Source organism: Falco peregrinus, chromosome 2 (assembly GCF_023634155.1).
Source record: "Falco peregrinus isolate bFalPer1 chromosome 2, bFalPer1.pri, whole genome shotgun sequence".
Taxonomy (NCBI): domain Eukaryota; kingdom Metazoa; phylum Chordata; class Aves; order Falconiformes; family Falconidae; genus Falco; species Falco peregrinus.
The window spans coordinates 54,329,561-54,396,903 of NC_073722.1; the positions used below are offsets into that span (position 1 = coordinate 54,329,561).

A 67,343-nucleotide genomic window follows, 5' to 3' on the forward strand; every position below is an offset into this window, starting at 1 on the left:
TTGCTGCGGTGAGCTAGTTAAACAGCCCCTTGCCTTAGCTGGGAACAGGGCATGGTTGTGATGGTCTTTGCAGCTTTCTGGGCTTGTTACCACTCCAACTTCTGCCGCATCACACAATTTTCCAAATTCCTTGCTGCTCTTCATATTACATTTGTACCTTCATTTCCAAGCAGTGAAGGCTGAGCTGGAGGGCTGGGTGAAGACGGAGAGGGGGGACCCAGCCTCTGGCAGGGGGCTGTCTCCCACCCCTGGGGCAGTGGAGCTGCAGAGGCGCTTGCTCCTGGCAGCGGCAAGGAAAGCATTAACGCTTCTCTCCTCCCCTTCCCGCTCCTTTTTCCACTAAAACCATCTGGCTGAGTGTCTCCATGGTCTGGCTGAAATCACACCATTCCACTGGCCAGTTCTGGGCTGCTCCCCGCTGCTGCTTCAGCACCTTCTCTCCATCCACACTGCGCCTTTACCCAGGCACCAACCTTTGCTATGACAGCAGTGGGGTAGGAAGGAGCAGAATTTCCAAGTCCTTTGTCCCAGTGCCATGTCCCAGCAGCCAGGCTGGGCAGTCTCCATCTCTCTCAGAGAGGGAGATGCTGAGAGCCACAACACCATGGGAAGAGACCATAAGGTCCTAGTATCTTCTGCTTGAGGCACTCCAATAAAAAGCCTAGACTGAAGACTCATGGACTCTGTTCTTTGTTTCATTAATTCAATGAAAAATGTCCTGCAAACCTAAATCAGATCTGGCCCACAGTCCAGGCAAGCTTGTGCACTCCCTGTCTCAGCTAGTGATTGCAATATCACTGCCTCTGGCCATGCTTTTGAAAACTGGACTACGTCATGAACTGCATCTTGTACAGCCCAGCATACACCATGGCCACTTGCCATAGGCTTGGCAACCTGCAGAGAAGAAGGTGATGATGCCAGTGGGTGGTAACACATTCATCCACCTATGTCTAACCTGCTGTCTGGCGTGAGTGGGCACCTTCAGGACCAGTGGCCACAGTCCGACATGTGCCACATCCTTCCTGCTACAGGGGGTCCCTCCATCACTGCTTCCTGCTGTGGCCCTTTGCACTGCCTTTGGTGTATCCTGGATCCTCTGGTGACTCTTCCAGGTTGTTAATTTGGCAGAAGAAAGATGTAACCTCTTGCTGGGTGAGTTTGTGCCAGGTTAATGAGCTGAATCTGCCCACAGATGTGTCCAGTGAGTGGGAGGACCAGCACTGGGAGCACGCAGCTTAGCAGGGTAGGGTGCTGGGGGCGTAGACACCCCATTTTGGCGGTAGGGAACTGCTAGATAAGTTCAGTTTGTCTTTTGGATTTCACCCTGTGATAGCTGGCTTCCCAACAGCTGTATATTTGAAAACCAGATATTCATGGGCCCCGATGACCTGATCCCCAGTCTTCTGTTAGTAACAATACTCAGTTGCACAAAGGTAGCAGTAGGTCTCCACTGTGGCAGCACGCCTTGGAGAATTAGGATGAGTGTTAAAACCTTCAGCTGTGACTACTAAAGTCCCTAACTTAAACTTCTGGTCTTTCTGATACACCTCTGAATGCATGGAAGAAAGGCTTTTCTGCTAATGGAAATAAACGTTCTAGCTTTTTAAGATAAATTGCTCATTCTGGTCAGTGCTGTTATGCTACCTCAGCACGTTTAAGTAGTCAAGCTAATGGTGACAACAGTGATTTGTTTGTTCTGAATCAGACATTTCATTTCAGAAAGTTACCAGCTATATTTTGCTACCATTAGTGTCAGAGAACTCATGTAGGTCAGGAAATGTGTATAGCCAACAGCCTACTCACTTGGAAAGGCATCCGTAGACAATAAAGTTTTATGAACAGAAATTTAATGGCATTGATCTTTCCCGTCTTTCCAAAGAGGCTGAGCTTAAGTGATTATTTTTGATGCTGAGTCCTTGTAGTTAGGTATCTGCTGGTAACGCAGGCTGCATTCTGCTCCACTGCTGTACAACAGTGCCATCTGTAATCAATTGAGCTTCAGCCCCCCTGCATTTGTTTTGTCTTAGCTTTGGGGAATGGTGTCAATTAACGATTAAAAAAATCCTCTTTCCATTAAATTAAAGAGCATTTAAAAAAATAAATGCCACCCTCTGATAGCAGTTTAGCAGCCGGAAGGACAGTCTACCAGCCAGCCAGGGAAGGAACAGCAGAAATGAATATACATGCGTATCCATATGTAGTGTTTGGTTTTCTTGAGCAATTGCCATTTTATCCTGGAGTAACCCTCAAATCATTTGCAGAAGGGTGTCAGATAATGCTTTCTTCAAACCCAAGCCAGCTGTATGTGCAGTAAGGGAGAACCATATGGTGCCTTGTGTGTGAGGATGATATTTGCTGGGTTATGAAGATAGCTCTAAAGACTCTGGCTGACTGTTTCGTGGTGTGAACCCCAAGCTGCACAAGGCAGCTGCTCTTTCTGCCTGAGAGATGCACGGATCAAGGGCCACGTTGGGTAAGTTGAAAGACAGGAAAATTTCTGAGTTACATACAAAAACTGACCTTCTTCAGGTAAGGGACTTTCAATGTCTCCATTCATACAAACCACTATCACCAGATAAAACAAATGTGTATTTTGTAATGCTTTTGTCTTCCTGGTTATGCATTGCATGAATTCAGTACAATTCCTATCTTTACTGGAGGTGTACAGCCTTTTCTTAACAATTCTTTTTTACTATAGTGACTAATTGTTAGAACTTAATTTTGTGTTTTGTGACTGGGTAACTGGGCTGAGACTCATCCAAATGCCACATTTCTGTCTGAACAGGACTGCCAACATTTCAGCACAAATTGTCATGTGTGTACACTTAAAAATCCACCTTTTCAGTATTTGAATTTCTTTTTTCACTTATGCTGAAGGCCAATAGTGCTTGAAACACTTTCATAAACCCCACTTTTGAGAGGTTTATGATGTTCTCTGCACATCTGAAGAACTTTATTCTGAAGAACTGTCTCCTTGTAAAATATGATTAGAATAGACACAGCCGCTGACATCCAAGGGTTTGATAGCCTTTTATAAATAGCATTTGTCCAGGGGAGTTTTATATGCAGATTAAGAGCTACCCTGAGTCTGAGGGAGTTCACATCTTGCTGCTCAAGAGGCTGCCCAGGCTGCCAGGCTACGCACTCCTCTGCTCAAAGGACATCCACTACCTGGACATCCTGAAGTTGTGTCATACTGCAGAGGAGAAGTTGTGAATCTGAGGATCACTGGCAAAATGGGAACTTTATTTGCTCTTTAGCCCGGTGATAAGGGCCCTCATCTGGAAAGGGTAGATTTTCTTTCCCACCTGTGCTTTTAGGGCTGCTTTGGTACCCATTCCTAGCACTCGCAATGCTAGTGTTAAAATGAACATAGCACTCACCCCTGTAGTGGTTCAGGAGTTTGGGGCTGGAAATGCAGCATGCTCTGAACACTCATGGGCATGAGTCTTTCACAAGAGGCAGGCAGAGGGAAGATTGCTTGATGTTATTAGCAGGAAGGCAAATCTGAACATGTACGTGGGCACAGCAGAGTAAGCATACTCTGGAGAACCTTGCCTGGAAGCTGTGATTAAACTCCTAACTCTGTATCAGTTTGGTAATCTCTGTCTTTTTCCCCCCTCTTTACATTCCTGGGCAAAGTGAGGATGGAATAGTCAAAAGTAAGAGGTTACAGGGAATTAGACAAGAAAAATATGGGGTTTGAGTTTAGTTATGTTAAAGGAGTTGGCAAGATAGAAAGAAACAAACTGGAGAGAGCAACAGTAGAAGTTAGATCACTGTGAGAAATAGCAATTTAACTGCTTTGCACTGGGGTGATGGGATCACATAAGATTATTGTTTTCCCAAAAAGATTCATCAAAATACTGTAATATAGTCATAATTTGTCAGCAGTTGTGAAGTCCAGGCACCTCAGGCAACTTTTTAAACTCTGCATAATCTTCAACGTCTATGGGAAATACAATGAAATATACCCTGTTCTTAACTTACTCCTTTTGCACCACATATTTCATGCAGGCTTGGCTGTTGGCCTTTGTTTGCTAAGTAAGGGTTTCAACAAGTGGAGAAGACGGATGGCCAAGCCAATCAAATACAGAATATGCAAAAGGTCAAAGCACTCAGCTAGCACATTGCAGAGTGCTTCCAGATAAACCAGGCATAATGAATTGGATAACTTTCTCTTTGAACAAACAAAATAAGGAAACTAGAAAGTAGTTAAAGCTGATAATATTTTCTTTATGACTAAAGTGCTACATGCATAGCCCTGTGGAGTATGAAACAGGATAAAATCCTTTCCTTCCCTATCCTTTTGAAATAGAAGAGAACAAAAATAAGTAGTTTGCACATGTAATGCTGAATATATTTGTGTCAAAATCTATAGTAAATTAAGACTAATCTGTGCAAGCAGAGAAATGTTAACTTTTTTGTATGGCTACAGTTTTTTTCTTCATAAAAGTTTTGAATGAGGGGCATGTAGAAACATGACCTCTCTAATGTACCCTTTAGTCCTGGGCAGTGGACGTAGCAAAGAATGAAGGACCGCAGGAGTGCTTCTGTACTCCTGCTGCCACGTTCTTTCTTTGTGGTCTCCAATGCCAACAGGTCTACATTGTAATAACTGAATTAAAACCTAGGATTTAATCTTTTGGTGGGTAGTGCTGGGGGATACCCGCCCAGAGCGTGACAGTAGCAGCAGAGCTGTGGAACTTCACTAGTGTCAGCAGAGGACCAACGAGGACACCATGTGCTGCAAGGCGTAAGGGCAGAGGTGCCTAGCCACTGGCACCCTGGGGCCAGCAGAGCTTGCCTTCTCATCTGTACAAACTCAGTGCACCTAGGAAAGAAAAACTGTTTAGAATGCTCAGAGGAAGTATTTGGTTTCCCAATCCTCCCAGATCAGTATGTGTGCTAATTTTAAATGGGTCTCTGTTTCTTTCAGACTTATCTTTAGCTGCTGCTTGACTGCACTTGGCAGAAGAGAAACAAATACAAGTCATTGTTATTTCACTATCTCGAATACCAAGCATGTTTTCATTCCATCTAGCTAATACAAGCAGAAGATAAACTGGCTGCTTATTTCCTCTTTCTTTTCCAAAATAAAGGAGAGCAAAATGCCGAGACCTCATGGAGAGGAAGCTGTGGTGCCTCTGGAGGGTACATATGTACAGCCATCTACGAGACGAAGACAATAATAATGCTCTGAAAGGGATTTGAACTGGCAGATGTGGATTTTATTTCCATTTCCATCATAGACCATTTGTATGGATTTGGAAGAAATAAAGACCCGGATATTTAGTGAAATGTCTCTATAACCTGTGAAGGGTCTTCACCTCAGCCCATGTGAGGTCCTAACTCCCACTCAAGCTAATATGGAGGTAGACCTTTTTTTGTTAACTTTGAGAAAGGACCTATGCCCAGTAATACTAACCTGACGCTTTCTGAGAAACACAAATGTCCAGCTTTTGGAGAAGAGATACTTTGGTCTCCATTTGGTACAGTAGTCACTTTCTACTTTGTGAAAACAGACTAACCCAGAGAAAAATACATTAGATTTAGAAAAAGCATTGCTTTTTGCAGTTATTGTCAGCTTACAACAGCCCCCACTCATTTCAGGAGCTCTGTAAATCTCACTAGTTTCCCAGTGATGGCCTGAGGCATCAAAACATCTTTGCAAGTCTGGGCTCTGGTGTTTAAGACTTCTGCTGGAAAAGTGTGCTGTTGAAGGAAAAGGGAAGGGAAAAAAACAGCAAGAAAAAAGGCCCCCTCGTCATGTGGAGGAATAGGCAGGTGAAATGAAACTCCAACTAAAATTGTAATTGCAGATGTAGAGTGGAGACAATGGAGCTGCAACGTTCTGCCCCATTAAGACTCCAAGTCCTAACACTGGGGTGATCTGACTCACTGGAGGGTGAGAAATGCAATGTGCTGTATTGCTTGCCACAAATAGCATTCAATTTCAAAACAGTAAGTATAACAGAGTTGTTCCAAGCTGTTCCAAGCAGATAAGATTTAAACCCTGCATGCTAGTTTTACATTGGTGACTAATGATTGAATGGAGGTGCAGAGCAGAGGTATCTTTAGTTAGGTAATCTCATGGGGTAAATGAGGTTTGGACTGTATTTTCTAGCAAATGTACGTTTAGAATAAATTATACTTATTTGAAAATCACAGGCTCTGTTGGAACTGCACTTTGCATCTCATATAGATAAAAAATGCATGTGGAGTTAATCTACTGGTACCCAGATGCCTCCCTGAGGTGTGCAGCCCCAGCACTTGCAGAGTCACCTGGACATGAGCTGTTTATCATCGATGTGTCCCCACCCTGCAGCCATTCACTTACTGGGCATCTCCAGATGGGTGTACCAACTGGGGGTCATGAAAGCAGCACCCTTTAAAAGCAGCCTGCATATCCCTCCCTCTTCTATTTCCCTAATAGTGATACATGAATTTACTAAATTTTTCACACTGATCTCAGCTATTTCTGTGTTATCACCCTGGGAATACCTTATGAGCTACTGACCAAGCTGTAGGTACCAAGACCTAGCTATTAAAACCAAACCAAAACAAACTAAAGCAAACCAAACCAAAACAAACCCAACCCCCACACATAAAAAGAACCCAAACAACCAAACTAAACAAAACTTCCATGTGTTTTGACATCATATTTCCATGTAATAACTGATTTTTTTTCTCCTTTAGGGCCACTGGACAATGACATATTTCTGTTTACCTGGATGAAGCCAGTCTTCATTCACACCGCTGTATCTCAGGAGAATTAGGCTTCTGGATGAGCTTTGTGGTAGGATCAAGCTTTGTGACCTCCTAGGGTACACTGTGCCATATAAACCTACCCATTCTCTCAGTATTGAAGCAAGATGAATCCTGAGCAGTTACATTCACATCTTGGCAATTGAATTCAGTATTATTTGGATGCAAATGCATTCAGCCAAACACAGGAAAATCCCAAGTCCCAGCATCAAAGGATCCCTCTCTTTTTAATGTCAAAAAGTGATAATTCCTTCCTGCCAGCAAATCAACTTCTTAGTGGTTCACTGCAGATGAAGGATTCCATTTGATTCCTGCTTCAGTTACTTGTGTTGGAAACATTCTTGAAATTTATTAGAACATGCTGAATCTTAAAATGCTTTGGTCAGAAAGAGGACTTAAAAGATGTCACCAGGAAAAAGTGTCAGCTTGCTTGCCACATGAAAGGCAAAGATGACAATTGGTCAAGGGTGTGACAATTATACTCCTTAGAGCATGTTTATTCTTATGCATCTATTACACGGATTTGTGGGTTTTGTCTCTAACATGCAACAATCAGTTATGCAACAAAAGTCCGCATGTACAGGACCATATGAAAACTTGCACACACAGGTGAGGCAAGATGCATTTTCTTCCCCTTAGCAATCTCTCCAAGATGAACGATTCCTTTTTCCTAACCTCTGTTAGTTGCTGTGTTGTACCTGTGAGGACGTGACTGCCAAACAGTAGCCCCCAGTTCAGCCGTTGCAGCTAACAGCTCAATCCTACCACAGCTATATCTAGACAAAGCCAAAAGCAAGAAAATCAAGGTTCTGGTGAAGTGCTAAAATGTGAAATAGTTGCCTAGAATTGTAATTTTAGATGGATTAAAAATCAGCCTATCGCAGGCACCAGTAAGCAGCTTTTTATATAAAAATCATATTTTTATAATCTTTCTTCTAAAAAAATTCAACCTGTGTTTTCTGTTGAACACTTAAACCTCCAAGACTTGCGAAGTGCTTTGCAGTTTCTCCTCCATGTTTACTCTTGCCTCCTACCTCTGATCTGGAAAGCCCAGTAAGAAATGAAATGAGTTCAACTCCTTCCTTTTAAGACTCTTGTTATGCTGGAACTCATGTCCCTTTCCCTCTGATAAAGCTTTAACTGCATCTTCCTTCTTAAGCCTCTCTCCCCATAACATAGTCCAGGGAGGTGGTGAAATCACCATCCCTGGACGTGAGGGAGGTGGTGAAATCACCATCCCTGGACGTGTTTAAAAATGTATAGATGCAGTACTTAGGGTCATGGTTTAGCGATGGTCTTGGCATTCCTGTGTTGACAGTTGGACTTGATGTTCTTAAAGGTCAAGATCTTTTATAGCCACTTCACAAGTGGCGTTTTGACATTGACTTGTTTTGTCACAGAAGATTAATTTCCTCTTTTAGGGGCATCAAACGCCTTTGAAAATTTCAGTATAATGATTCCATCTTCAGTTACATTAGTTTTGCAAGAAAATACAAAACCAAAGTCACTTATTAACAGCTACAATAAAACTTATGTCACCTTAGTTAGCATCAGCAGGTCAGTTGAATGCATTTCCAGAAGTGCTGAGTGATTTGGGGCATAGTGTGAAGTAAGCTTTTCAGTATCCTTATTTTTCAGCAATAGTTTGTTATGGTTGTCACGTGGAAGCTCAGACTCTGAAATTTCCCAAATTACAATTATGTTTTATAATTTGCCTTTTTGTTTGCTTGTTTTTAGCTGCTCTTCAGAGGAAACTAATATTTGCAAAAGGGGACCTATTCTATCAATTCACAAATGCACAGCACGTGTGTCAACCATAACTGGTTGAAATAAATTCTTTGCAAAAAGGAGGAATTCAACACAAGCATGGGCAACTCTCCTGTATGAACAACACTTTGCATGCTCCACTACCTAAATGAGCAAAGCAGAACAGAGCCGTGCCCTGCAAGTGGATGCCTTTGAAAACCATGCCTCTGTTACTTAAAGTTTGACAGTGCCTCGGAAGATAGGATCATTGCTGTGAGTGTCTAGTTTTTTAACTCTTCAAAATCAAGAAGTTTGGGGTCGTGCTCAGTCATGAACCTCAGCTTGGGTGTCCCAACTACCCCATGAGAGGGGCATCCCTCATTGCACTTGTGGAGGAAGCCCAGGAAAAAGCCTTGGGACCTGTCTCCAAAGCCCCAGACCAAGGACTACTGCCTCAAAATACTGGGAGTCTTTTGGGCAATTTGGGGACCAAGCTCCTTTGGCAGCTCTGAGCATTTTATGTATTTGAGGCTGATGCTTCTTCCTCCACTTTGAAACAGATGCTGCTCCTCCCAAATCCCACACTGAGGGGACTACATGCCAGAACAATCATGATTTTTTCCTCTTCTCTGTCTTTACCAAGAAGGAGGCAACTTAGCCTCTCATGCTTTCCAAGGATGATATAACATTACCTCAGGGAGGCTATGCCCCAGGTCCTGTTAGGACTCTGTCGTACTAGTTCAGTCTGGAGCACACGCCTGCTCCTTGCTCCATGGTATACATTAAGCTGCTTCCAGCAGGAGTTTTACAGCAAGCTCACAGTTGCTTTAAATTAGAAAAGCTGGCAAGTGGCCAAGGAAAGGAGTGGGAGCTTATTTAGCTGAGACAGACAGTTACAAAACTCAATACAAGAGCATCAAGCTCCAAATAAGTTTTCACAAAGTGCATTACTTGTCATCGTGGTGTTTAAATTTGTTTTAAAGGATTTTGAATCACCAACACTCACCTGTTGGCTTCAATTTACAACTCATACACTACCCAGACGGAGCATGTTGCTTTTCCTGAAAAATCCGATGTCATCTACTGGAGCGTGACGGTAAGTTGTAACTGATTCTACTTTCCTATTCTGACTTCTCTGAAATGCATTTGAAGAAGGGAACTCAACAGAAAGACCTTTCAGAAAAATGCAGATTTTTACTGGAATACATGTAATTCTATCAGAAATTGACTGTAGTAGGGCTTCAGTGAAATCTGGTTTTGTATCTTGTCTTGTAAGAGAAGAGCAATAAACTTGGACATTTATGCACATAACATTCCTATCAGAAAATTACCAGACAATTTGTTTTAAAAATCAAGGACACAGCTTTCTAGCAAAAGAATAGTTTTAAATGTCTACCCTTCTCAGGATTTAGGATTACTAAATTGCCCAAAATATTTTTAAATATTTCTCTCTATTTAGCTTTAATCTTACATTCCATCAACCCGAAACAGAGACTGTTGTTTTTTTCCCTTGTGAATAATTCCAACATCATTCCAAATCTTCACTTTAACCTTTGTTGCTATGGTTTCATAGAAATTTGTTTTGCAAAAAAAAATATCTGTAAATACCAAATAAATCATTTTGCTTCAGGGTTGTGTTCTTGCAAAGTTAAGCTCCTGCATTTAACTTATTAAACTCTCACAAATATATATATATTTGCTGGTTTGTTGGGGTGTTTATTCTGTTTGGTTGGGCTTTTTCAAGGTCATTTAACTTTTTATGCTTCCACTACTACCAGCAGCATGCTTTGTGCCTATGTGCAGACTGGGAAGAGAATGTGTGTTGTTAAATATAAAGAAAATGCTGAACGTAAGTGATTAAACACAACCTTGGTCTGGGTAGGTGAGACTGTAAATGGATTAGCAGTTTCTTGCTTCCTTTTTTCCCCTGGGTCTCTGGTTACCATTATCCAAGTGAGGCTGAGGCAAGCTTGCCTGCATGCCAGCTGCCCAAAACCTGATACTCACAATGGTGGCTAATTTCTCTAACCCACTCACTTTCAAGGAATGATGAAGCCTTTCAGGTTGAAGTTTTAGGAAAATATGGGTGTGAGCACAGCATTACCCACAGCCCTTGGAGCTGTGCAAGCTATGGAAATTCACTAACAGCAACCTGCTTCAGATATCACACAACTATTACGTTATATAGCATGCTGCATTAAAGAGGCAGAAAATCCCTTCTTCCCCCAGTGCCTGCTCTCTGCTTTCCCTGGCTTGGAACAACTTCAGCTGTGCTACTGGAGCAGATTTTTTCTGGTGGGAGTGCAGGGCCGTTGGTCCCTCTGATGCTGTGTCCCCATGGGCCATGCTCTGCCTATGAAATGCATTTGAAAGTATAGAAACCCAGAGCAGAGAGGGCATGGGAAAGGGTGCAGAAAAGCAAAACTGAAAGTGGAGGAGCTGATATGCCTGCCCACCGTCACAAGAAATCCTGAAAGTCTGGTTCTCTTTGAAGCTGCCCCTGGGCTAAGTTTTGTGCTGCGTGGGAAGCCCACCATCACCATCCTCGCTGAGGTCTGGAAAGGCAGAGCTAGGGACATCTCCATCAGGTGCCACCTGGGTGAGAACTATGTGGCATGGGAACTGGGAAGCATATGACCCTCTCTTAGTGGTTGCCTGTTCTTTGTCCTCCCTCTGTAATACTCCACCGACCTGACAGGTAGGTGAGAGTGAAGGTGGTGAAGGCTGATCCCACTCCATACTGCTTAATGACACAGGAGACAAGATGGTTTCTGAAACTATCTAAGCCACAGGGACTGCTTCTGGCTCAGCAGCAATAACAGGGAATGATGCAAACGAAGAACGCAGTGTTCATATTGTTTCATCCCCTCCATCATCTCCACATTTCACTGTTGCACTTATCTATGGTTCAATCACAGTGGCAAAGTGACAAGGTAGATTGAAATCCACATATAAGCAGTGTCCTGAGGACTGGATTAGAGTGCCTGCAGTAGAAGATCCTATGATAGAGCTGACATATATCCTTAATTCTCCATGACATGTCCGTTCACAGGTCTGTCCCATGCACTGGTAAGCCTAATCTCCAGAGTCCTTAAACAGGCGCTCCAGCAATTTTACACATACTGTCATGACAAGATCAAATAATACCCATGTTATCAAAGAGACATATTGCAGATGATAAGGTGACAATTTAGTTTGACCAGAAAAACTTAATCTCACAGAGGAGTGAAAATTCTAAGGCTGCAACCTTTTATACAAATAAGAGGCATTAAAAAAGATGCAGTTTCCGGTTACTAGAGGTTGCTTGTTGCAGATACAAGCGAGATAATTATTGGCTAGGTTTGTTTTAGTTACAGGCATCAGTCTGCAACTGTCAGCAAAAGGTGTTCGTTTCTGCCTAACAGCCTCTCTAAAGTAAGAGGTGCAGATCAGTAGGGTAGTTTCTTTGCTGGAGAGAAGAAGAAATCCAGATTACTCTGATTTCCCAATACTGAAAAAAATTGTTTGGGTTCTTCATAAATTAGTATTCAGATTTTATTTTGGAAAAGCAGTGTGAATCTGCTCTTGGTTGTCTAGCCTCAAGCTTCACCTGGTGTCGGATACAGATGGGAAAGCTTGAAGCAGTGAGGACAGGACTGCAGAGGACCTGACTCAAGTCTTCAAAGATACTTTACAGTTTCATTAAACCTTGGGGGGATAGGACCATATGATGTCTACACATTTCTGTGAGGTGTATGTGTTGGAAGGGCAGGATTGTTTAGTACATCACCAATTCTCATCACAGAGGATAATGGGGACCATTTTTAAAGGGGAAGAATAGGCTGTACATAATGGGAAAAAGATTCTGGCAGCAAGAGCTATAGGGTTATAAAACAAGCCAGAGGGAAAGAGGGGAAAAATCTCACTGGCTGGGTTGTTTCACTTAGTCTGGGCAAACCTAGAAGAAATCTGTGGGGAGCAATCTTTCCTAGGCTGAGAGATGTGAGAATCCATATGTTGTGCTGGCTTAAATGTATTGGCTTGTCTTCCGTCTATCTACTGGATTTGTCTTCCTCATCTGTGTATCACATCTCTCAGACCCGAATGGGGTGCAGCCTACGGAAGTGGAGGCCAAATCTCAAACAAGATTTAATGGAGATAGTTGACTGTGTTTGGACACCACCAGGCCACCCATCCTATTTCAGCTTACACTCTGCCCTCCCCCTTTGGAGAGACCCCAAACCCAAAATCAGACACTCTAACAAACAGGAACATCTGGCAAGAATCTGAAGTTAAAGCTGGGGAAGGAAAGGAACGGTTCAGTAAGGGGATGTTTTTTTTCGGATGTATTGTAATTCATGCACTCTATTTTATTCCTCTCAGTCTTTGCTACATTCTTTCAATAAAGATATTTTTCTTTCAGTAAAATGTGACTGGAGAGGGATATTAGTAACGGAGGTGGGACCCAAAATGTTGTTTAAAAAATGTGCAATAAAAACAGGGAGTGACAATGCTATAAAAACAAGGAGGGCTTGAAGGGCAGAGCTGAAGAGGTGTGTGTCCAGCCTGCTCACCCCACCTCTTTCTGATGGGCCTCAGGGCTAGGTCCAGGGCAGCATGGGAGTCCCATCACTGCAGCACAGGGGTATCTGATCTGTGAGATATATATGTGTATTTTTTGTACCCTTTAGGAAATAAAAAAGAAGGCTGAAATTTTTTCTGGATATGTCCAGGAAAACTCTCCCTTTTCTTGGAGGGAGATGCTCCCTGTGCTGGAACATGCGTCTGCTATTCTCGCTAGCAGTAACGACTCAGGACCAAAAGTCTTTTCCCTTTTCAGCAGCCTATAAAAACTTGATGTTACGCCAGCCTTGCTAGACCCACACTGATGTTCCTGCACAGCGCCAGTCTGCTGTGTTTCAATGCACCTGGGGATTGAGCCCACCTCCTCAACACATCCCAGACTGCTGTTTCCAGTCTTTTTTCACTGTCACTAAACGGAAGTGGTTCTTTTGGGACTTAGCAGAGAAACACCTAGGTTACTCTTTGCATCCATTACTTATTCTAGATACCATGTCAATTTTTTTTTTACAGAGCAATTGGCTCCTTTGAGTCTTTATGAGCTCCAGCTCTGTGCAGATGTGCTCTGGAAGTTATCTTCCAGAGCCTGTCCTTTTTCGGTCCCCAAATCCAAGAACAAACCTTTGATCACAGCCCTGCATTAGCAGCCCTCCCAGTCCTGCACATCTTTACTTGTGTCCAAATTCTCTTCCGTTCCTCTGCCCTTTTCCTCCTGTAAATTACCAGTCTGGTATCCTCCCTCTCATAGCCCTTCCATTTTCCTGGCGTATCTGTGTGTTTACCCAAGGGCTCCCCCTTTACCACCTCCTCACAGGGGGTTTCTGGGGGGCGCCTGCAGGCAGCTGTTCCTTCCTGAAGTGAGGGCAGTCGATCCCGTAACCCCTGCTCAAATGATGGGCTAAGGCACTCTGCAGCTTCCCGAGAACTGATTTCCCAGTGTCTGGAGGAAGACCAAGGCCGCTTTGGCCTCTCTCAAGTTACTCAGTTTCTGTTTTCTGATTTTCTATTACTCAGTGCAGACATTCCTGCTAGAAAGTGGCAATACATGTCTGTAGATGACCTCTGAGTGGGGTGGAGCAGTGAAAAATTATTCCAGGGAGAGGTTTGGAGGTGGGAACAGGATGGTCTGTGCTCCAGGAAAGCAGTTTGCATAAAGGCCTTGTCACAGCTCCCACTCCTCTCCTGGAAGAAGAGAATTTTCACTTCTCTCCCCGGCTTGGGTAAAGGGAAAAGAAAAAAAAAGGAAAAGTTCCCTTTCCTGATTCAACTTCATCATCATCCACTTCATCATGTAGCCAAGTGTTCCTTACAGAAATGCAAAGATCAAGTAACATGGACAAACAGGCAGAAGGCAACAGCTCAGGCAAGATGGGCAGGTTCAGTGGTCCTGGCTAGCTGTGAAACAAGTTGTTCTGCTACCTCTCCCCTCCCTGCCTCCTGCACCCCCAGAGAGAGCAGCCTGACCTACGGCTCTCAGAGGGGCTCTGAGTGGGTATTTCTTTTTGTTTCTCTAGAAGGGGGGCTGCATTTCACTGTATTTTAAGCTTTACAGCTGGATTACATTGCTTTATATTGGAATGGGGCTTTGGAAACTGCATTGCAGATTGCCTTCTGCTTTTTAAGAAGAATCGAGTTTCCTCTGCAGGGCTGCCTAGGTTAGCTCCCTGCACGCTGACAGTCCATGCACCTCGGTCCAGATTTTGTAGTCTGCTTTGAGCGGAACTGTAGTTCGAAATTCCTGTGCATGGAATTTCTCAGACATAAATGCATGTACTTTGCACTGTGTCACACCTGAACGGTGCCTGCTGCACTACTTGTGTAGTGCAGGTGTCCAACTGGTAGGACCTGCATTGAACAGCCAGTCTGAGAGCATGCACTGAACCTGCCTGGGGTTTCTTGCTCTGATAGATCTGATACATTATTGGAAAATCTTGGTTAAATGCACATAATCCTCAAACCCGCCTGAAGAAAATATCCAGACAGAAAAGGAGGGCATCTTGGGAACAACAGCTGTTAGAAAACACCCAGCATCTTGATTTCTCCCTTTCTGCAGGCCTGCTCTGTCCTTGAGGATCAGGGCTGCTGTCTGACAGTTTTGATTGTCAAAGGCTGAACAAAACAATATCTGACTGGTGTGTGTGAAACATCTGTTTCTGCAGCCCATTAGGGCATGTATTAATACCCTTCAGTGAAATCCAGGCCACACTGAGGTCAAAACAATCCTTGTTGTTCCCTTCGTGGGGTTGCACCAACCAGGATCATTGCAGGGGCAGCTTCTTGGATGATGCCCAGAGTATATTCGGATTGCTGCATCGGCAGGATTTAGCTCCAGCTTCCTACTCCTGCAGATAATGGTTTGTAGCCAGGAGGGTGGTTTTCAGACCTCCTGCATGAGGTGAAAGCTCATATGCAGTGCTTTGGTGTTCTGTGTCTCTTGGTCGTTTCCAGCCCACCTCAGCAATCATGAAGTTGTGTCACCTCTGCAGGGATATACCAGGGATGTAAAACATCTTTGTCCCCCCCTTTTCTTCATCAGAAAAGCTGGCCGGGCTGCTTACTGCCACCACTGCTCATGCTTGCACGACCTCTGCAGTGACTCTGGCACAAGGTTTGGATTCCTTGACATTAAGACTTGATGATCCCATAGCAGAAACAGTTTCATTTGCACGGAAGAACTGCCAAGACACCCTTAAAAGGAAGGGTCTGCTGAAAGCATGCTGCTGAATATGCTTGCCACTGCTCCAGCCTTCCCAGACACCATCCTGAGCAAGCCCAGGAGGAGCTGTGGCACCTCCCCTGCCACGCTGAGCCCCTGTGCAGAGGGGAGATGTCCTGATCCTGTTGGACCCTGTGGCCAGAAGTTGACAGGACGGTGCCCTGGCACCACCACCACCCACCACCCCCCACCCAGCACCAACCAGAGCAGTCCAGCCAGCCGCTTTGCTGTGCGTGCCTCCTTTTCGGCATGTCAGAGGAAGCAGATGTTTCTAATTTGTCACTAAAACCAAACAATTTAATCCCCCAAATATGCAGCAGTGGGGGGTGAGGAGGGGCCCTTCCACTTAAAGCTGATTTATAAATTGGATAATTAAGGTTAATTTGCCCATGAATGAAGCAGATATGTGTCAGAGATCATTACCAGCACTTCCTCCCTCTAATTTTTGCAAGCCCTAAACATCTAAAGCCTTAAGGCTCCTCTCCCAACCTGAGGCAACACGACATGTTCCTGTTCTGCCAGCCAAAAGCGGCTGACGCCACTTTCTGTCATCAACAACCCTTGTATTTATTTATTTAGGCCTTCAGAACATCAGTTACGTGTCGGAGGCGCTGCAGCCCTCCGTCGCACAGGTGCAAAGGCAGGCGGCGGTGACAGCTCCAGCATGCCACCCTTGCTTCCGAAGGCAGCCTCAGCTCGGCGGGCGGCAAGCAAGGGTGGGAGTGGGCACCTAGAGTAGGCCACACTGGGGGCCTACAGGGGCTGCCTTCGCTCGACAAAATGGCTAAAGGTGTTGATGAGAAGGGGCCTGAGCCCAAACCCATTTCAGACAAGACTGAGGGAACTATTGGTTTTGCCTGTGTTGTGTCAGTGCCCGAGGCCACACCATGGAGCTTCAGTATTTCAGCACATGCTCATATATTGAGCCATCCAGCCTACAAATACATGTATCCTGTCCCTGCTGACAACTGCTCCAGACCACCAGTTCCTACTGCTTACAGCTGGTGTTACTGTTTATTAAAAAAGGCTCTTCTCTGGGCAGCTTGGCATCTAGCCACAGCACGTCTGCCATGCACAGGCAGCACTGAAGTAACAGCGATGCAGTAGCCTTAAAAAGATCTTAATATCTCCTGGAGACACAGCAGTCATACCAGCCCGGCTCTGCAGAAGGTCGGAATTTGGGGACTTTGGGTGTCTGTAACAGGTGATGGGAAAGGGCAACCCCTACCAGCAGCAGGGTGATGGAAATGCCTGGGCATCCACAAAACAGAAAGCACCTGGTGTGGGAATGGGAGGGAGTCCTGGTGCAGGGCTTCAGCAGCCCACAGACCGCCACCCTAGGATGCCGGGCTGGGAACATCAGGGCTCAGTGGGGCTGGACCCAGGTGCTGTGGGTCACTGGGCAGCCAGGAATAGGGTGTTGAGGGAGGCAGGATCCTGGCAGGGCTACCTGGACCCCAGGGGTGTAGGGGCTCGTTACCTAAGCGGTAGAACAGGAAGAATACTGAGCTCGATCTGCAAGTTGCTGTGCTAAACCTAGCCCTGTTACATAGGAAATGGACAGCTGTATTGATTTCTTTTGACTACACCTTTAAAAATAGGATTTAATTCGATGCCCTCTTCTGGTAGATGCTGCAGTGCTCCCCATTCCTCATACACTGGTGCCTCTGCTGCGGGAAGGGACCCAATGACTCAGGCTGTCCCAGGCGTGTGAATGCACATTGCAGCCATGGCATAGCATGCTGCTTTTGGAAGTTTGGGATTTCAGGTTTAACTGCAGCAGCTGAGTGGGTCATAAGAAAATGCAAAATAGCATCATATGCAGCTTTATGCTGGAGTCACTGGAAATTGTCTTACACTGGAACGGTGAGAATGCTGTGGGATGCTCCCAGGGTTGGAGCAATCAGGAAATCCTTCTCCTCCATTGTTTCTATTAAATGGTAGGATTAGATAATGTAGCAGGATTGCAAGGAACTTCTCATCAAGCCCAAATGTCAAGTAGGCTAAATGAAAGAGTGAAAAGGAGAATAGAAGAACAGAAGAAAAACAGAAGGAAAGCAGCACTAAAAACAGGAATCAGAGCTCTCAGTTCTTTGCTTGAGCTGCTACACTCCTGTCCCTCCTATACACAATATCCATATAGTGATCTGGGAAAACACTGGATTTAAGAAGAAAATTTAAGACAACCGGAACACTACTGATCTTGAACAGAGCTGAAGCAATTCTATTTCTGGACTAAACAAAAAAAAAATCCAAACCAAACCAACCAATCAAAAAAAAATTAACTCAAACCAGACTAATAGGTTTAGGTTACATGCAATGAGAGCAACAGCACCAGTTTATTCTGCAAAGCTGCAATCTGCTTTTCAGTTTTGAAGCCTTCTCCCAAATGAAGAAACCAGATGCCATTAAACTAGCTTGTACCAGTGATGCAGCTCTTCTTGCAAACTGGGCTGCATTTCAAGAGGTGATATGCACTATAAGTGGCTTCTTCTCTACCTAGTTTGAGAGGTGCCTTCCCTCATTCTGTACCCATGAGGCATGGCCAGAGATACCCTTGTGTCAGAAAGCCTCACACTGGCAGCAAAGAGACTGGTTGCAGCTCACTGCAAGAAAAGAACATTTTTCTTTGATGTTTTCAATAGCTTGGTCTGAAATAGCCTCAAGCTCACTCCAGACCTGATGAAAAGACTGATGAATTTGAAGTAGGAAAGCTGTCTCAAATTTCCAGATATATCTTGAACATGATATTTTGGAGCACCAATATTTGTTTCTGACTGTTATTTCCAGGGCTGTAGAGAAGAAAGGGCGACAGATTTAACTTACAGAGGATTTGATCTGTTGCAAAAAGGACCATTTTCTTAAACTGTCAAAAGATTAAGCATAATGTTTTACCACCATGTTGAACATACACGAGCAACAGATTTTTGATGGGAAAGTGACACAAGCTGATAAAAATATTTTTATTCAATGATAGAAAGCAGGTTTTCTAATTCCCAGGGAGTTTATTTTGCCTTCTCACCTTTTATGAAGTAGCAATATTTGAAATGAGTTTTCTTTTGGCTGAAGATACACTCCGCAATGCAAGAAAGAATGTCCTGCCTTCAGCATCTTCTTCCATGCTGTCTGACCTCTAAGAGGCAAGGCAGTTTATTAAAAAATCCTTTCTGACTCTCAAATGGAAGATCACACAGTTCCTCGAGTGCAGGCTCAGGACATTTGTATCTGACCATGAGATTCGCTTTTGATGGGTTTTAATGGTATGTGTTGTTGATGTTCCTAAATTATACGGCTCAGTGAAGAAATTCAAAAACAAATGCTCAGCCCCCAAAGGGTCTGATAAAAGGCCTAAGGATAAGCTTTGATGTGGATGTAAAGCTATGGTAGCTGTCAGGTCCTGGAGTCATCTTCCAGTGGCATCCACATGACCAGAAAGGGAGTATATATGCTTCTGCACATTTCTGAGCCAGAACTTCAGCTGGCGTAAATTAATTATGCTGCCTTTGCAATCAATGCAGCAGTACTCATTTATATCAGCTCAATATCTGGCCATTCAGATTTCAAGACTGAGAAGTTATACAGACAAGATATTGCACACTACAGGTTTAAAAAGGAGATTTGCTTTTTACATATTAATGACATATTAAAATAAAAATAAATACACTTCAAAAAGTCAGAATTCTTCTTTTTTAATGTGCAGTTTGAAACATCACCAGGAATTTGCAGGTCCTGAGTTCTTGTCCATTATTCACCAGTCCATATACTATCTGAGACAATGTGAACAAGTGCCATTAGCATCTCACCTTAAGTGAGATATTGCTGTGGTCCCAATTTGGCTGGCTTGGCAAGTCTGAGCAGGTATGCAGCACAGTGTCCAGAGCAAGGGTTGGTAGTATGGGATATCCACATACAGGTTGCAAAGAAACTTAACTAGATCACTCCAGGAAACAGTAAGTCTAGCATAGATCTGTGACCCATGCTATATTCTTTTTGGTTTTCTCAGAAGTAATATATTGTTTCTTAGCTATGTTCCATTTACATATATGTATATATTGGTGGGACCATGCATAAAACAGTATTACTCACCGAAAGCTAAATGTGAGATTGAAGTGTGAGGGCCATACATAGGAGCCATTTGTTTAAACATCTTCATTTTCATTCTTGTCTTTCAAGACAAGACAATCTTTTTTTCAATTCTTCCCAAGCCCTCCTTATGTATGAACTGAATTTCAAAACAAAAATTTATTCCAGATGTCTTAAGTATATTTTTCCAGGCTTGCAATTTAAACAAGTTACAGCAATACTCACCTTCATATAGTTTTTGATCATTACAATACGAATTCTCACTGACAGCGATGGAGATCACAGGGAATTTTCCTAGTTTCCAAAACCAGCTTTTACTAATTTAGATCCCCTTTCAGCTTGTCAGAAGGGCTGCATTTTAAGTACATTAATTCACTTGATGATCCCTATTACAGCTGCCCACCACATGTGAACAGCAGTAGCGTTACCACTTTTTCCCTTTTCCTCCAGTTCCAGCTTCAGCTTCAGCACTGGAACCCAATACATAGCTGGTGTCTCACAAGTGCTGTGTTACTTTGCCCCTTGCATCAAAAAATCATCTGTAATAGCAGGGTGGCTATTAATAACTAATAGCTAACTAATAGCAGGAATGCACAGAGAGCTGACAGCAGGTAGGATGCCAGCCCTGAGAGATCACCACTCAGTTTCTTACTCTGCACAGACTATGTGATCTCTGGCAAATAATGTTGTTCTGGTGCCCTTGGTCCACATCTGTAAAGTGAGATATTATTTTTTGGCTTCCATGCCCGATAAGTATAATCAAATGACTGGGCAACCAGATATTGCAATAAGCAAAAGTTTGTAATTACCTGAGATACGGGTTGCAAAATCCCTCTGGATCATAATCATTGAGTCAGCTTCTTGCTCCTGGGGATAGTGGAGGTCAGGTGTGCTGTATGGAATGCAAAACTGAATAACAGAGTCATCATGGCACTTACTGCAGAGACAGCTGCCAGCTGATTAGACCTGCTTTGAGCAGATGTTGGATGAGATGAACACCAAAGGTCCCTTCCCACCCAAATTACTCCTGTGATTATGTTCTAACACTGCACCTCCACAAATACATCCTCTCAAAGCACTGGAGACCATGGTGCACACCCCCAAAGTAGCACTGCAGGAGACAGCCTGCCTCCATTAGGGACAGACCAACTAAGTCATGATGGACCGAACTGATTTAGGGCAGCTCAATGCCTCCACCAAAAGTATTTGAGTAGCTGTGGCCCCAGGCTGATGCTAGAAACAGTGTAAGTGCCTTTAGATAGCACTGTGCCTCCGTGGAGCCAATCAATGGCACAGTTTATCTCCAGATGAACCATCTAAAGATAATGAAAGTTTACCATATTGGGAAATACACTCTCTAGCTGACATTTACCTGCCATGTCATATTACATTGTCACGGAATCAGTGTTTCAGTCCTTGTTGCCCAGCCTTTGCAGGAAATATTGAAACAGCCTTGTGGTTCCTATTGACTCTGCGTACGTTGCATCTCTCATGAAGTAACTAAGTGTGGGCTTTGTAAAAGCCTTGTGAACTGACATCAGAAGTAACAGCTACCAGGATGTATATCCCTGTGATGCCCAAATTTTTTAAAGCTGTTTGTAAAATTAGACAATTTCAAAACAAAGTCCAGTCAAGGCGGTTTAATGGACTGTGTCACATCAGACATAGGGACCTAGTTTCTCAGTGTCTCGGAGATAACTGTAGTGTCATGCCAGCAGAGCAGCACTCCCAGCCTGCAGGTGGCACAGCCCAACCAATCTTCTGGGTGATAGAAAGATAAATGAGAAACATAAGACTTTAATTTGCATATAAAGGTCTACATTTCTACCAGGAAGAAAGAGAGGGGAAAAAAAAAGAATAAAGGTTTTTCAAGTTTTTTATGTGGTAGATCATGACAAAGACTTCATCCAACAAATGTCGTACATTTCTATTTGTGTTATAGCTTCTGGGGTCCTGGCCAAGCTTTCACTTTCACATTCACAGCTGCATTTCTAACTGTGACCCTTAGTTTGGGAACTGTTTTAACTCCTATATGAATGTCTGTGAATGCATATACAATATTTGGTAAAACAGATGACATTTTCAGAGACGAGTGCTGCCTCCAGTTGTGAGACACAACTGCATGTGGCCACAGTGAAACACAGTGTCCTAAGTCTTGTAGGGTTTACACAGCTGTGTTACGGCTGAAATGGGCTGAGGGAGAAATGACGTTGTCCATGCATGGGGGGCTGCAAGTGTCCTGACCTGTGGCTTGTTGCTTCCTCAGGCAAAAAACAGATCCCTGGGGCAGAAACTGAGTCACGCCTGGACATAATTAGCTGGTGCTCAAATTATTGGCATGTTTCAGATGTCCATACTGATAACGACAAGGTTTGGTTCTCAGAGGTTATGTATATATTCCACTTGTCTCAAAACATTTCACAAAGAAGCAGGTAATAGCTCCCAGCTATTTGAAGTTTAGACTCTGGAAGTTACAGACAGAAAGCTGGATGGGATCCCGATACACCCTGCTCACGGGGCTGCTGTCTGAAAGCTGGGTATCTTCAAGTAGTTCTGTGGTGCCAAGCCTTGCTCCTACAAACCAGGTCACAAGGCCTCCACGTCAAAAAACAAGATTAAAAGTAAAAACTCCCAGCTATTTTCTAAAAATAGAAAAATTGTACTGGGACAAACGGAGAAAACTTGCTTGCTGATGGCTTAGCAGAGAGGGAAGAGGTCTGGCACGGCAGGTGACAACAGGCTCAGCCCTGCATGGCTGAGCAGGAGCCAGAGCAGGGGAGTTCAACACCTACCTACATAACTAAGCCCTAGGTGTGAGACTTGAGCTCGCTGCAGAGAAAAGGAGTTTTGGTGTCTAAAGAGCAATACTTGCACCCACAGTAGTTTTAAAGCAACAGCTTTCAAACATGACTTTTCATTTTTTTTAAAAAAGTCAATGCCAATACTTTGAAATTCAAGATTTACGTATATGGTTTGATAGTGCTTCATATTTTGAAAATGTTAGTGGAGGAAGAGAAGCGGAAAACAGCAGGAAGAGCTGAACAGAGTAAAAATTAATTTATTGTAGACTTAGAGTTTCAGTATTTGACAAAGGAAGTGAGTATACATGGAAACTAAATTGAAACTGAGACTTCTCTCGTTCAACACAATATATCAGTGCTACTAGTCAGCTGCAACTGGGAGAGACAAATTAACTACCAATAAACAACTTTGAAGTTTTACATGTGCTTTAGTGTCTTAATAAAGTTGCAGAAAAAGAAGCAACAGCAAAAGCTGAAACCAAATCTGAGATTCAAGAAAAACCTTGATTAACAGACACGTAAAATGTGTAGGGGACTTTTCAAGTCCATTGTCACACAAGGGGAATAACACACTAGACAAAAAAGATCATTTGATCATTCTTCAGTAATATTATTTCTTTAGCTACAACTGCTTATTAGAAGTTTTGAGGGCTTTTATTTTAATCTTTATGTTTCATAAGGCCAGGAATATTGCATTTACAATATTTTAAAGTTTAATTTTATGTGGTTAGTTTTTTTCTCTTTTCCCCTCTTTTGCAACTGAATACAATGGAATAAATCAGGACTTTGATTTTCTTTCTTTGTTGTCTGTTTGCTAATCCTTTTATTATGCCTAAAATAGAGGGGGGGTGTCTTACCCTCTCCATAGAAAATCTGTTCTCATTGTCTGAGAATTGAATGACTATGTTTAAAGTCATATCTTTATGCTTGTAAATATAATTGTAAAATGGAGCAGAGAACTTTTTTTTTTCTGAAAACTTAATCTACCTATTTTAAGCTACATCATTATCTTGCTTTTCATATTTGTCTCACTATTTGTTCTACAGAGAACTTCTTCCAAAAGCCTTACTTGTTTTTATGAAGTTTAGTAAGTTTAAGTAGACCAAAGAAAGAGGGAGAGGAAAAAAGGAAGTAAACAGATCTTTTGACAAGAAAACAAGATATCTGAAAAACACTCATTTTGCTTGCAGGCAATTCATTGCATTTATGATGTCTGAAATGCTAAACTTCAGTCTGGGTTGCATTTCCTGGCTGAGGTACAGAGATTCTCAGAAAACTGAGGTTTGAAATAGAAAGTCAGCAGTAACTTCATCTGGAACACAAGGAACCTCAGCAGAAGGGACAGAGCTGAGAACGCTGCCACTTGGGAGCTATGAACTGAAATAGAGACGCCTGTCATCTTTGTTTTATTTTTAAAATATTGGAACAAATTAAAGGCTGAAAATATGCATTGTGTTTTCATTTTGCTGTGCCTGCAGTAGAAGCATTGCTTTCATACCCTACCGGTACATGCCACAGTTTCTGCTCTCTGATCGCTCACTCTTATGTTACTGCTCAAGTATGCATTCAGAAAAGAGCCAGCAGATATAGTAGATTTATTCTAGTTGTCGAGGTCAAGGACTCTTTCTTTTTTTTTTTTTTTTTTTTTTTTTTTTTATTCAGCTGAGAGGGAACTCTTTCCTCATAACACCAGACAGGCTTTCTGTTTTGCAGTCTACTGTCAGTGTGCACCACTGATAAAAAAACATGTGAGGGTATTTTTAAAGGAAATTATTTATCACTCTAAAGCACCGGTGAGTTATGTGCTGTCTCCAGTGCCAAAGTTAGGGGGCTTTCAGCAAAGCACAGTGTCTGCATGCGCTGCAATTCAAAGACTCCAGCTGCTGGAAGCTCTTGCAAGCCATGTAAGTAAAGGGCTTTATTTCACTAAACCAAACTTCATATATTCTCTTGCCTCGTAAAAACTCTGAGATAATCTAAACTTGAGATGAGTTTCATAATACTAGTAATGTTGTTATCTTTCTGTTGCTTTGATTAATGTGTGTACGTCAGCACAATAACTAAATAACCTTTTTAGAAATGTTTTGCTTGTGAGTAGTGTAAGGAGCAGAATCTGTACACGGCTCAGGCAAGCTTTGTTTGCTTTTCTGATCGCTGACCATTTCTGTTCTCTGTGATCGGCACAGACAACTCTCTGATTTCTTTGATTTCTTGTTATTCTGATTTCAAGAACAATGGGAAGCTGGCAGAAAAATGCAAAACCTGTGCAAAGGAAAACAAAGAGCAGAAGGGTAGTTTATAAAGCAGCATCAGCGAACTCAAAAGTGGTGTGTAAACCCCATGTTGAACTTGTGGTCTTAAGGGATTTTATATGCTTTACAGTGAGATTTAAGAGGTCACAGATTATGTGACTAAGAGGAACATTAAATGACAGAAGAAATATTTTGATTGCTTTATAAAATATATCTTGATGTTCATGCTCATATTTAAGTTAATCACTTTCTGTATGGTTATTTGGAGTTTATTGCAAGGGATGGATCAACTTTCTCTGAGCTTCACCATGTAGTTTAAGGTCATGACACATTTCCTTGTCCTCTATGCAGTTACTGTATGTATTGGCTTCAATAGGCCTGGCAGACAGGCACTGAAATCTCAGATTTCTCTTCTTGTCTGTGAGGTCCTCCCTGCCCTTTTGGTTGATGGCTGCCCATATGCAGACAGGGTGATAAATGAATGGAAACTGGCTGTTGTGCCAGGAAGCTCGATTAGCTCCACTGACCTGATACAGGTGGTATTAACCTGAGACAGGAATTTCATGCGCTCAGGGTTCCCGGTATCTTCCTGTCCACAGAGTCTCTAGCCCCCTTGCATTCCTTGAAGCTTTTCCAAAAGCATCTAATCCCTCTGACTTCACACCTTCTATTTGGCTCACACTTTTTCCAAGTTCCCAATAACTTTTACCAGTCCTTCCCTCTAGACTTGCATATCTGAAAGGTGCAAACTCTGCCCTCCAATGCTCACAGTGGAAATCTGGCACATACCCACAGGGCAATAACAACTTTATTTATTGCAGATAAGCCACCACAATTGCTTCCTGCATCAGGTGCTCAGAGGAACATAGATATTGCCCCAAAGAGCTTTGCACCTCTCCCAACCCTTCTGTTGATTTTAGTTTTCATGGCAATGCAAGACCCACTTGGGGAAAGGGGCACTGTCCATTAAGAGAGATGCACACGGGTCATTGAAGTCAACGGGGAGGCTGTCCTTGACTTCAGCCAGGCAGTCAGACCTGGGTGCCAAAATAACAAGGAAATTAATACATATGCAAGGCTGTGTAGCTGCAGTGTGCTGCTCCCAGTGAAGCTGGGGTATCACGTCCCTGAGCAACAATGGGGAAAGGCTCTGTAGAAAGAAGTCTGCAGGGTGATAACAATCACATTTTAAAGGTGCATTGGCAGTAGTGAGTCAGAGATGTAGGGAATCGGTGTGAAAGTCACGGTCCTTTGCTGATGGAAGAAGAAGACATTGCTTTTCAGGAGTGTTTGGAAAATGACAGAAAGTTTAATTTTCAGGACAGAGATGGATAAGAGCTGAGGCAACTCTTTTTTTTTTTTTTTTTCTTTGCAACTCAGCTCTCACATACCTAGCTGGTCTAACTGTACTCCAGGGAGAAAACAGCAGTTTGTTATATTTTTTGAATTTGTGTATATTCATGTGTTCCATTAGTCTCTTGGCAAATGCATCTTTTGAGCTCTAAAGCTTTCTGAACCTTTCATATAGTCCTTTGCTTTGAAGCTACAGATGTCTGTGATAAGCAGATGGTTATGGTTTTGAATTTGAACATATTTAAATACTTTGTTGTGTATATTTTATGGGGAGGAATGTACTCTGTCTTACTATGCAGAACTGATGCATTAAATGAAAAGTATCCATGTCTGGATGCTTGATGCCACTTCCTAGCTTGCAAACCAATAAACCACGTTTTTCAGGATTATTTGTTGTAAGATATTTTCACCCCATTTCTCAACTTGTGTTTCAAGTTACAAACCAACTGGAAAATGCACTTGTCTGATGTGAGCTCAGTCAAAGTGAACAAGCAACAAAAAGAGCCAAAGGAGCTGCCCTAGTTGAGAATTGCATTCTTGTTCTCATGTACACTGTGAAAAGGCTGAAATCTTTTCTTTTCTTTCTTTTTTTTTTTTTTTCAGAATTTCCCAGAGGAAATAATGCAGTGCCTATGTATATAACTGCGAAAAAAAAATCTTTTGATCTTTCCTATTCCAAAGTTTCATTTTTCAGGAGGTACAGCTATGAAATTCGATGAGCTGAGAATCTAGGAACATAAGATCTTAGACCAGGAATAAATTTGGGAACACAAATGGAAAGAATAAATCTCAAATAAGAAGATAACTCTCATTTTCTTTCAAGAAAAAGAAGTCAGATAAACATATTTCATCCAAATGTTTTGCTATTGGATATTCATTATATAGTTAGATACTACAGTTCTCTTCTCCCTCTCCACCTGTCTTTCAGATTTGAAGCTTATTTCTTAAAGAAATCACTCAAGACAGTCTGTGACATGTGCGAACTATTTAAACTTTGTTGATTATAATGACATAAGATATATTATTGCATGGCCTCAGTGCTTATACAAGGCACAAGCCTGACTTGAAAGAAGAGACATGCCTCATTTTAAGCAACCTTTGGAGTTTTTGCCTCCACCTTTGAGAAGCAATGGGGCTGTTGAAGGGTTTGTGGTGCTGGAGGGGTGCTAAAAGAGATCAGTGGTGATGCAGGATATGCTCTTTCCCTCCTTTTTTTCCTCTCTCTCCATTCCCTCTGGGAACATTTTCCTTTCTCATTTCTTCAGGATACAGTAACTTCTAATGCCAGGCTGTTCCAGAATACAAGTTTTCCTCTTTTTGCACCTCAAATCACCCTCTTTTTACTCCACAGCACCATAGCTGGTGTTCAGCCTTGCTGGAGAAGAGAAGGCTTGGGATCGAGAAGGGGCCTGATGGGGACAGCATGCCCTAGCAGAGTTGGTGGGCTGAACTGTCCACTGTTGGGACTTTAGTGGCCAGTCTCCGTCTCTGCACATACAAGCCAAGTAGCCCACATGTAAGCAAAGCACATGGGCTGCTGGCCCTTGTAGTCTGTTGCCCAAGGCTAACAGCTGCTTTAATTACTGACTTGACTAGCTATGCATTTCCTGGTGGTTTCCTCACTCATATGTCTTCTGGGACTGGTCATTCATTACTCAAGACAACAGTGGACTAACAGAACCATTAGTTTGATCAAAGAGAGCAGTTCCTTCAGTTCCACTTTGAAAGTTTTAAGATCTCTTCTGTATCCAATACTGTAGGGTTTAAAAGAAGCGGGGGGTGGGGGGTGGGGGGTGGGGGGTGGGGCGAGAAAAGAAAGGAAATTGTTGAAGGGTTCTATTTTATAGTCTATTATTTGACAATGTAATGTTTAGAAATCTACATACAAATGAGAAGTAGTTGTGAAAACTTCTGATTGATGGGCTGTCTTTCTTTCTGACAATTCTAATTGTTTAAAGACTGTACATGTTCAAATACTTTGAAAACTGCAGATGGTACTCTGCTACCTGACAGCAACATAACTGAGAGAGATGCTCCCCTAAATAAACCCTTGAAATTATATGAAGAGATTACATTATGATGTATGCCAGATTTCTCTTGTATATATTGCAAGATCTCTTTCTCTCTGCGTAGCCTTACCATCCGTTTCTGGTCTGGCGCAACACCTCAGCATCTATGTATCTGTTTCTCTGAATACCACTTACTGGACTTACAGATGTAAGGACTGAGGCAGGACTTGATGACTGTTGAATTCACATCATACTAGAAGTCTGTGAAGATGTAGAAAACTGAAGGTAGTTTCCCTGAATTCTGGAAACATGTGTCCATCCATGGCCACCCATAAATAAGCAGAATCTTTGTCAAGAGGGAAAGAAAACAGCTTTTAATCCTTGATGTGCTGTTGTGTGCCTATAGCCTTCCCATAGGGTCAGAAACAGAAACAAACCTCCCAAACCTGCCAGAAAGCTCGCAACCTAAATGTTGTACAAGACAATCAGCAAAACTGACTGCGCAGGACCAGAAGTAGCAAAACATCCAGAGGTGACCAGTATGGACAGCAGAGACCAGTTGCCATTACTGTTGTTCCTGTAACAGAAAAGGTCTTGGCAGGCAAAGAAACAGTTCAGTGGCATACCAGTTTGCAGATGAAAAGCTAGTCTGGAAGTTGCTCTCAACAAGCTGCTGCAATGGAGGGTTGCAACCAGTACGTGGTCTTTTTTTCTGTAGGCAAATGTACTTGCTGGAACAGATAGTGTCATCCTTAGTTATCAATAGCTATTAGCTAATCTATCCTATCTTTGAGTTACTGCCCATTTCTGAAGTTCAGTGAAGTAACTAACATACCTGATACTTTAAATATGGGGAGGAGGGGACGGATGGACACGGGGACACACGGTGGAATCTGCTTGTGTTCATTTTTCACAGGGAATTATTTCTGTTATATTTTTAAGGTTTCCTCTGTGGCTTTTAAGATGTTTCCTGAAATCTGTAATTGCAATCATGTAACATCTGTGTCCAGCTTTTTCTAAAATTATGGTGAAGCAGGCTACATGGTAATTAGAACAATTCTTCCTCTGAACTTCATCTCTCTTTTGGTTTATCAGCTGATGCTCTAGCAAGTAGTTTCTGCCTTGAGGGGCTGTTGATAGATAGTTCACTGAGATAGCTCAGTATTTCAGTTATTTTGTCCCTGCAAGGTCCTTGATAACACTAAGAAAAAATGCAGTGTTCACCACAAATTGACTTTGGCAGTTATCAGTAGTTAAAATCCTTGACAGCACTGAAAGCCTTTGGTGGATCATGTGGGAAAATGTGACAGTGCAGGCAGTCAAAAGAAAGCATTGGGACTGTTTTGGGTTTTTTGTGGCAATGGGGAACCAGATTCAGCACCACATAGCTGTAACAGCAAAGGCACTGCCAGCACACCCTGATCACTGCCTCAGTGCACGAACAACCTCCCACCTACCCGCACAGCATCATTACCATGCCCCCTGAATCTCTTCCCTCAGAGGAAATAATCCAGACTAGGGAATCCTGGAGGATTACAGAAAACCTTCAAAGTTCAAGAGAGCAACAATACAAGTATCTGGGCATTCCAAATGAGCAGAGTAATTCCCAATTACAAAGGTGAAGATCTGGAGACTATGTGACCGTGTTGGGTTCACCATACCATGGCTGCTATGTTCTGTTTGTTAAAGAAAATGCTCTGTACTCATGGCCATTCCTTGTTCAGGAAGGAAAATGTTCAGATTCCCTAGTCAAACTGAGCACAAATGGTGATACAAGAAAGTAAAAATCCATATAAATTACAAATAAAGGTATTTTATCATTATAATTATTGACGGACACCATATACTCCTAGATTTTTGTAATTTACAAATGGAGAGTCATCCTTCTTTTATCTATACCAGTGCAGTTAAGGCCAAGAAGAGATACATAAATGAACACAATACCTGTGGGGTTTGACAGGTGATTTAGATACACTGTGTTTTAAGAATAGGCATGGGCATGAGGGAAAGAATCATCCTCATGTTCTCTTCCTGATTGAAGAGAATGATAGCTGCAGGCAGACCGCATGCAGAGATGCTTGGATGAAAGTGGTGCCAAAGACCATCCCAATAGTGCATCTATGCTGTGAATGTCACACTTGAAATTAGTCAGCAACAGCTATGTCATCTTGATCTGCATGATGATACAGATGATGTGATAAGGCTCTGGAGAGATGGAGCTGCAGTTATCTGGCAATAATACTTTTGGCTGTTATGAATCACTGAAATTTCAAAATTCTCAGGGGTGTATTTCTTTAACTTTGCACCTTGCCTTTTAAATGAAGAAACATCCCGCTCTGGCCACATTGATGACATCATCTCTTCAAAGAGAAAAGGATTTAACATTTGTTATTTCTTTCTGAAAATAGAAGGTGCAGAAACAGTTTTGAATATTTTTCATACATGAGCTATGACAAAAGCTTGCTTATTATCAACCCTTTTGTTGAGAATAAGCCTACGTTATTGTTGATAATATGCTATTTTTCAGTGCCTACCAGGCCCTGAAACAGAGCACTAGACCCTGTTCCAGAAAAAAAAAAAAAAGAAAAAAAAAAAAAAGAAAGAAAGAAAAAAAAAGTTCAAGGAAAAATATGAAATGTCTTGACATGAGATTAATGTTGTTTCCAAGACAACCTCAGGATAGAAGGTCTTTGAGCTACATGGCCATTTCCAAAGTGTGAAAGGACCTTGGCTCCTTGCAGGCAAGGAAGGCACATGAAGGTCCAGAGAAGTACTTCTTCACCTGGGGTGGTGGTGACTGCTGGTCTCCCTCCTTATGACAGATAAAGAATATGTGGGTCTTTTGACATCTTTGTGTAGCCCTTTCTCACTCTGGCTTTTTTCCCCCACAGAAAGAGTTAAAAACCCCTCCTCCAGCACCTCCTCCACTCACAGGGACTTTTTCACTGTAGGATTATAGGAATCCTGTTTGGCTAGCATTTATGGAAGTTACGACCCCACTTTGTGGTCAGTGCTTGGGTGTATTTGTAAAAATTGATTTCACTGCAATGCTAGCTTGTTGCCCCTTGTAATGAGGTCTGAAGTTTTCCCCTGTTGGCCTGAGGTGGTATTTTCCAGATTATGGGTGTATGTTCCCTAAACTGACACATTGTAGCACTGTATCACTTTGCTATGCCTTTGAGGGCTCAGCTTTCATGCAGGTGCCTAATGCTGTTCTTGAAGTTCATGCTCTAATGCAGACAGGATGGTTGGCTAATTTCTGCTTCAGATGGCTTCTACCATCTTTTCTTCATTGCTGCCAGTGTTTTTTTCTTGCTTCCCTGGGGACACCAGATGCATCTAATGAGTCAGTTCCAGCTTCCAAGCTGAAACAAATCATGGACAGCAGCCATGTGTTGTTCAGATGCTTGCATGGGAGGGAGAGACCTTTTTCCTTTTTCTCTTGCTGCACCAATTGACTCAATAAGAACTAACCTGAGGTCAAATTGGCATTGCTTTTAGCTGACTCCAACCATTTTTAACTTTCTTCTTAATTCCAAGCTTTTTCTATATCCTTAAAGAGGAGAGATGCCTTAAAAGAAAACTGGTGCCTGGGACAGTGTACCTTGATTCCAGCCTAAATGATAGGACAAGAAAAGTGTTTAAATCTAAAGGACACAGGCTGTAGCTTGTGAAAATAAGACAACAACCAGATACGTGCTTCTCCCCAATGCTTCATAAGTAGAAAGAACGTATAATGTACAGCAACACCACAGCAGGTCTCCCAAATTGAAAACTAGGAGGAATAAAAGACTACCATACCTTGGCTCTTAAATCCCTGAATGTGTTGTCTGTGTTGATTAGTTACTTTGATTTGTGCTTCCCCACGCAGCTCATTTTTCCCTTTAATAAGAGTTCAGCTTGTAAATTGTCACTTGTATTTGCACCAAACAGTGTAATTAGGCTGGAGTGATGGAATATATTACATTGTTTGTTTTCTATTATGTTTATTCCAGATGGTTTTTGTCACTGACTCTTTTTCTAAGATGGGCTGTTAATAAACATAGGATAAATCTAATGAATAAATTTGCTGTGCTTGTTATAGATCTGTGGTGGTAGGTGAGATGGGGTTATGCCACAAAGTAATGGGCTCTCATTAGAACTACAGAAATGTTAATTCTTGCTCACATATGAGAGGGAAATGGAGCCCATGGATGGTGAGGGGTTGAAGAAGATACTTATGTGATTTTTTTTTTTTCCTTTAAAAGACATCCATTTAAAATTTAAACTGGGGTTATGATGAGTTCACCATTGTGGTGCTTTATTGCTTCTCTGGACAAGGCAAGTGTTTTACAGTAAAGCTACAGAGTGGGTACCCAGGTTCAAGCCTTTTATTGCTGGAAAGCTCCTCTGTGCCCTTGAGCAAGGTGTTTCTGTCTTTGTCTCAGTTCCTGAACAAACACTTCTTTCCTTCTGCATTTTAACTGTCTTGTCTTTTCAAATAGTTATTCAAAATCCCTGCCTAGGCTGGAGATGCAAAAATTATTTTAGAAAGAGAATTGGAACATTTTGGAGAAAAGAACCCCCGTATGGGATGGATATACAATGTGAAAGTCCACACAGCACCAGGACCTGTCATAATCTGCTAATTTGCCAAAGTGGCATTGACTGGAAAAAACAAAAGCTGTGACAGCAGACCTTGGAAAAGTCATATCACTTAAGGAGTTTTCCAGTACTGGCCTCCTAGTTTTCCACCAGAAAGGAACATAAGAAAACCCAGGATGAAACACAACAGGGTCTGTCCTACCATCTTTCAAAAGCTTTAAAAGCTGCATTAGAAGAGGTGACTGTGATTGTTCAGTAGTAGGACCTTAGAGTCTTGGTTAAAGAACATGTTTTTAAGCAGATCAGCTAGAAGCTGATTACGGCAAACAAACAAATTATGTTTCTGTTGAAGTTTCCCACTTTCTCTGAATTCTTCCAGGAAGCACATAAGCAGGCAGCTGCCTGCAGTGCTGCCTTTTGTCAGTATGAGTGGCTTCTCATGTTTCTGTTAACTGCTTAGCTCTGCTCTGAGCAACTAAAACAGTGTCTCTGTCTTATTAAGGTAATGAGAGGCAATAATTCCCCAAGTAAAGAACAAAAATGTGAACACAAGAGTGTTGATTTGCCATGGTTTGGAAGAAGAAATTCTCCATCTGGTCTCACATGGGCCCACTAGCAGCAGGCTGGGTAGCCCGGTTGGTGCTGTGAGCTGGGTGACAGCAGGTCTGAGCCACGGTGGGTTTGAGCACCTTGCCCTTGCCAGCCTGGCTGCAACCCCCTCCTGCCCTCACCTGTTGCAGTGGTACCACCACTTTCGAGAGAGGAGGGAACAGCATTTCCCCTTATGAAATGGCAGAGCATCCATCTTCCTCTACATGTTGTTTTCAGCCACATCCTGGAATTGGTAGTGAAGGATCTTCCTCTTCAGTCTGGCATCATTTTAAAACCAGGGAGCTGAGCTCTCACAAAGATGGCACAACAGCTGGCATTAGCAATCATACCATATACTACTAACTATACCACGCACTTCTTACGTGCCCCTTTCAGAGATATGCCAGCTAAGCTGCAGCTGGAGAAATAAGACTAAAAAATTCTGTTGGTTGGCATTGGTGAAGGTTTCTTGGAACAGGAATGGACAACGAAGGGGGAGGAGAAGTATGATTTGTGGGAGCAATAATTCAAGAAGCCCCCAGAGGAAAGGTGAGCTGAGAAAGGCAGGAGGGCACAGCTGTTTCAGTCACTGAGGTATAAGGAAAATGAGGATACAGCCTGTACCCGCAGCAGTGGGTGTCCCGCCTGGCCAGTCTGCGAGGCATGAAAGTGTTAACCCTTCTGGAATCAGTACAGGACATTCCAGTGCTTGATTTCACATAGTAAAAATAAACCTCGTGCAAGGCGTGTTGCCTATGAGGTTTATGCTCTGCTTTTTGATTCAATCATTTAGGAATGCAAAGCCCTTCTACCAGGTCTGGGCTTTAACAAAGCCTTTGCTTTGCCATCTCCAGACTCTCACTGAGGGTAGAGCAGATCTGTGGCAATGAAGTTACAAAGGTCCATTTCCACCTGCAGCTGCTCAGTCCTGCTGTTTCTGTAGGGCCCAGTTCACCTCTGCACTGTGCTGTAGCATGATTTTTTGAAGACAGGACAAAATGCTTTCCCTCCTGTGTATCTTACCAACCATACCCTTCCTAGGCACCACTGCATGTCCACTTACAATGTGGGGCAGTGGTGAGTCTGTTCCACAGAGGCTCAGTGTTTGCTGGCAAATAGGGTAAATGAACAGCCTGTAAATCAACCCCCTGTGCATTTAGTTGGCGGGTAGAAGGACAGTTTAGCTATCCCCAGACACTTCACTCTGCACACAGCATCAGACTAAAGTTGGGTAATTCCCAGGCAGGCAGCTGCTCTGGGGTTTTATCCTGTATTGGACAGGACAGGACTTGGCCTTTGTATTTTTGAGCAACAATAGGTCCAACTTCTGCCACTGAAAACTTTGTTTACCCCAGTTCCCAGCCCTCGGAGGCCTCCAGTGGGAGTTTCCACTCATTTCACATCTTCATCACTCTCCTTACTTTCCAGCTGACCATGATCAGATGCTCTCATGTCAATTCTCTCATACCTAGGGGTTACTTTGGGTGGCAGATGGCTCCTGATTTCACAGTTACACTTCCTCTGCTCCCCAGACCCACCAGCTTGATTTTTCTTAGGAAACAGGATCCTTGAGGCTGGCAGTACCTCACAATTCTCATAGTGAGAGGTGGTCCACTAGGAAGGTATATTGGAAAAAACATTGTGGTGTTATTTTTCCTCCTAACAAGTGGAGAACATGCAGTCAGCATGATATTCTCATTGAGTTATTCATGAGTAGTTCCTATAAAAGGGAGTGGAAGAGACAGTTGAGGAACATTGGACCAATTTCTATTTGGTTACTCATTGGAAAACTGGAAATAAACACAATGTAGTCCAATGTCTTAGTCTGGATTTACACCAGTGCCAATGAGAACATAATTTAGTCCACTGATTTTACATCACATCCCAGTGGACTTGGACAATATACAGAGTATATCAAAATCTGAATGCTTATTAAGAGTCCAGTAATAAAGGTATTTAGTAAGGATTATTTTAAAATGCATTTTCTTTCTTCACTACTTCCACCTTTTCTCTTTTGGTCATCTGCTATTGTTGCCACAGTTGTGGAGCACCTTGGCCATAAAAATGAACAGCAACTGCAAAGTCTTTGGTGAACATTGTGAAGATTTTGGGACTTGTCAATTTATTTGTCATAGTAATTTGCTGTCAGCTTAGATTTTCTTAGTCTTGTCTTTTTAACTCCATAATGCACATGTAGAGTTTTGAAAGGAAAAGAATACATTACATCTAAAAATTATGTCATGAACCAAAGTTTATTTTATCTCCTTTACAAAAAGGATATCCACAAAATTTTAGGCTGTTACAAGAAATGTTGATAATAATTATTTTATCTCTGCATTGACCTTGTTAATACCATTCAGGGTGGTATGTAACAACTGTTAATGGAAACTGTTTTACTTAAAGATCAGTTGCATAGCAACTTTTGTAGCAAACACACACAGACACACACACACACAGGGAAAAAGTTCCCATGCTTTTAGTCAGAGCACTAGAAAGCAGAAGAATGACATTGGAGCAGGAGCTGCACCTTGCACTGAAAATTTCTTGAGCCTTCTCCACTTCTTTTCATCTCCTTGGCATGATAATGTGTTAGCTTTACAGTGTAGTATGCTGCCAGAGCATTGCAACAATTACACTCAATGCCAGATGCTAAAAAAGCTTCTTGAAATATTACTAAATAAGGTATTGTGCATGTTCTACATAGGGAAAAATAAGTAAACTCCCTGAGCACTAAGAATGAGGGAATCTCTTAAGTCTATTAGCTATTTGTCAAATGCTTGTACTTCTTTATGGTGTGTTTCTTCCCTTTCATTTAATTTTCCAACTTTCAATCTCAGCTTTATCAAATTTTTTTTGAAACTAAAATAATCTCTGATTTGCTATTGCTTTATTACGGTTTGTTCCATTTAGAGAAGTAACAAAATACCAAAATTTCGGTATTTAGAAAAAAACAGTATCAGAAGGCTAATTAGTTGGAATAAAATGATGCTAATGGCTAAAAGTACTGTTGCTGGACATGTTACTTTATTTCCTACATAAAGGGTTTGTTTTCAGGATCAGAAAACACTTTCTGCAGGTTGTCATGATGGGTAACTGCCTCACACAGTCTCTGACAAGGAGGAGAGCACTGTACTCACTTACTGAACATGGCTATGAGGGAGGACAAGTCATGGGTCCCAAAGGATTGTGGTCATAATGCTAAGCATCCAAAGCTGGAACCCAAGAGACTTTATTCCATAGCAGCATCTTCAGCACCAGAGATAACTAAACCCAGCACAGCCACATCAGCCTGGCTCACAGCCCGCTCCTGGAGGGACCATGCAGTAACCCTCAAGGCAGCACCAGCCTGTTTTTGTGCATTGTCTTCCTCCTACCCCATCTCCTTCACCACAGCAGGCTCCAACAGATGACCCAAGGGCCTTCTCACCACTGAGCTGGTATATGAACACAGCAGGGCTGGCCTTGCTTGGGTTCACAGGTTTTATAGCATACGCTGGGTCTGCTCATCCTGCATGTACCCAGGAGGCATGTTGCTATAAGGGATGGGTGCTGCCATAGGGCCTCTCCTCTACAGAGGGTAATGCATTGCAGCCAGTGAGGCCCAGGCGCAGGGGAACCACAGCTGTAGCAGAACAAGGAAACAAGCTGATAAAACATCTCATTGAACTTCTGGTCCATCTGAAAGACTCCTGGATGCTCCTGAGGCTGCACAGTGCTTGCTGTCACCTGGCCGCAGTATGGCTTTGGAGGGAGTAGTTGAACCTGAACTCAACCTTTGTATAAACCATTTTCTACACATCTTCTATCTCCTGCATTAGCTCTCCCACAGGCTGCCAAGATCACTTTATTTGCTGTTTAAAATCTTAAATGGAAATTGAAAAGTCTCCAACACCATCACTGAAATGTGCAGTGGGGACAAGCGGAAAAACTAAATTTATCGCTGGAAAAACAAAGTTGATACTCTTGTGAGTGGTTGGAAATCACTTTGGCACTGCAACTACAGTATTTCAGTGCCTTATTTTTGTTATGAAAAATGTTTTTCTCAGCTTTCTTCAAGGCCAATCAGTAATCATTTGTTTGGTTGGGTGTGTTTTGGTCTGACAGTTTTCGTGTCTCTCATTCACAGTCTGATTCCTCAGTTTGTTAAAGGACAGCTGATAAAACTCAGTTTCAGATAAACCAAAACTTACATTTATGCCATAAATACCCTCTGTCATTATGGGAAGACACACAGTCAGTCTCTTTTCATTGGCAGTGAAATCAGTGTATAAAGCATGCTTGAATATCATTGTTCATTGTTGCAATATTGTTTTCTCAGGGACATTATGCCAAATTCTCTTTTTCAGTACTGTCCTTATCTGAACCTTTAAACCCTTTCGTTCTAAATGATGAAAAGTAGTTCCCATTACACCCTGTAAAATCCTCTGGCTCTCCTTAGGGCATTCATAGCCACTACACTCAATAAAGAGAAGAGTAAAGAGAAATATGTCATCTCCTGACCACAGCAGTCATACCAATTGCTGCGGCAAGATTTTCCAAGTCACTAATAATTTACAGTGGATTCCCTATCCTTTTCACTTAGCTCCGAACAGCATTCAAAAATGTCTTGGTTTATAGCAGAAATATCAGAAGCCATTATCATCAGATTGCATATTTCTGCTGTGAAATCACCAAAGATCTTGATCCTGAGGATGTACAAGAGACATTACCCTTCACAGCAGCTGCAAAGCGCTCCGAGTAACTAGCAGTTTTAATTATGAATAAGCAACCGAACCGGAGACTGCACCAGAGCTGCAGATTTGAACTGAAAGTTGCCCTCAGCTGGAGGGAAGCTGGACTGCAGGCGGGGGTCAGGCCATGCAAGCCATCATCCATCAGGCTGTTTCTTTAACTCAGACGGGTTTTAGAGAGCTGCAGGCAGGCTGTTTTCGCTTCTCATGAAATTTCCATAATGAATTATACCACAAATGGAACAAAAAAAAAAAGTTAATTCATTTCTTTCAGTGGTTTTACTTTGTTTCAGTAGCATTTAGCAACATTTTTCCAGTATGTTTTAAATTTACCCATAATCCATCATCTTATTATAACCATCACAGTGGCACAGCAATAGCTGGATAGTGCAGGATAGACAGACCAGGAGAGCTCTTTCTTACAATTAGCTTTTGGGAGTCATCGGTATTTTTCTTCTCTCCGTTTGTGCTTTATGAGTATTAATTAACTCCTGCAGCACCACTGCAAGGCAGAAAATCATTGCCCTTTATATGGAAATTGAGAAATGAAGCAGATTATGTGATTTGCTCAAAGCTACAAAGAGAATCATTATCAAAACCAAGATGAGAACTGATGATTTTTCATAGCACCTTGTCCTGTAATGCAATTAACAGAGCAACCTCCCTACTCCTCATCTTCTGCTATGTTATCCTCCACCTGAGAATGGCACTGACTTCAGCAGTGCTTGCTATTTTAAGCTGAATTTTGCTGCTAAGGTTAATTTTTGCTCAGGAGGATGACTCCTACATTTTTGCATCCAAGAGGAACATCAAAATATGCCTTTGATTAAAAGCAACGTAAGAATCCCCTTTAACTGCAGCATGACCCCAACACAGTAATTTTTCTGGAACAAGCTGATGCCTACAAGAGCATTTTTTTATGCCATCTAGTGGTCATAGAAAATCAAATGCCAGGCTCAAACCCAGTGTGCCACCCAGCAAAGGTGCCACAGCAAATCCAGCTCCTGCCCTGATTAGGGATGCTTGTACCTATTTTTCTTTTGCTGCTCCTGTTGCCAGTCTTTCACTTGGATGGCTGTGAGCTGTGCTGCTAAAACTTTGGAAAGCTGCATTAGGAAGTGGCCAGAAAACAGAGTTAGGTAAATCAATGTTCTCAGGAGCGCTTTCAGCTTACATAAATGCCATGTTTCTATGGAATAGGGAACACGTTTCTTCACTGCTTGGAGATTTTGAAGGAAACTGCGGGGAATGATGAATCAACCAATAAATAATAGTAGCTTGTATACACAGAGGATTTGTAATTTGTTTCCTGAGAAGATGGACACAACCAGGTGCCTCAGAGAATGGAGCTGGCTGCCCTCCTGGGCTAACCACCTGGCCCCTGTGGGGAGGGCACGCAATGCACGGGCAGGAGCTTGGGGATGGGGCACGGACCTGGGGTTATTTTCAGCCACTTTTTGATTCACTTCTTGAAAATCAAAGATAGGGCTGATTTCTGCATGTAACTATGATCTTTAAAAGTGCAATCAAAAGAAATACTCCCCCAGCAAGGGCAGTAAGGAAGGACTGCATTATGTATGCTTAATCAAAAACTGGCTTGGAGAGCTGAGGAAACAGACAGCACCATCAGCAATAGTGACATTTTTCCTACTTTTCAGTGGAAACAGCACTACCTGCCTTCTTTAATAATAAGCAGCTCTTGAACAACAGGAAGAAACCATAAATTTAGCATGCTTGAAAATGGGTCAGCTCAATAACTAAGGTCACGACCACATAGAAGTTTTCGTAAGGCATTTAAGGTGCTTTTAAGCTAATACGTATTAGCTGAGATTCGTCATGAGAATGAATATGATGGTTCCTAATGCAGACAGGGTTTAAGACACAAAAAAGCATGTTAATTTGTCATAGTTGACCTTTGTATAACATAGGAAGTTTAATAATGTCTGCTAAGATAGTTTTGGCCAAGTGAAGCTAGTAGCTCACCAGACTTGGTCAACATTGTGTCATACTTTGTCTGTACACACATTAACACATTTGGTAAAAATATAACTGCTTGACAAGAAAAGCTTGCTTGTTTGGATTGGACTGCCTTTGACAATCCTTCATCAGCCCCTGCGGCCCTAGCTTAAGCCATGCCCGGACCTTGGTAAGTGAGCAGCCCAAAGCAGTTGAGTCTCTTGCCACTCTCCAAAACTCCTCACCCGTGGGTCACCCCACTTATGGTTTCGGCTCCCACCCCAGCACAGGAAGGCTGCAAACAGAAGCTTCCTTCAGACCCAGCTGTGCCAACCCAAGCCTGTCCCCTGTGCTCCCACTGTCCCCTGCCCAGACAGAGCTCCCCACTCCTTTTCAGACACAATGAGCCAGAGCAAACAAGAGCTCTCTTATTCCTACTGTACAGGCCAGCCTGGTTCATTTTGACTGAAAGAGGCCAGAAGACACACTTTGGAGCACTCAGCACAGCTGGTGCTGTGCCGAGGGTGCCAGCATGGGCAGGCAGGTGGTGACCTCTCCAGCCTTCACCACCTGAGATGCATGTCTGCACCCTAAGCTGAAGAGGATCTGGGACAGCTGCGCCAGCGGAGCTGTGAGGGCAATAACCTCCAGCAGTGTGGCTTGTAATCTTCATCTGGCACAGCTCTCTACAAAATTAACATCTGTCCACAGCCTAAAGATGTGTTTCAAAGCTGATTTAATTAGACCAGTGCAAGCACCCATCTGGACACTTTTAGCACTTTGGCTCCCACCTAGCAAACAATGGCAACGGATAAAAATTGTTTTCACCTGCCCCAGTTGCAAAGTGGCCAGAAGGAAAGGAGGATGTATCAGCCATGCTAGCATCTTAAATTTTTGACAGATATGTCTGGTGAATCCTGACAAGGTGCTTTATGAAGTTGCCACCCATTGAGATCTCCCTAAGGTGGCCACAGCCCAGAAAGGGCAGCAGGAGGAACGTATGCCTGCAGCTGTGCAAAGCCCAGTGTCTCAGCTGAAACAGCTGATTTTGGTGGGTCCAATGACTGTAGGAATGGTTTATACTGCACTATGCCCTGGTCAGCCATTTACTACGTGGGAAGCTTTCCCCAACCCTTACATTGCCCTGCAAAACAGTACTGGATAGCAAAGCATGCAAATGCTCCTCATATGATTTAATGCAGTGTCAGCTGGGTTAAACAGCCTATGGAAGTAGCTAATCTACAAAGAAAGGGAGCCCCAGCAGAACAGCAGTAATGAACTGCAGAGGGACAGTTACATTTTAAATTGGTACACATATTTCTGCAACAAGAGCCTGACTATATCCTTGGTTTATATAGCCCGACTATATCCTTACTTTATGTAACTCTTTTTTCCAGCTTAGGCCAAATAAAAATAAATTGGTTGATTCTAGATCAATTACAGTGTCTGCTGAGGATGTGGCATTTAACTAAATTATTTTAAGATAAACCAACGCAAGTTTGAGCATAAATGTTAGAAAAACATATCATACAGCTTAAAAGAAAAATATCTCCTATGGCAACTGAGAGCACTATCATTTTTTCAGCACCATTTGGAGACCGCAGATAACCCAGGTCTCTAACAGATTTTTTTCTAAACTCTTAATAAAAACCTACAATTTAAATTACTTTTAATCTACCTCATGGTTACTATCCATGCTTAAAATCCTTTTAAAGAAAAACAATTGGCATTTTAACTAGTTACAGATGGCAGAGATAAAATTAGTCTTTACAAACCTGTGTTTAAAATGGGATTTTCAGGGAGAGTACTGTTTATGTTTGCTAATGTTATCCAGACTGTCTATTTGTAAACAGGAGTCAAAGATTTACAAACTTTAGCCTGAGGTAAAAGTAACTCAGAAGAATGAGGGAAGACCACGAGCATTAAAATGGCCTGATACACTGGAGCAGCTTTATCCTACACAGACAGGCCACAGCAAGGGGCAAGTCATGAGCAGAATGGAACCCTTCATAAAATGTGGGGGGTTTATGGAGAAAATAATATTGCTAACTCATCAGTCAGATTGGACTTCATGTTCCCTTGGCCTTTTCCTGGTATTTGGACTAGACCAGGATGATAAACAGCAATGTACATAGGCAGACAGGGGGTTCTTAGGGTTCCTGAGCTGCCTGCTGTTTCTGGGAAATGGTCCAAGTTCATGGGCAAGAGGCACACTGAACAAGGGCTCCATTTGGCCTCTCCCCACTGTGGGTTTTAGCTGCTGTTGCAGGTGAGAAGGCTGAGGAGCCTCAGCTATGTCCTGCTGCTCTTGGAAAGCAGACGTCCTCCAGGCGAGAGCACAAACTCCCCTTTTGCTTATCGCAGAGAGACTTGCACAACCTTTTTCCCTCAAAGATATCAAAATGAAGCCATGCAAAACTCAAGAGCTACCAACCATTTGTCATTTGGAAACAGCAGCAGCATCGTTTCCATACGTGCACTACACACAGCAGGTCTCAGCTGCCCGTCTGCCTTCAGGTCTATGTACTTTGGGCACAGAAAGAGTCACAGACAGTCTGGTTCTCCTCGGGCCTTGCTGTGGCACCCACTGACAGGGCAGAAACAGGAAACATTTAAAAAAGATAGAAAAAATAAACCCCACAGCTTACAGATGAAACTCCAAAACAAAACAACCTCTTTCCTTCACAGGATCCTTGTTTTTGCCAAACACACTATGTTTGCTAATAGGCAGTGAGTCATTATTGCCCTCTCTGCAGTCGAGGGCCTCTGGAGAGGAGGCTGTTTTGGCTGTGATTACTTCTGCACAAGTGGTACCACCTGCACAGCATCTCTGTTGCCAGGGTTCACAAGGGAGGACTAGTCTTCAAAAGTCTGCAAATGAGGAAAGGGCAGCGGCAGTGCACGGGGCTCGGGGCTATACCCTACACGCTGTGACCTTCCAACAGGTCCCTCTTCTGTAACTGCTGGCATACTGCATCCTTGTCGTGGTTTGAAGACAGACCTCAAACACAGAGAAATGGCTATGATTTCTGGGCTCACCACAGCTTGAACATACGCTACAACGATCTACTTCAGCCAGACTTCTGGCAGGAAAAACAAGTTTCACATCTGAGTTCCCATTTAAGGACTTCTCCCAGCCATCTCTCAACTCTGCCAGCTGTAGCATCATGCAGGGGTGACAAGCCTTTCCACTGCCACCTCCCTGCCACCACTACTCTCCAGACAGCTGCCCCTTTCTCTCTGTCCCATGTTGACATGGTGGCAATCTGGAGGGCCACGCAGAGATGCACCAGGATGGCCCTGGCTGCCCCTGGGCTTCACATGCTGCTGCAGCTCTCCATCCCCCTGACCTCCAGCCTCAGGGACTGGCAATTAAAGAGAAAACCCAGAGGAATCTGCATCCCAGTAGACAGGGAACAAAGGGGAAAAGGGTCCTTTCCTGATATACCTGTTGGGAGCAGTACAGATTTTGACCTTTGGGCTCCTGATGCTGGAAGGAGAGCTCAGCAGTGTCAGGAGCCCAGCAAGGAGAGGGGAGCTCTGTGCTGGAAGGCACAAGAGGAGGAGGAGGAGGAGGAGGAGGAGGAGGAAAAGAAGGAGAAAAGCCACCCTGACAGGGAATGGCAAATGTCATCACCCTGTAACCTAACCAGCACTGTGGTTGTAAGGACATGAGGTCATCAGTGGTACCACTGTGTTCAGCCGACTACTCATGGAGAACAAAGCAAGAGTCTCTATAATTTGACATTCTATGGTTAAAACAGGTAAATAAATAAACTTGATTTTGAATAGTAATGAGACACATCTGTATTAAGAAACCATTATTGTTTTGTTAAAAAAGTGCCAATCAAAGCAGTGTTTTATAGAGTATCTGGAAGACTGTCCTTTCAGCTATTTCTAGCAAACACATGAGAGTTAATGCAATTTTGATTAATTCAAAGAGTGTTTTTCTTTCTGTAAGAGCCACCGATGTCTCCTGGAAAACATTGTATTTACTTTTTACTACTTTTCTTGGCTTTTAAGTCTAGCAGAACGATGATTGCTACAGTGGGGAGATTCTGTCCCATGTTGTAAGTCTTTGGCAGAGGCTAGATAACACAGTCTTAGGCGGCTGCATTTTTTTGCAGCTGTATGTCTGCATTTCTGTTAGAGATGATGGGTTTACGTTGATCTGAGGACATAACATGAAAGCTGCACTTGTGTGTCATTCAGAATCTTGCTTACTAATGTTCATATACTAGAGGAAAAGATTTTACAATTTAGTGGACCATATAACTACTAGAACTTTTAATTGTAAATTAAAAATATTAAAGAAATATTTGTGGCAATCAAAAGGAGTCCAAGGTTACTGCTTTTTCTGAGAAAGACAACATACTAAGGAGCAGATTAATCACTGTGTTTTATAATGCAAGAAACAGAAGGAATCAAATGAAATTATCAGTTTAAAAGATTTAAAGAAGACAAAAAGGTTTAAGGGAGACAAATGTGTTGTGTGTATGTACTCCCATGTGTATGGATAAAGAGTCCAGCAAGGCTGACAGAAAGCAAAGACTCAGAAAATACCTCCAGTTCAGAAGACCTCAGCTGCAGAGCACTGGAAGCAGGAAGATAACCTCCCGGCAAGCATCACTGCACGCTTCCCACACCCTTGGGAAGAGTGCAAGAGCCTGCTACAGGGCATTGCCAGACAGCAAGGGCACAGGGCTAGAAGGGCTTTTGATAATATTTACCAGTCATTCATATGTAACATTAATCCTAAAACACAGACATAATGAAATTATTGTTACGGATGGCTTCATAATCATCCCAAGAGAACAAGCGGGGACATCAATTAATTTTATGGAGAAGAAATAGCAGTGGATTATGAACTTCTACAGAGACCTAGTTTCGTGCATTAACAAAACAGATTAAAAACTAAGAGAGAGAAGCTGTGCCAATAAAATTGTCTCCAAATGAAGTATTTCAATATTCTCTCCCATGAGCTGATAAATTTATAATTTTTTTTTACCTTTACAGTGTGTGTACATACATACATATATATGCACTTACATACACTGAAACTTTCCCAAACCCAGACAAAAAACAAGTCTCATAAGAAATCACAGCATCTCACAAAGAAAAGGATAATTCTAAGCAAGAAAGATCTGATGTTTGAACATAGGAGAGTTTTCAGTTGCAGTTATCCTATTCAAGTTATAATGTGTATTTTAAGCGATAGACAAAATCACAAATATCAAAATAGAACTTTCTGCAGTGCCCAATGAATACCTATCACAAAGATAAAAACAACAAAGCAGCTTATTACATACCAGCTTACTGTTTATCAGCTAGAAACACATCTAAGTACATCGTTAATTCAGGCCATCAGAGAATAGATCTGTATTAAAGAAAATTAACTCCATTGGTCAAAGTCAAATAGATAAAACCTCTTTAATAATATATTTGACATAAAATGCATCCACCATCCTCCAGGGTCTTGAAGAAAATCTAAGTGAGAACAAGACCCCTTTGGCTGGTGAAGTTACAGATGTATATATGTATGCATGCACACACATGAACACATACACACACTTGTCTGTGGTAAAATTATGCCCTGTCTGAGCGAAAAGCAACTGCCTGAACTGATCTGAGAGACTTTAAATTATAATAACTTTTTTCAGTTTTACATCTTGATTCCATATCATAAAACTTAAACAGCTTTATCACTGAAAGGAAAGGTCATTTTAACCAAGTCAAGAGAAAACTTCTCCATGTTTTATGTATTTTCAACTTTATTTGCAAGTCAATACGTTCTGAATCTCTGTAGGTTTCCATTAAAGTGGAAATTGCAAAACGCTTTACCCTGATGGAAACTTGAAGTTAATATGCTCTAAGCCTTGCATGACTCCCCTTTTTTATAAATTTTATTTGTATTAACAATTATAAGGAAATTTCTGGAGGACAGATCATTAGAAGTGATTCTGGCATATTGTCTTAGACTAGCCAGAATTTCTTAAGAAATAAATTTGAATCAAGGTTACTGTTTAAAATGCAAAAAGGCTCATGGCAGACAGCTGCCATGGAGTTGCAGCTGTAAAACAACACTGAGTTTATTGTCATCATTGTAAATTACATCAGTAGATACTTGAATGAGAAACCTGAGCAAAACTCCAGATGCTATAATAAGGCAAAGTCATGTTCACTGATTATGGAATTGCGAAGAGGGTTATCTATGATCCCTTTGACTTTTAAGAAATGTGTATACTTTGGCATAACCCACCACATACCACTAACTCGGGCTGTGTTTGCACTGCAGATGCACCCAAGTCTGTGTCATCTGTGGATAACTCTGTGCTACCTGTGTGTCCCGTTTACTCCTTCCCCAAAGGAACCCCTCTAGTGCTGTGTCTGGGCAATCCAGCTGGTACCACCAGGCCACAGTGCACCACACAGCTTAGGGTCCACCCAATGTACTGGTTATGTGGGCTAACCTCAGCGTGCTGCATTTGGGTAAGATGTCTCCATCTATGCTATTTGCTACACAGTGGCATCTTCATCAGTGTGGGGAAGACCAGCTGGACTGGGGACCTCCGAGGGTGACTCTAACACCCCATGATTCAAGGTTAGGTGGGACTTGTTGGCAGGCTGTGATCAGGGCAAATTCAAGTGAAAGTGAAATTAAATCGGTTGCTAAACACTCTGATCTTCAGACCATCCAGGAGTCCCGTGGAGATCCTGCTGAGATCACCCTGAAGTATCACACGCATGCAGAACAAAGTCAAGGTAAAGCTCACTCCTTACCAGCCAAAGGTCAGGCTTTCCTGCCGAAGAGTGGCAAGCTGACTGACAGCTGCAGCTTCTTCATGCTGTTCCCTGGAGAAACCCAAAGAAAAAGTACTTCCCAGATAGGATGGACTTAAAAAAACTGTAAAATTTTTGTTGCAAGAAATAAAGTGAGAAAACACGTTCAATGCCAGATATAAACATAAGGCACATGGTTTCAATAGAGCTATGCCCATAAAGCCCAAATTTTGTTCTTAATAAGCAGAAGTATAGCTGATGCTGTGTTACAAACTCGTAAATGACCAGTTATCACACTAGACCTCATGTGCACGGTACTGAAAAAACTTCAGGAATTATGCTAACTTCATCCATTTTAATCTCCTATGAGAGAACTGATTTGAAATATGAAATGGCAGTTCACAATTACTTAAGAAAAGCAGAATCTAAAAAGCACTTTTGAAATAACCTGCTTTTACATCAGCAGAACAGTATTATTCCTGATATTATTGATATTGCTTTTTGCTGATGAAGAAATAGAAGCATGTAAGAATAAATAATTGCCATGGAATAGACATTTGACTGAGGAACAGAAATCAGATCTCCTGAAAGAAAACTCTGAGCTCTGCTTTCTTTCTTCCTCTCCATGAATCTGATCATACACCACTAATAAGAGAGAGAGGCTTGCATTTGATTTCAGTGTGTACAGCATCATGCTGACAAATGATTATGTGTATCAAATTGAAGTTATCATATCACAGGAAAAACTGTCATTCTTGTAAGTGAATTTGTGTCAGGCAAATCTGAGTCAAAGGAAGACAAAGCTCTCCTCTCCTCAATAAATTATGCTCGTTAAACTCTTTTTAAAGACTTGTTAGGATATATTACAATTAGTATAAATAGTCAGCTATAGCAGTTAGCAAAATAGACTGATAGGCTCTCCAGAGCTCTATACAACAGCATGAGTTTTTCACTTTCAAGGTTTTTACAAATTAGAAAACAATATTTTTTTTCTTCATAAGCTTTTTTCTTGGGGATTTAAAGCTGCCTGCCTGAAATGTTCAGGTTGGAAATGTAGAGGAAAACAGATTAGTGTTACTCAAATAAGAAAAAGGTCTGATAACAGAATTTAGATTTTTCAATGCATTGTAAGAACAATCCAAACATTTCTTCAAATAAGCAAGCTTGACTTGACACTTACATCTTCACAATACATACCAGTTTCTGTATCCAAAAACCCAAACAACCCAGACTGAGACTACTAATCCAAACAGTCCGCCATAGAACTGATGAAAGCAAGAGCAAATCCTGAAGGACCGAGTTGGCTATGTGGCTCAGTGAATGCTACAGTGGGGAGAGGGGTAAGGATCCATATGGAATTAAACAGACTTTTTAATACCTTGTGCTGAAAACTGTTATTTCCATATGTGTAGAGTTGACTCATGCTACCAGAGTGGGATCACAATGCTTCTTTCCTCTTTTAATAAGTACAGACTGTCAGAGCCCTGAGGGCACTGACACCCCTGACTGTCCCTGCCAGCCTTTTCTGGGGTGTCCCACCACCCCGCCCATGGTCCAGGACCCCATTTCAGCCCAGCTGCACCCCCACCTGCAGGCTGAAGTCCTGGCCTGGCCTCAGGTGCTGGGGATGCCCCAGCTGCCTCCAGGCTGCCCTGGTCACTGCTGGGGTGATGGGATGATGGGATGGGCTCTGGCTGGTTAGACCCTGCCCTGCTACCCTGTGGGGAGCTCCATCGCCCCCAGCCCCCGGGAGCAGCCAGCCTTTGGCCGACACAAGATGTGAAGTTGTAGAACTTCAGGCCCATCAACAAGAAATGCAGGTCCTGTGTGAGTGCTTGCTGGGTATCAACAGGGCTATCAAAGGGTGGGCTTGAGTGGAGCTGGTGTTCCTGTGAAGCCTGATCAGAGGCAGGATGCCTTGTGCCTTCTGCTCTTCTATCGAAACCCAAGTCTTTGTTTCAGAATTCAAATGGAATTGAATTCTCCAAACTGTTTAGAGATGTCTTACTAATGTGCATGTCCTTCTGTGTCACAAAGAGGTTAACCTCTCTGAAAATCAAGTTGTTATTTAAAGGTTTGATTTAATCAGGAAGAAGCATACTTTAAAGAAGTGCTATTACCCAAAAGCAGACATTACATAAATTTCTTTCTATTTTTATATCTTCTTGGCTCTGATCTCCTGAATCTGACATTAACCATAACAATCACACATGTGACTAAACCGGGCCAAATTCTTCTTTTTCTATTCCAGTATAAATATAGAAGTAATACTGTTGAAGTAATAGCTTTGAGGTAGACTCACTTCACTAAACGGGATTTTTCTCAGAACAGCCACAGCCAGGAAAGCATGCTGATTTTCAGACCACATTTTTATCTCCTGTACTGCCAAGTTAGAACCCCAGCATGGAGGAGACCACCAGGGTGGACATGAAAGCCTGGCAGTCCCAGAGGCTGGGGACGTACATTAATGTGGGTGGCATTTTGAAAAGCACGTGAGGCTTCCTAAGCTTTCAAAATGCCTTAGGCTTTCAGAAGTTTCAGCCCCACAGCAGTTTGAGCCCCAGTATGGCTTAGGCTTTTAAATGCATTTATTGTTTGTGCCAATGAGGCACGGCCTGCTAAGACTAACGCCTCTGTGAGATTCAGCTTCACAGCCACAACCTCTCCCTTAAGTTTGACTCTTTAGTTTCATGTTGAGGCGCTCTCTTTGGTGCTCCTGAACATGCCAACAGTGCACCGAGGGTCCAGAAGATGGAGACCTTTCAGCTAACTCCGGGCAGTAGACAGTACAGTGACCTGTATGTTTGTACCAGGTTGCTTGGGTATTGAGCCACATCAGGTATGCATGGTTTCAGTCTCATGTTGCTGTCCTGAGTATCTGTGTTGCAAAGCACAGTTTCTGAAGAGAGATCTTCTTCAGAAACTCTGGTCCAGGGGTCCTCAAACGTTTTAACCAGGGGCCCAGCGCACAGATGAAGTGGCAGGCAGCCATCTGCGGCTGCTTGGTTCCCCCCCAACCCCCGGGGGGGGGGGGTGGTGGTGGGGCGGGGGTCTCTGTAAATACCGGGGGCCGGACTGAGGACCCTGGGGGGCCGTGTCCGGCCCGTAGGCCATCGTTTGAGGACCCCTGCTCTAGGCTAAGACAGCCTTCTCATGCTCCAGTTGGTATATCAGAGGTTTTATGGTTCAATCATCATTTATGGTCATTCATAGACTTAGGCACCCAGTTCCCCCCATGATGCATTTCATATGTGTGAAAGTCCTATGTAAAACTTGGAATTTACAGGAAGTTTTGTAAATTCAGCCCAAAGGTCTTAGCATCATGAAATTATTTGTTACCCAGGAATATTTAATTCCAGAATGCTGCTTTTCTAAGTCTGCTTTCAAATGCACAATTGTGCAGTTACCTTTTGAGGGAGCTGTACTGAGTATTTTTCAGGACTGGTATTATCTGAGCTCTGTTGTGCAGGTCTGCTGTTCCTGGGAGCGCAGCTTGGAGCACTTCAGAAATTCCTGCTTTTATGCTGCAACATATAAACTCTCAGTAATAAAGTTCAGAGAGGTTTAAAACAATTAAATTCATACTATAGGGCTTTAACAATGCCTTCCATCTTCTAAGTGTCATATAAATAACAACTAATTAGTCCTCCACAGTCTTGTCAGACATGCATACTTATCCAAATATTGCATTTAGAAAATTAATATTTTATCCTACCTTTGCACTTCCCAGTATGTTGAAGACTGTTACAGTATCATCTGGATTGAAGGAACCACAGCGCAAACCATTTCTAGCTAGTGATTTGCCCATGTATGCAAAATTTCCAGTTATCTTGGAAAAGTTAATGGCTTGCTGTGTTGCAGCAGCAGTGCAGAGGGATCCTTTTTACACTTAAAAATATTGCTAACTTAACTATGACTGTTTGCAGTTTGAAAAATGTACTTGTGTCAAGCCCCAGACAGATGTCCTCCTCCATGTAGAGCAGAACAGGGACAAGTCTGGCATGCAGCTGAACATGGCTGCTCCCTGCCCCGGGTCACAGCCTCCACAGCTCCTCTGACAAAGGAGTTTATGGCAGCCTTCTCCAACTTGCTTCAGGGGAAATCAACCAGCTTAGTCCTGCCCAAGCATTTAAATTGCTCCTTTGGTCTTTGCTTAGTTTGATGTAGAATGTAGTCCCTGGCTGGATGCCTACTTTTCCGTGGGGTTCCCAGAAAGGCAATGTGCCTGGGTGATATCATTTGATGAACTTCCAGAAGAAAACAATGTGCTGGGGGAGGAATGTCCCTTTCAGGGTCTGGAAGCTTTCTTGTGTACACAATTGCCTTTTTAAATGGTGAACACTGTTTTTAGTACAATATGCTGTCACCAAGGGAGCAACTACATGAAGGAGAGTCCATCTTCAGAAGTGTCTGTGATTTTATGAACGACATTTACCTTGAGGAGATGAGAATTAAGCCATGCCCAGGGACTAGAACATATTCAGCCACAAATCCAGTGAAGTTCCCAAAGCTCTTGTTGCTGTGTGTCCCCTGAGCTCTCTTTGGCTGGTCCCCATCATTCACCTCCCCACAAAGTGATCACTCTCATGATGGGAGCTCTTTACGGACTTTTGCTCTCAAAGCCCAGGTGTGAACACGTGAGCACAAGGCACAAGCAGTGGAAGTCTGTTCCGTATGACTTGTGGCACTTATCCATGAGTTTTGTTCTTGTTTGTCCTCCTGTGCCTTGCAGTCTGGCATTTTCTTTTTGCACACATTTTTCCTCTTTCCATGCCATCTGAAATGGTTTTCCTAGTCTATTCTCCAATTCTTTTCTATCATTGTAAAGCTGGTAAAGCAGAATGATCTAAGATAGAGATGGAAATTCTCCTGGCAAGGGCTGGGGAGGAATCAAGAAGAGGAAGCCTGCCTGAACTGGAAGGTGGGAGATGGGCACACTGCTCTAGGATCTGTCCTCATCTTTAGATGTCTACATACTTCCACATGCTTGACTCTGGTTCAGATTCATAACTAACCCTACAAATTGCAGGTCATCCCTGAAGACAACTTGTGATTTATGGCTCCTGTCTCGCTCTCTTTTTTTATATATATTTATTTTATTTTAAGAAAACAGAGAAAACCTTTTAAAGAAGTCTGCATCCAAGGTGTAGGGATATTTGTATCCTGAGTATTCTACTGTTAAATCCTGGCCATTTTTCACTATGCTGCAAGCAAACATAACATTGTCTCCATGTTAATTGCCAACTGCAAACAAGTGGCCCAGCTTCTCGGCTCTCTGTCAAGACAAATTCTGTCAGGTTTCATTTATTTGTGTGTTCTGGTACAGCTGGCAGTGAAATAGCTTCACCTGCCAGCCCTCATGTTAAAATTACCCCCCAGCTGAGCCAGACTATCTCACTGATACACGCCTTGACCAGCTTCTAGGGCATTTTTAGTAAAAGAGCCCTTCCAAGTAATGTGACTGGCTGGAATCAGAGACACTATGTTTCAAGTCAGACACTGAGAAATAAAATTACTCCCACTCCTTTGACATTTTGAAAATCAAACCCATTGAACTTCTGCTCTTGATTATCAGTGCTCTATTTTTCATGAAGGCTTGAGACATGGTTGAAGAATCTGACTGCATTCAATACAGTTTTGAAGGAGACTGTTCAAACATGACTGAGTATAAACTTAAGCAAGTGAGGCTGTTAAATGCCAGCATTGCTAATAAGGCATTTAAGAATTGTTTTCTCAGAAATATTTAGCTAATGCTCCTTCCCACTGAAGACTGATCCTTTTAGGTGCCATCAGCCATTCTGGGACTGAGAATCAAAAGTTCAGACTGCTCAGAAAGTGTCAGGTCACTCTCCCCTTCTTACACAAGGGAAGTAAAGACAATGTAAAGCCATGTGAAGATTGCTGGATTGTGCAGCTAACTGAAGGAGTGTGGTGGTGGCCAGTGGTGGTCTTGATTCCTTAGAGTAAGGAATGGTCTTACAGGTGGAGCTCTAGAAGTCCAGCATAGTCTCCATAACACAAAACGAGCTGGGGGATGCATAAACCTGTGCCCAACTGATGAATGATCAATGTAAAATACCTGGGGGAAAATCCATAATTAAGTCTCATATTTTAAATAGCATAAAAATCATACAGTCCAAAGAAACTGCAGAGTGTGGCATGCTAAACTGCAAGCCACTGTTTCTGAGGCTTTGTAGAAAGGTCAGTGCTGGTGGCAAATTGAATGGCAGGTTTGGACCCTTCAGGCAAGTGGACACAACTGATTTTTGTGGATCATGTTTTGAGAGGGAAAAGACAGGCATAGCTAGCGAGATTTCAGTCTAGTTGTTGAGGGTGTCTCTCTCTGCTTTTCATCCTGACTTATTACCTCCTTCTCCACCTTGTTTCTCCTACCACAACTTGGGGAAGGTCTGTACATCTCACAGTGGGGATGCAAGGAAGCAATGTGAATAAGTATGGACCTATGCTATTGGACAGCCAGAGGACATATAGACTGTCTTGTTCTGCACCACTAAGCCATTGCCAGTGCTGCAGACAGAAAAGGCCCAGGAGCATTGCTCTGTCTCATCTACATCTTTTTGCACAAGGAACTTAAAACACATCTTCTCCTCAAATAGTTGTGCCTATGTATTGGAAGCGAATTCAAAGCTAGCAAGGAAAGACAAAAGTCAGAACACAGCCAGGATAACTTGTGAATAATAATTACTGGCTTCTGACCAAGGTTTTATTTCTAACAGGTTCATGGGAAATCTTCTAGTGTTGTTTCAAAACAATGCCAATAAGTAAATTTTTAGAATTAAGACCTGCATAGCTGAACTAGAGAAGAAAATTAGATCATATACCAGGAAGTCTCAAAACTGGGAATTTGCTACAATCCCTTAATTCCTAAGCTTAAAATAATGTTAATGACATAATAATTAGTTACAAGGTGAGATTTCCTAAAGGCTTGAGTTAAATATCCTCTGCCCAGCACCTAGCTTTGATGGGAATGTAACATACAGACTATCTTCTCAAGGTAGATCATAGAATCATAGAATAGTTTTGGTTGGAAGGGACCTTTAAAGGACACCTAGTCCAACTCTCCTGCAATGTGCAGGGACATCTTCAGCTAGATCAGGTTGCTCAGAGCCCCATCCAGCCTGGCCCTGAATGTTTCTCGGGATGGGGCATCTACAACCTCTCTGGGCAGCCTGTTCCAGTGTTTTACTACCCTCAATGTAATAAAATGCTTCCATATATCTTGTCTGAATCTACCCTCTTTTAGTTTAAAACCGTTACCCCTTGCCCTATCACAACAGCCTCTACTGAAAAGTCTGTCCCCATCCTTTTAAAGCCCCCTTTAAGTATTGAAAGGCTGCAAAAAGGTCTTCCCAGAACTTTCTCTTCTTCAGGCTGAACAACCCTAACTCTCTCAGCTTTTTATCATAGGAGAGGTGTTCCATGCCTCTGATCATTTTTGTGGCCTTCTGGATCTGCTCCAACAGATCCATGTGTTTCTTGTGCTGAGGGCTCCAGAGCTGGACACAGTACTACAGGTGGGTCTCACCAGAGCTGAGTAGAGGGGCAGAATCCCCTCCTTCAACCTGGCCATGCTTCTTTTGATGCTTCTTTTGATTCTTAAGATCTGTCACCTTAACAGACTGTGACAAGGTATTAGGTCCATAATAGGTTTTGTAATGTTTCTGCAATACCAAATGAATCAGATGATCTTTTGGGTTTATGCATAAGGGCAGTGATTATGCTGCTTGGGCAATTTGAATGATGATGGAACAAATGAATCTGCCACCCTCACTTAAAAAAGCTGTTCCAGAAATCACTTCACATTAGAACTGATCAGCATGTCCATCATCTTCTAGTGAATGCCTTGGTGTGTGCTCTTGCTCTACCTAGTGGATTTGGGACCTATTTAAATGCATTTTCTAAACTTGGAATAACATTATACTAATCCTGTGTTCTTATCATTCTCATTATTATTTCTGGTGATGGTTTTGATGAAGATGATTGTTATTGTGAACAAGAATACCAAGTGCTTGTTCTGGATTTCAATATTTGGAAAAAAGAATTAACTCCTCAAATGTTGCCTTTCCCTGAAGAAAAATTATTTGGTATATATAAATGACATTGTTTCCTACCCCAGTTTATGGACAAAAATTTGTATATTTGAAAAGGACAACCAGAAGCCAGGACCAAAGTGTAAATTCTGAATCACTTTCTGCCTACCAATTAACTCTCTATGATCAAATATTTCACTGCAACACAGATGACTCCTGAGAAAGGATATGGGAGGTCTATTCCACTCTCTAACTTCATAAGCCCAGGTGAACAGAAATCTCTGATTTTGGCCTCCTAATTCAGCCTGCAATTTCAAAAGCATGGCCATATGTTATCCTTCACCTTTAACATTGTAATTTACCTTTTAGAGCACTCACCAGGAAACAGGGGCATGGGTTCAACACTGTACATCCTTCCTTGATCTGAGGAGATTCACACATTCCAAGTGACTGCTGCAACAACAGAGACACCTTCCACCTCTCCTTTTAAAACTGGACCATGGTGCAGGAAGAAATCCAAGTGTCTAAAGGCAAAGGGCAAGAGAAGTCCTGATTCTGTGGCCTAATGCATGGTTTCCCAAATGTCATTTGTTGGGTACCACTGTTGGAAGCAGCCTTCTGTATTCCCCCCAAAGCCTAAATTCAGGACTGTAAACATCACCTGAACATTATCACCATTACCTCCCAATCCCAGCTCTGTTCCCCTTCCTGCAGTCCCACCACTCTGTTTCACAGCCACATCACTCCTTAGGACCCCCAACCCATAGCTGAAAGCTCCATGAATTCTCCCCCATGCCTTGTACTTCCCAAATTGTTTCTCCAACCACAATGCTCCAGCCATCTAAGGCACATCCTTACTCAACAACCCTGTTCTGCTCCCATTTCCCAAATGTCTTTTTCCTATGGCCTTAGCAGAAACACATGTTTCAGATTAATTAATTTTCTGTAGGCACATGAGAAGAACAGCAGGGGAGGTCTGGGAGCTGGAGACACCACACATCAATAGGTTACTGGCCAGCCAGTGATAGGACCATTTGTGTTAAGGCTCTTACTCTGATTTATAAAAGATCCTGGACATAGGCAAAACCAGAGGTTGTTGACATTGGTTTTGCTTGGCTTGTGTGCAACACTGTGGGAACATCTAGCTTACTGATTTAGACCTTCTTCTGGCAACAGGCAGTTTTGTTCCAGCCCTTGATCCTTAGGTCAGGTCTGCTTCTTATCCATCAGCTCTGTGCAAAACACATACGCAGTCTTAGGCATGAACTTCCTCTGAGCTGCTCCCTCCTGGCAAAGTGCTTAAAGTTGTTCTCTGCAGAAAGCTTTGTTGTCCCTGATTTAAGCCCTATGAAAATCCATGAGCTTTATTTGGGTATACTCAGTAGTGCATCAGAGCAAATGTTGCTGTGAAATTTGTGCTTGTAGCTAACTACTGCTGTGGAGTTATCATTTGCTGCTCTGCTGTAATGTCAAGCATTCATATGTTAATCCACTCTTGCAGGCTGTTGTGCCTGACTCTACTGTAAGGCTTTATCAAATGACAGCAAAATTAATAGTTTGGCTTCTGCCAATTTGATACAAGATGCTGAAGATGAAAAGCAGAATATACATCACTGAAGATAATTTTGGAGCATTACTTATTTCTCTCCGACTACAATATTTTCATGCTTTTTTCTGCATTGCCATTGATACCAAGAGAGTTTCTAATTTTCTATTCTATGTTTCTAATTTTCTATTCTGTAAAACAGTAAAGATTCTTCATAAAGACTGTGTATGTGTATATGCTGGATGTTTTCCTTGCTGAATAGACTTGACCATGCCATATACCAGATGAAATATCATGAGCTGCAAATAAATGTAACAGTTTGGGGTTTTAAATCAATCAGTCAATGCCAATCAGTATCACAGAGAAGGGAAAGGGAGCAATGATTTCTAGATTGATTCACTTTGCAATTTCTTAACTGAGTTTGAGAATGAAACTGAGTTTCACAGTAAAAAAGATAGATGGTATTTCACACATTTTTCTGAATGCCCCATTCCATTTCTTCTTTTTTTCTCCACAGAAACCGGTGCACTCTGATTTCCTTGAATGCTATAAATTATCTCTGCAGGAATGGACAACCCTAACAGAAAACCCCACACAAGTCTTCTGAGAAACCAGCAAGGGAACTAGAAAAAACAGCTTGAATTGCAAAATCTCACATGACCCATGACTGACCCTTTGCTAATGCAACACTAATTTAAGACACCTTTGTACATAAGGTACTGCAAATCCTCAGCATGTTACTGTTTGCACAGTGTTTTTTCTTTAGTCTCCCAGTATATGGTGGAACAGAAAAACCCAATTTACATTCATATGTTTATGAAAACACCCAAATACTATGTATCAAACTTTAAACAATTTTCTTGCAAGATATTGCAACGCAGTTCATTTCATATGACAGTCCAAGCCAGGCTTAAAAAACCCCATCCCACTAGCAGCCCATTCACACTCCCTCCATTCCCCTCAGGGCAGCTGCCTGATTCGACCCATTAAAGGTGAAGTAATTATTTGTGTTGTGGTCAGCAGGGTTTCCAACCAGGCACTGAAGCTGTAGCTACAGTCTTTCTAGTATCCTTTCTGCAGGGTCAGCAAGTTTCTGCTGCAGTTATTCAGCTTGGAGATTCATTTGCAACCATAAGGGCAAATTTCAAAATGAAATCAAGGTGTAAGCTTTGTTCTTACTAGGAGAGACTGCTCCTACGGGCACATCCTCCCGGCAGATAAAACTCCCTTCAGCAAGAAGGCTGTTCTCCATAAAGCTTATACAGGTCCCAATGACAAAATAAACTATGCAAGCAAAGGACTTTGCATTGAAAAGTCCAGATTCCCTTTTTAACATGTCAAAGTTTGATCCAAAAAAGCTGGTATTTGCTAGTTATACTATGTCTGTCTACAGGCTACTTGAAAGACATACAGTAACACATATGGTGATGAGAAAAAGGTCCAATTGCACAGATATTCCTCCTTGCTTCTTACGTGGATTCTGGTAATGCAGAAATCCCAGGTTAATCTCTGCATATGTGCCTGTGCATAATGCACTGCAGCATCACACTTATTAGCATAGTCACAGCCATCTGCATGTGACTTGAATGCCATAATATGTATAAATAATCTTATTTGTATGCATTTTTTTCAGATCCAAGGATGTTTGTGTTGCTTTACATTACAAGTTTTGCCATCTACACAAGCGAACAACCTGTTCAAGGCCAGTTCAAAGGAGAAAATTACTACACCAGATACATCTGTAGCATCCCTGGTTTGCCAGGCCCTGTGGGTCCCCCTGGAGCCAGTGGATCCCCGGGGCCACACGGACGCATTGGTCTTCCAGGAAGAGATGGTAGAGATGGCAGGAAGGGAGAAAAAGGTGAAAAAGGGAGTGCAGGTACTGAACATTTGTGTAATCTAACACAGTAGTACAACAAAGTAAAACCTTTTTTCATCACTGTTATACATATGTATGTATACACACATATATATGATGAATGTGTGTATGTGCCTGTGTGGGTTTGTGTGATGCATGTATATATAGTGAGAGAAAAAAAATATGCAGATATATTTTAGATATGTCTAATATGCATATACTGAAATCTGTGTAAATAAATGTAAATGCGTAGCCTACCTGCACATAGATGCTAAGAAAAAGTCTGGGAAAATGAAGCTAGTGTGGTGTCAAATAAAAAGTCTCTTTTGTGCCATTAGCCAGGATTAAATGATTAGCAGGTATTAGGCGCACACTAGAAGTGCTCAAATAGTAGGAGATATTTAGTGCACAAGTATCATTATATAGGCAGCCACGCTGCCGTCCTTCCCATCCGCAGTGCCCCTAGTTCCGTCAGCAATTGACTGATTACATATAAAATTCTTCAACGTGTTATCAAAACAAATGAAGAAAAGTAGGAATATAGAAACAAAGGAGGCCTAGGCTGTGAAGCCTAGTCCTCTGTTCCAACCTGCTATTCCTTTCACAAACTTACTATAAGATTTTGGAAGTATTTTTGGAGTGTTTTGGAATTCTGACCTGTTTTTCTTGTTTGCTCAGGCACACACAATAGGTCACACAATCATTTACTGAGATAATATGTGCAACGATTAACTAACTTAAAATGTTTTTGAAGGTTTAAGAGGAAAGACTGGGCCATTAGGACCAGCTGGAGAAAAAGGAGACCAAGGTCAGTCTGGTAAAAAAGGACCTGGAGGATTGACTGGTGCCAAAGGCGAAGTAGGTCCAGCTGGACCACCTGGACTTAAGGGAGATAAAGGAGACCGAGGAGAGCCAGGTGCACCAGGGGTCTGTAAGTGTGGAAAGATAGTGCTGAAATCTGCCTTTTCTGTTGGCATCACCACGAGCTACCCAGAAGAAAGATTACCAATTGTATTCAATAAAGTTCTCTTCAATGAGGGGGAGCATTACAACCCTTCCACAGGGAAGTTTATTTGTGCCATCCCAGGGATTTATTATTTTTCCTATGATATCACCTTAGCAAACAAGCATCTCGCGATTGGGCTGGTTCACAATGGAAAGTACCGGATAAAGACATTTGACGCAAACACAGGCAACCACGATGTAGCTTCTGGATCCACAGTGATCTACCTTCAGCCAGAAGATGAAGTATGGCTTGAGATCTTCTACACTGACCAAAATGGTCTCTTTTCTGATCCAACATGGGCAGACAGTTTGTTTTCTGGATTTCTTTTATATGTTGATACAGATTACCTTGATGCTTTATCAGATGAAGATGAGCTCTGAAGCAGATGATGTCAAAGGACATTCAAACTGGACACCCCAGCACAGGATCTTATCTAGCTGTGTGGGGGACACAAAGTGGGGGGAAAAAAATAATCAGGAGTTTATTTTTGCTTTCACAGGAACAAAATCTGAGTTCATAAGAATCTTTCTAGAATCTACGCTGGATTTTTTTACTAAACAGCAGGGATATCAAAAGGAACTGTAATTAACAAAAGACTGCATCACTCCAGGACTGACTCCTCCTGAAAGTTATGTTTATAATACTATTTAAACAAATCTAAGATACTGTACATTGGATTTTATATAAAATATATTAAGTTGCAATGTAGAATGGTTATTTTGTATATGACATTAAAGTAAAATCGAACAATTGATGGCAATATAATCTTTGGTCATTTTAAGACAGGAAATACAATAGAACCAGAGAAAACATTGCTTTTAAAAAAGGAGAGGAGTAAAATACGAATGCCTGTTTCAGGGTGCAGCTGAACAGATCACAAGGACAGTCCCATCTAATATGTACACCAACAAATGATATTCATAATTAACTATCCTCCTCATAAATACATGAAGATTTGTACTAGCTGAGGACTGCCCAATGACAGTCATAAAAAAACAGAACAAAGTATTAAACATTTAAAGTCATTAAAAACTAGGGGATGTAAAAACTCGGAGACAGACAATCAGTATTCAATATGGGTATTTTCCATGTAATTCCAAGAGGATCTGCTGTTCTTTCAACGCTGTTCAGTATCTTTAAGAGAAATGTGGAAGAAAAAAACCTTTTTGCTGAAGAAAAATATGGATGCCAAAACCCCTGACAGAACAGTAACGTTACAGTATTAAGAATAAATTATATGGAACAAACTGAGTCACATCATTAAAGCAGATTTACGTATATTAGAGTATGGCCAAATGCAATGAAATAAACTTAGGTCTCACACACAAGGTGAAAAACTGAGTTCGGGAAATCAGTGAACTTGGAAAAGGTACACAGGACCTCATGGATAATCAGCTAAATACGAGTCATCAGAGTAGGCTGCTGCTGCAGCCCTTTGGATGTATGATAAATGGAATTACAAGTAGGAGTAAAGAGTAGTTACAAAGCTGCTACTTCTGTCAGTGTTTTAAAAACTTACTCAAACATTGGAAAAAAGATATGGTTGTAATTCTATCCATGTGGTTTACACAAAAGATCTAACAAGGTCAATTTATTTTTCTTGTCAATGAAGTTAAGAGGTGATTTGATTGAAGTTTGCAAGTACCCGTCTGGAGATAAAATTTCTGGTAGTAGCTGGCACTTCCTTCTATCAGATAGGAGGAGCACAGGAAGATCCACCAGTGAGAAACTATCGATTCCCACTGCAAATGGGGAACCCATTTTGCCAGTAATCAATCATTGTAAAAGTACCTAGGAACATCACGAGTTCTCCAGCGTTCAACAGCTTTAAGTCAAGACTGGCAATCTTTAATGGGGTGCTCTTACTTTTCAAGAATTTTCAGTATTATTTTATTCATCCCAGATTTACAGAAACCTGCTATTTCTAACAGTTATTCAGACATTTTCAGATGCATTGAAGTGGTCTGTGTTGATGTCATGGTTTAACCCCGGCTGGTAATTAAGCCCCACGCAGCCACTCACTCACTCCCCCCTCACCCAGAGGGATGGGGAGGAGAGTTGGAAAGGAACGTAAAACTCGAGGGTTAAGATAAGAACAATTTAATAATTGAAACAGAATGAAAATGAAAGACCACTAACAATGATGACAATACCAGTTATAACGAAAAGGGGAAGGGAAAGAATAACATCCAGAGGGGAGGGAAAGGAAGAAAGGAACACGTGGTGCACAACACAACTGCTCACCATGCGCTGACCGGTGCCCAGCCAGCCCCCGAGCAATGACCTGCCCACCCCAGCCAGACCCCAGCTATATATACTGGGCATGCCGTCCCATGGTATGGAATATCCCCCTGGCTAGTTCGGGTCACCTGTCCTGGCTGTGTCCCCTCCCAGCTCCTTGTGCCCTCCAGCCTTTTCACTAGCAAGGCCTGAGGAACTGAAAAGTCTCTACACCAAAGCCAAAACACAGCACCGCACTAGCTCCTGAGAAGATAATTAAAGTCCATCCCAGCTGAAACCAGGACAGCTACACAACTCCTGATCCCATTTTATTTATGACCAAGGCGGAGAGAAATTTCTGGGTTTTTTCTGTGTATTTGACTTAATTAAGAAAATCACAACCAAATAAAATTACACAAAAATTCAGCCGTGATTGCAAAATTACCACTACAGTTATGTATGAAATATTAGCCTATGCACCCTGTATCTGTGCCCTTATCTCCCCATGTGTTAATGTGCATGTCTTTGAGTATGATCACTGCTTTGTGCAGCGAACAGGTGCAAAGTCCTGTCCACAAATCAAACTGTCAATGCTTATACAAGCCTTGTTTTATTTGACAGTGAGAGATGTGTGGCAGAAGACAAAAGTGGATTATTTTTCTAAGTAGACATCTAATTTTTTAGTGTTATACAAGTGCTGCTTCCTGTGAAAAATATGGAAGAGAACACTTACAGATTCAGTTTATCACTGTGCTGTACAATCACTTATAAACCCGCAACTTAAGCACAATATGAGTGCAAAATGAAGCCAAATCATAATTCTCAACCATGATTGATGCCACTGTTTCACTGCCATCGGTGCCTATCCAAGGCAAAAAGACTGTTGGCATTCTCAGCACTGTATGCGCTGAAATTCCACAGGACAGAAGAGACAATCATATCAGGCCTGTTACTTCCAGGAAACATGATTCAACAAATGCAGGATTGGACCTATAATATGTATTATGCAGCAAAAGTAAATAATAGAAGAGTTTAATTACATGTTTATTTAAAAAAAAAAAAAGTGTAAGTAGGTTTGCAACATTGGAATCAACAGAAAATTTATGTTAGGAATAACAGGTCAACTTTTATTAGAATTAGAAAATCTATAAAGCCAAACTTAAGAGTATGATCAATTTTCTTCAGGCGCTACAGAAACATATTTGGTACTTATAATAAATCTGGAAATTTTCAGACAAAAATATTTTTTTTACAATTGAATAGGGGAAAAAATAGGGCTTTATACTGAAATATTCCTGGTTGCAATCCTAACCAAAAGCAAACAGCTTCCATGTAATAATCTTGTAAAAATGAATGGAATATAAAAAAGATATTTTAACCACACCTATGTTGAAAATGACATCACAGGAAGAAGTAAACCAAGAGTTATTGCTTCCCTTTACTTAATTTTAAATCTATGTTTGTACAATCATAGAAAAGTCATTTTAGCTTCCCTAAGTTTTCCCATTTGGATTCTGTAGTTATTTGAACAGTTTAGTATTTTGGCATGAACTGTTAAAAATATGTAATTATGTTGAGTTATTCCTACCAGTTTTGGCAAGAAGAATCTTTTTACTTACATATATATACATGGACAACATATGTATATAAGTAGTATGTGTCCCTGCACTCACTCAGGATCTCAAGACATTACCCTAAAATAAATCATTGCTATTGCTATTATTTTACTTGAAAATAGATCAGCTCTGATGACATGATATTTCATTAGGGGTACTCCTCTGTCTAAATTTGAATTTATATGGAAAATATCTTGGGTTGAAGTCTTCCCAGTATTTACACCAGTAGGTGGGTAGGTCTAGTTTGGTTTCAATAAATTGTAGGATAACAAAGAGCAAAATCTCTTTGGGATCAAATCTAAAATTAATCAAAGATTTCTACACAATATATATGTCATCCTATACATGCCATAGTGCCATATAAAATCAGACATCCAGACCAAGTCAGTCATCTAGACTTTGCTTACAGTCAGCAGAAATTAGTATCACTAGGAGAAACTCTCAGGAGGAAGCATGTCTCTTCTGCAGCACCAACTCTTGGGCTTCCTGATCAAGGTTGTAAGAACTCATACAAACCTGAGACCACTGGGAAACCTTCCAACAATATTAAGATTACTGTTCCTGAGATTCATAACTAAAACATATATATATTTACTTGAAATATATGTATGCAAATATACATAAGTAAAAATAAAGTTATTTGAAATAGCTCCCCACAATCTTTTACTCTCAGACCTTATACTTGGTAGAGTGACATCAAGGAAGAACTCAGTCACATGTTCCATTGATGAACATTTTTGACCAGATACCTAATTACATTAAACTCCATCTTCAAACTGATACGAGTACGTTACTTTGAATAAATACCTTCACTTTCTTCACTACTGGTATTAATGTCCATGAAGTTTAGGCAATTACACAATTTTTTCAGGAGCAATAGGTCCTAAAGATTTTTTTACAATGCTCAGACAACACAGAGGAAATATTTACTAATGGATATCAGTACTGAGAACATCATCTACATTCTTCAAATATTTTTGAATCTACCTAAGACCATTTATGTACTTTTGGGATGGGCAAAAATATATAAAACTGACGAGTAGCTTATTTCATTCCCTACCAAGTGTGTTTCATTAGTCGGTGCAGTTCGTATAATACTTCATTTTTATTTACCTTCCACTAGGTTCAGTTCATATTCATTCACTAAGACATTTACTGAATAATTTACTTTTCTCTAATTGGTTTAATTTATCCATTGGCAGGTAATTCACACTCAGGATAACTATACTGATGCTGTACTAGACAATTTGGTCAGTAGGAACTTCAGTTTTATGTGGAAATGCAGCTTACTTTATATTTGTCAGAAAGTGATGAATCCCATCCAAGAAACAATACATGAGAGTAAATAGGAAAAAATAGAGCTGAGAAAGCAATACACCACAGCCTTTCTCAATGAGTAATACATTGCTTTCAAGAAGCAATTTATTCCTTTCAGTACCAACCATTTAGACTTCAGCTCAGAGAGCATTCAGAGCTTATATTCACTTACTTGTAACTCCTCCAGTCAACACTCCCAACTGAGGTTATGTCAGTATTTCTGAATTTCAGAGGCATGATTCTTCCTCACATCAACATCAAGACATTTCCAGGTACTCTCACGAAACTATTGGTCTCTGATACTTGGTTTTGTCCTAGCTGTACACCTCAGATCCATTCATGAAAGTTACTATCTAAAGCAAAAGAAAAATTAATTAGACATATTATGCATATTTTTTTAATAGTAAATATATACAAAGAAAAAGGTGTCTTGGATTATTTGGCATTTGGCTTAGATCCCTAATTTCTGATTATATTTATTTTGGTATGATCCAGCAGCTACCTGCTGGAAGAGGTGTAAGGAGATCTTTTTCCTCTAGGCAGATTTTTCCTGCAGCAGCAAGTATTAGCATACAATTTATCTTACCTGACTTTAATCTCTAAAAGCTCAAAGATCATTGCCTAGGCTAAATTAGTTGCTGGCTCTCCTGTCATCAGTGCAAAGAAATAGATGGTTAAATCTCAGTTTGGATGACACTGTATTGGACACCTACTTTAACAAAGGAGGAACCAGGGCGAACCTGTCTCTTCACATTACCTGTATCTACATGATTAACTTAGGTTAGTCTTTAACTTTGGAATGATGAAAAAATAAGATGTCTGCTCTTAAAGAACAATCCGCTAAGTGGAAAAATTGGCATAGTTTAATTTGGCAATTTATATGTCTCACAATTAGAGAGAAGATGTGGATTGATGACAACAGAGAAATACCCTTATAATGATGGAAGTGACCTCTTGTCAGACCTTTCATAAAGTATTGCTCAAGTTCCTCCTGGGACAACTTCAACTACAGTAACTTGGCTATTTTACAGTATATTAAGGTGGGCTAGATAATCCCCTAATGCCTCCAAATTCAACACACTTAAGCCTATATAAAATACTGAGCTTGTCAAGGATGCTTAATTTTAAGTGTAGAAAATCTAAAAGTATCCTGGAGTGTTTCTACCTATACCAAAACAAAATTATAAATTTGTTTCTTTTCAACTTTAAAGCACCTGTCAAAATCCTAAACACAACACAAAACATAATGCAATATTTGTAAAACCATCTCTGTGAAGGAATAGCCTTGTTTACATGATGTGAACAAAGGGATAAAAAATAATCAGTTCTTGAAAACCATAAATGAACTATGATTCTCAGCAGGCTCTAAAGTGAATTTTTAGCAAGACGCACTTGGGATTTCTAGAAATGAGTGAATTTTATGTAGGAAATGTATGAGCAGTCCCTTTTATTTCTCTACTTTCAACAAAATGTTATCCTCAGCTTCAGAAGACAGTGGAAAGGATTTTAAATTTTTAGTTAAAGAACAATCTCTTTAATCATCTTAAAACTTGCCTACCACTGATGCTGATGTCCTTTCCACATATCATCTGCGTTCACCCACACTCTGTCAGATGTTCTGGTACATGAACATGGATTTCTAAACTGGGCGTGACAAATTTCAGGAATTTTTATTGTGATTTCTGTCCTGTTGGAGTAAGGTGTGATCAGTTTTAAATAACCAAGATGAGCAGAGGCTGTTCTTCCTTGCTTGCAGCTTCCCTGAAACTGGGATCACTATAGAGTTGCACAGAGTACTTGAAATTCCTCTTCTAAGAACACAGCAACACATATTCTTATTCTGTAAGCCATCTGTTGCAGATGACTTGTAAGATTTGCAGTTTTGCTTCCAGTTTCATTTGTTTTTACAAGTTTTGCCTTTGATTCCAGGCAGGTAAAATGAGACATATATGGCAATTCAAGCCTTACTTTACCCTCAAAGCCTCAAAACTGTTTTAGTGCTGAACTTGGGGTCCGTGATCCCTCAGCCTGCCCGCTCCCAGGGCAGCTTGCACCATGGTCACTACAAGCTGCCATCTAGCCTGCCCATGCTAAAAGCCATCCTTGGCCATCCTTGACAAAACAATAGTTTATGTCTAATTGTGACAGTGTAAAGCGGCTCACATCATCTTACATGGAGCACTAAATCTGCTGTCCAGTGTAATCCATGACATTGGGCTTGCCTTTGTTTTTATAAACTGACTGAGATAAGTGAGTTGTTCTCCGCCCCAGGAAACATATGTGGTTTGAATTTTGTATGTCTCCTGTGAGCAGAGTCATTGTACTGTCATGTATTTTTAAGCAGCTTTCCATCCTGTTAAGCAAAGTTCCCCCACTGCTCCTTTAGGTTATTATAACAATGTTCCTTACATAATGCTGTTCATATTTGTCCATCATTTAATCTGTTTGGACAACTGTTTCTGAGACTGGAATAAATTGATGGGACACAGACTTATCAGCAAAACAAGATGCTGAACCTGAGTCCTTGCCAAAACTTTGTATGAAGATTCGCTCACTGGATCATTTCCACAGTCCTCTACCTACAGTGAGACTTAGCAGATAACAGATTGTGTACTGTACCCTACGAAACCTCTCTTCTGATTACATTTCTTCTGCATTCTTGAAAGCTGCTGTCATGTCAGGTGTCTTCTAGCTGTGATCGCTCCTCTTTTAGCAATTAAAAATGCATCGCACAAATCTTTTTATCTACTATGACTGTTTACTTCTTCCCATGGTCTCCTTCTTACAATAGTATCAGAAT

At 41.7% G+C, this 67,343-nt stretch overlaps 1 protein-coding gene across 2 annotated transcripts; it reads left to right on the plus strand.

Moving 5' to 3' along the window:
• The first annotated feature begins 9,385 nt into the window (after window positions 1-9,385).
• C1QTNF7 (C1q and TNF related 7) lies at window positions 9,386-60,138 on the plus strand. 2 transcript variants are annotated; one of them, XM_055797997.1, is made up of 4 exons: window positions 9,386-9,610; window positions 57,044-57,242; window positions 58,160-58,405; window positions 59,139-60,138. In XM_055797997.1, exons 3-4 carry the CDS (start codon window positions 58,168-58,170, stop codon window positions 59,768-59,770), a joined length of 870 nt encoding a protein of 289 aa, XP_055653972.1. In that variant the 5' UTR covers window positions 9,386-9,610; window positions 57,044-57,242; window positions 58,160-58,167; the 3' UTR covers window positions 59,771-60,138. The 2 variants fall into 2 exon arrangements, with proteins under 2 accessions (XP_055653972.1, XP_027635167.1); XM_027779366.2 differs by lacking the exon at window positions 9,386-9,610 and adding an exon at window positions 24,378-24,578.
• Window positions 60,139-67,343: the final 7,205 nt, after the last annotated feature.

Bases quoted from the DNA above. Each gene is read 5' to 3' on its own strand.
- C1QTNF7 (XM_055797997.1), top strand. From the start codon at position 58,168: ATGTTTGTGTTGCTTTACATTACAAGTTTTGCCATCTACACAAGCGAA. The intron at 58,406-59,138 runs GTACTGAACATT...ATGTTTTTGAAG, and splicing joins AGGTGAAAAAGGGAGTGCAG to GTTTAAGAGGAAAGACTGGG.